General features: G+C 55.1%; 2 protein-coding genes across 5 annotated transcripts; one reads left to right on the forward strand and one right to left on the reverse strand.

The window, feature by feature from the left end:
- The first annotated feature begins 6,532 nt into the window (after positions 1-6,532).
- Positions 6,533-45,797, forward strand: BRD3 (bromodomain containing 3). 2 transcript variants are annotated; one of them, XM_030919561.1, is made up of 12 exons: positions 6,533-6,711; positions 22,506-22,831; positions 23,650-23,787; positions 24,411-24,558; positions 25,531-25,745; positions 27,655-28,026; positions 30,646-30,774; positions 34,152-34,343; positions 35,828-36,063; positions 39,824-40,116; positions 41,311-41,436; positions 42,413-45,797. In XM_030919561.1, exons 2-12 carry the CDS (start codon positions 22,619-22,621, stop codon positions 42,526-42,528), a joined length of 2,178 nt encoding a protein of 725 aa, XP_030775421.1. In that variant the 5' UTR covers positions 6,533-6,711; positions 22,506-22,618; the 3' UTR covers positions 42,529-45,797. The 2 variants fall into 2 exon arrangements, with proteins under 2 accessions (XP_030775421.1, XP_030775420.1); XM_030919560.1 differs by having other exon boundaries at positions 6,534-6,711; positions 41,308-41,436.
- On the reverse strand, positions 44,516-50,599 carry BRD3OS (BRD3 opposite strand). Of its 3 annotated transcripts, none has more exons than XM_030919562.1 (3): positions 50,544-50,599; positions 49,990-50,235; positions 44,516-49,872 (listed from the first exon to the last, which is right to left on the reverse strand). In XM_030919562.1, the coding sequence occupies exon 3, from the start codon at positions 49,308-49,310 to the stop codon at positions 49,056-49,058; it is 255 nt and encodes an 84-aa protein (XP_030775422.1). In that variant the 5' UTR covers positions 49,311-49,872; positions 49,990-50,235; positions 50,544-50,599; the 3' UTR covers positions 44,516-49,055. The 3 variants fall into 3 exon arrangements, with proteins under 3 accessions (XP_030775422.1, XP_030775424.1, XP_030775423.1); XM_030919564.1 differs by having other exon boundaries at positions 48,425-49,869; XM_030919563.1 differs by having other exon boundaries at positions 48,425-49,872; positions 50,452-50,572.
- Between the last annotated feature and the right edge of the window lie 18,205 nt (positions 50,600-68,804).

The following is a 68,804-nucleotide window of genomic DNA, read 5'->3' on the forward strand; positions in this document are numbered from 1 at the left end:
TCCCCCCTCACCAGGGATTGTTGCTGCCATCTAAGTGTAATTGCTGTCATTCATTTGGTGACTTTTCTGAACTAACTTTGTATAACCATCCCTTTCCTGTTTCTCAACTGAATTTTCCAATTTTTGTGCTTTTTGTCTCTGTTTCTCTAAGCTTCATTCTAGCTGATTTCCTCAGATCTATCTTTCAAGGAACTAACTCTTTCTTCAGTTTTGTCTAAGCTTGTTTTCCGAGACGGAGTCACACTTTGTCACCCAGGTTGGAGTGCAGTGGTGTGATCTCAGCTCACTGCAATCTCCGCTTCCCGGGTTCAAACAATTCTCTTGACTCAGCCTCTCGAGTAACTGGGATTACAGGTGCGCACCACCATGCCTGGCTAACCCTTTCCCTAAGATTTAAATTTCCATGTAGCTGGTATTTTTTATTTTTCAAAGTTCTGGGATTATTTTCAAATCTTCCAGAAAATTTCGTTAGTCTTTTTTAAAAAAGTTTATTTCATGTTTTTAATCCTTTTACACACACTTATTTTATTGTCTTGGGGCTCCTTCTCTGTGGCTGGGGATATGAGGGAACACAGACAGGGCCATGGTGTCCCAGGACAGCAATGCAGAAAGCCTTCCTGTGGATGGCAAAGCCAAGATGGGCTGGCACATCATCTCCTAAACCATCAGCTTCAGGAATGCCAAGAGCACCTACAAATTCAGCAAGGATCCCAAGAGATTTATAGGACCTTCCAGGCCAGCTCTCTCTCCATTACATCATGATGACTGATTTTTAAAAACAAACTCAATTTTCCCTACCTAGTAATACCTATTTGCCACAGAAAAGTGGAAAAAAACCAATGATGAAAAAGAAAAATAAAATTACCCACGATGTTTATTACCCATATATAGCTGCCATGACCACACCAGCCCGTCTCCCTGGCTCCCTTTCCTGCCTGCGTTTTCTCCCTAGCACGGAACACCATCAGGCACACTGTATGTTTTAGTTATTTATGATCGTCTGTCTGTCCCTAGGAGGGGGTCAGCTAAGGCTTTGTCTTGTTCATTGTTGAATCTGCAGTGTCAGGAGGTGAGAGCATAGAAACTCCATCAGTATCTCTGGAGTGAACGAACGAATGAATGTTCTAGCTTATGAGAGAGTATTTCTACTTCGTTTATCCTCACACCAATCCTATGAGGTAGGTGGGGGGTTTTTTTTTTGTTGTAGTTTGTTTGTTTGTTTTTTTGAGATGGAGTTTTGCTCTTGTTGCCCAGGCTGGAGTGCAGTGGCGCAATCTCAGCTCACTACAACCACTGCCTCCCAGGTTCAAGCGATTCTCCGGCTTCAGCCTCCCGAGTAGCTGGGATTACAGGCATTAGCCACCATGCCTGGTTAATTTTGTATTTTTAGTAGAGACAGGGTTTCTCTATGTTGGTCAGGCTGGTCTCAAACTCCCGACCTCAGGTGATCCACCCACCTCGGCCTCCCAAAGTGCTGGGATTATAGGCATGAGCCACCGCGCCTGGCCTATTTTTTTGTTTTGTTTTGTTTTTTGTTTTCCGAGACAGAGTCTTGCTCTGTCACCCAGGTTGGAGTGCAGTGGTGCGATCTCAGCTCACTGCAACCTCTGCCTCCCAGGTTCAAGCAATTCTCCTGACTCAACCTCCCGAGTAACGGGGATTACAGGTGTGCACCACCATGCCTGGCTAATTTTTGTATTTTTAGTAGTGATGGGGGTTTCACCGTGTTGGCTAGGCTGGTCTGAACTCCTGACCTCGTGATCTGCCTGCCTTGGATTACAGGCATGAGCCACTGCGCCTAGCAGAGGTAGGTATTTATTGTACCCATCTTACAGATGTGAAGACTAAGACTCAGTGGGGGTCACCTGTCCTGTCTTTTTTTTTTCTTTCTTTTTCCAGACAGGGGTCTCACTCTGCTGCCCATGCACTGGAGTGCAGTGGCACAAACACAGTTCACTGCAGTCTCAAGCTCGTTGGGCTCCAGCGACCCTCCTGCCTCAGCCTCCTATGTAGCTGGGACCACAGGTGTGCACCACCACACCCGGCTAAATTTTTGATTTTTCGTAGATACTGGCACTCACTTTGTTGCCCAGATTGGCCTCCAACTACTGGGCTCAAGCAGTCCCCTACCTCAGCCTCCCAAAATGTGGGATTGCAGGTGGAAGCCCCTGGGCCCGGCCCACCTGTCTTCTTGTCCTGCCTGCCTCCTTTTGACTGTCTTTCTGCAACCAATTTATGCAGCTGCAGCATAACTCTCTCTCCCTGTTCACCTGGGCTCCCAGGTTATACCAGAGACCTTTCCACTCCATGTCTTTAAGGACTTTACTATTATTTTTGTGCAAAAATTTTCCATGTTGTGGACGAGAAGAACAGGAAAGTGAGAAGGCTCAATTCTAAGTTCCCTCCCTTTCGTGGGGCTCCCCACCCTTTTCTTTTCTTTTTATTTTTTTGAGACAGAGTTTTGCTCTTGTTGCCCAGGCTGGAGTGCAGTGGCACAATCTCGGCTCACCATAACCTCTGCCTCCCGGGTTCAAGTGATTCTCCTGCCTCAGCCTCCTAAGTAGCTGGGATTACAGGCATGCACCACCACGCCTGGCTAATTTTGTATTTTTAGGAGAGATGGGGTTTCTCCATGTTGTTCAGGCTGGTCTCGAACTCCTGACCTCAGGTGATCTGCCCACCTTGGTCTCCCAAATTGCTGGGATTACAGGTATGAGACACTGTGCCCAGACTCCCCATCCTTTTCTAAGAGAAGTTTAATGAACTTAGATCTGGGCATTTACTTCCTCAAGTGAATGCCTCACCTTCCCCTACCAAGGTGCAGTCTTCTGGAATATATTTTGTAAATGAAATATGAAGCCATATTTGGGTTCATGGCTCAGGCTAGTAATTTAACCTCACTGTGCCTCCATTTTCACCTGTAAAGTAGACATAATCATCCCTACGTCATCGAACTGTTCCGGGATTCAGTAAAATGGTGTACATAAGGCTGTTGACACAGGGCCTGGCACATAGTAGGCACTAATTATTGTATCATTAAAAACCTCTGCTCCGCCACCCTCCAGAGTGCTCTGTAGCCCAGCCTCTGCTTGGTGGAGACAGAAATTCATTTTCTTAAAAAGTTGTGCTGAGAGCTGATCAATCCTGGGGAAAGACACATGATAATGAAACTTTCAAGAAACTGATGTATAAATTTCAGTGCCATAATATAACTGCTCAATGCCTTAAGGCAGGATCCCCAACCCCGGGGCCTTGGACTGTTACTGGTCCATGGCCTGTTAGGAACAGGGCCACACAGCAGGAGGTGAGCAGTTGCGAGCGAGCATTCCCACCTGAGCTCTGGCTCCTGTTAGATCAGCAACGGCATTAGATTCTCACAGGAGCACAAACTGTACTGTGAACTGCGCATGTGAGGAATCTAGGTTGCGTGCTGTTTATGAGAGTCTAATGCCTGATGATCTGAGATGGAACAGTTTGATTCTAAAACCATTATCCGTCCCCACTCATCCATGGAAAAATTGTCTTCCATGGTCCCTGGTGCCAGAAAGGCTGGGGACTGCTGCCTTAAGGGGTGAAGGAGGAGGAGGCAGCTGAGGCCCTGGCTCCTGTACTGGCTGGAGCCTGGCTCTGGGGCCTCCTTTAGATGTGAGCACGTGGCTGCTTCACTGGTAGAGCCTGGGCTACACTGAGGTTTGCAAATAGAGGCTGGAGGGCAGGACAGAGGTGCAGAAGAGAACATTTATTCATTCAACAACTATGTACTGAGCACCCACTAGGTACCAGACACCGTTGAAGGATGTTTAGGGATATCTCATGGACAAGGTGCCTTGCTGTCACAGAACTGTGAGACAGTCCACAAGGAGGCTCAGGAAGTAAAACGTCAAGGTAGAGAGGTGAGTGGTGGCCAAGGAGGCAAAGGCAGCAGCCTGCTCCCGATCACAGTCCCAGCCTTTGCACATGCCCCGCTCCCTTCCCAGAGCTGCGAGATCAGGTTCTATTTTTATCCTCCTGTGACAGGGGAGGAAACCTGGGTCGGGGAGATTAAGTGGCTTCACTTGGGAAACTCAGCAGTACCAGAGGTTGAAACTCCAAGAGCTGAGGCTAGGAAGGGAGAGGATGATGGGCTGTTGGGGGCTGGAGGGGACCACAGAGCCACCCCAAATCCCTTCTCAATGTCAGCCCTGCTGGCTTTCAGCTGTTTGCCACTGTGGCCCCTAAACTAGTCCTCAGAGATAGTAGCACAGGGGCTGAGATGCTCAAATGAGAGTTTCTGTCCTGTTCCCTTACAGATTCTGCTTCCGAGACTTCTCCAGCCTCAGGAAAGTTGGCTCCATGGAACCATCCGGGCCACTCATGAGTGGGTGGGCGGTGGGAAGGGAAAGAAGAAGGGGATCTTGGTTCTTCCATCTGAGCCAGTGCCCAGGGAGGGCCTGGGTTCCTGCCATACTCCTGGGGGTCATCTTAGGGCAGTGGGAGGCCCATCAGGGTTGGGGGCATTTGGTCAGCAGCCTCAGACACATTAGCTGGTCAGGGCAGCCTGCTGTGTGCATGCACCTGGGCTCCTTGAGGTCAAGACCAGGTGGAAAGGCTTTTTGTTCTGGCCTCGGAAGGAGTACAGCGGGGTCTGTGTAGGTGGTGAGGTGGCCATCCTGGTGGCCAGAGTGCTCAAGATACCCAAGGAGATGAGATGCAGACAGCAAGAATGGGTTGCAGCCTCCAAGGTGGCTAACACAGAAGCCTGTAGTTTGAGGAACTACATTGGGGCTTTGGGGACACAACCAGGATGGTAGTTCTAAGGGACCTGCCTGCAGATCCTCACCTCCCATATTCCCCCTCCCCAACCTTCCTGTGCCTGAGGACTGCACTTTGTCCATTTTGCCAACTACAAAGGCACGGCTGGAACCTTGTCCTAGAGTCTTGCCCTGGGGTGTAAGAAGGTCCTGGGCTCCCAGCAGAAACAGAGGGGCAGGGCTGGGAAAGGTGCTGGCTTCTCCTGCAAACTCATCCTAAGACCCCAGGGCTTTGGGGTCTCAGCCCTCCTGCAAATTGGCTTCATGACCTTGGGCAGGACCCTTTGCCTCACTGAGCCTGTTTCACCTGTCAGCCTGGAACAGAACACCTGCCTTCTGGGTGTGCATGGGGTTGAATTGTCTCTATGCTGGCACTCACCTTGTGAATATTGTATAGATGTGTGCATTCCAGGCAGTGGAGCTGCTGCTCAACTTGGAATACACCTGGGGACCCCAGGAGCTTGGGGTGGGTGCAGCCCACACAAAGAAAGTCGACCTTGCAGTTGGCAGGTTCAGCAGGCACCGAGGAACTTTGTTTTGTTTTTGACTTTTTTATTGGGGTCAATATACACAACGTGTAACCACCTTAAGTTACAGCTGGATTAAAATTGATTTATGTGGCCTGGTGCAGTGGCTCACGCTTGTAATCCCAGCACTTTGGAAGGGCGAGGTGGGCGGATCATCTGAGGTCAGGAGTTTGAGACCAGCCTGGCCAACACGGTGAAACCCCGTTTCTACTAAAAAATATAAAACTTAGCCGGGCATGGTGGCGGGTGCCTGTAATCTCAGCTACTCGGAGGCTGAGCCAAGAGAATCGCTTGGACCCGGGAGGTGGACGTTGCAGTGAGCCGAGATCCAGCCACTGCACTACAGCACTCCAGCCTGGGTGACAATAATGAAACTACTTCTCAAACAAACGAAATTGATTTATGTGTAAACCCAAGTGGTCATCACCCAAAACAAGATGCAAAACGTGTCCACGGGCTGAACCTCTCAAGATACACAAAAAGGGCCAGGGGTGGCCCTCTCCCAGAATCTCAGCTTGGGAACCTGGTATCTAGTTGCTGCCCCTCACTGGGCAGATGGGGAAACTGGGGCTTGGGGCGAGAATGTCCCCAGCCCGAGCTGGGAACACCCCTAACTCTTCGCCAGCTCTGGGGACTTGGCGCCCTCTCCAGCCACAGCGAACTTGGGCGCCCGAGCCCCCAGCAAGTCAGGGGTGGGGGAGATGGGGACACAGAGGGCGCGGCTGAGCGCGGCTCCTCCCCGGGCGGGGCCGACCTGCCCGCGCGCGCCGACGCCCCGCCCCCCGCCCCGCGGGCGCGCTCCCGTCAGGCTAATTAGGCGCGCGGTTTGTTTACAAACACGGGCTCCCGGCAGGTGCGCGCCACCCCGCCCGTGCGCGGCCGGGGTTCGAGGGTGGCTCCCGTGGGCCCCGGGGTGCCCGGGAGGGGGCCGCGGTGCTGGCTGCATTCCCGCTTCTTCCACGCCGTCCTGGGGTACCGGAAAATCCGCCGCCAGGCGCCGTCCCCGACACGGGGTGGGGAGAGCCGCGCGGGCCCGGGCGAGGAACGGCCCACGGGGTCCCAGCGTTGCTGCCCTGCCGGGCGGGGGTCGGGCCCCGCCCCCGCGCGCCCCCCGGGCCAGGCCCGCTCTCGGCCGGGTCGGCGGGGCGGGCGGGGGCGCGCGGGGCGGGGCGCGGCGCCGGCGGGGCCGGGACATGTAGTCCGCGCTCTGCGGCCTCCCCTGGGCGGCCCCGGCGCGGGCCCGGCCGCGGACTACGACTCCCGCCAGGCGCCGCGGCGTAGCGCATGAGCCCTGCTCGGCTCCGGCGCGTCTATTATGCTGCCGGGGCCGGCGAGCCAAAGAGGAGCCGGCCGCGCGGGCCGGGAGGGGACGGCCGCCGGAGCCGCGAGGCCAAGTACGCCTTTCTCTTGCTTCCTTGCGCGCGCGGGGCGGCGGGCGGCGGCGGGTCGGGCCGGGCCGGGGAGCGCGGCCCGAGCGCCCCGCGCAGGCCGCCGGCGCGTCCGGGGGAACCGGGAGCCCGGGGCCGCCGCTGCCGCCGCCTTTGTGCGCGGCCACGATGCAACAAAGCGCGGCGGCCGCCCGGGGTCGCGGCGGCGGTAGCGGCGGCGGCGGCGCGGACTCCGCTCCCCTCCGCCCGCTCCCGCCTGGCCGCCTCCGTCCCGGACTCGGGGGCGTCGCTGCGGCCGGGGCGCGCAGCCCGGAGTTGGCGCGGCCCGCGCGCCCCGCGCCAGCCCGGCCTCCGCGCGCCCTCTCTCACGGAAGGGATTTTTTTCCCCCTTTCCTCCGCCCGCCATCTTTCGAAGGGGGGAACCCAGGGAGGACGCGGAGGGGGAAGGTGCGCGCGGCGGCCCCGGCCTGCGGCCGTGCGCTCCGCGGTGCCACTTTCCCCGCGCCTGTCCCGCCGGCTTCTCTCCAGAGCCGTTGCTGGGGCCCGCGCCTGGGGACCGTCGCCGCGCGCCGCTGCCGGGGCGGGGGGCAAGGCTGGGCTCGGGCCTGGGCTCTGCGCGGCCTCCTCCCAGAGTTACGGGCCCAGAGCTGACTTTGAGCCCTCCTGAGTTGTCGGATTATTGCACCCAAACCAGGGGGAGACCCAGTTCCCGTTTTGAAATCAGCCTGAAAATAGCTTAATCCGGGCGAGGACGAGTTGGAGCGGGAGGGTCGGGGGCGCTTCCCCTCCTTCCCACTTTTGGGGGCCGCCGGAGTGACAACGTGATACAAGCCCATCCGGGGAGAAATGCGCACCCCGAACCTTGTACACCCACATGGCCCTGGTGGGCTCCCTGTGAATAAAGCTGGGGCGTGCGGGAAGTCTCATTCCACCGGTTGCTCGTATGGGGGCAGGGCCGGGATGGGGGCTTCGCGCGGCCTCCTTTCCCTGGAGGGCGGGCGTCCCAGAACTCGGCCCGCCGTGACCCACCGGGAGCAGGGACCCGGCGTCCATCGTGTGAGTTCCTCCATTGGACCCAGTGCTTGAGTGGTTGCGATCCTTAATTTTGGTTGAAAGCTTTCTGCTCGGAAATATGTAGCTGGGGTTTCTCTCCCTTACATTAAACTTGGCCATTGTCTGCAAAAGTTAACCAGGAGGGGAGACTGTAGTGCATTGGTGGGCAGAGTAATTGGACTGGAACTGCAAGAGACAGCTTCGCGTGTCCTGCCCTCCCCCGCCCTCCCCTGTGAGAAGAAACAGAAGAGGAAAAGAATTTTCTTTTTCCCTCCTCTTTTGTAGGCTTTTCCCCTTTTTCCTTTAAAATGGAGGGTTTTTTTCTGGGTCCATGCAGTGGCCCCGGGGAGATTCTGAAATCTATGCAAAGTTGTGTGGCATTTTTCTGGGGAAAGTAGTTTGTTACTGGCTTCCAACGGGGTCTAAGGAAGGTCTAAATCCCTGCAAGGGGCTGGCCTCAGGGGTTAGGGACACCTCCCTCCGGGGTCCTTCCCTGGCAGCCCTGATGCAGCCTCTCATTTGCAAATAAAAGTCTGTGTTTGCCGTTTTTCTCTGTTGAGGCCTTGATGTGTGCTGGTGGTTACTGATCAGGAAAGATAAGGCACTCGCTGTGACGGGACAGGCTGCAGGCGAGCGAGGGGCGTTTCTTTCTGACCTTCCCGGTAGCCTCGGAGGCCCAGTGCCTCAGCAGGGCACCGGGTGCCTGGAAAGACTGGGAGGAGCTCCAGCCTGAGCCCTGCCGCTGGGACATCCGGGGAGGAGGGATTTCAAAAGCTTTCTCCGGGTGGGCAGTCACTCCCGTTTTTATTTTTGTTTTGTTTTTAGAAAGCAGAGTAATTATTTTCCTTTGACAACTCGCGCCTGCGTCGGAAGTGAGTGAGCTTTGAATGAGGGACGGGACTTGCAAACACTCCGTGCCCTACACTCTGGAGTAGTCATACCCAGAAAGTGAAAGTGGGGGTGTGCAAAGCGGAGCAGCCAGGCCTGCTGCAGCCTGCGGTCCCTTCCTCTGCCCTCTTCCTCCAGGCTCTGGAGGTGCCAGCCGCAGGAGCCCTGTGCACCAGGCGGGCGGTGATGGCCTCGTCCCATTCCTGGTGCCACCAGGAAGTGCCACCACTTTCTCTGAGGCATGGTGGCTCGGGGTTTCCCAAGTGGGGTGATTGGCACAAAACCAACAGCTGTGCTGTGTCTGTTCAGCCGCTCCTCGGCCCACTTCTCCGGTACTGGGGCGGGGTGTGGGGAGCCGGGGTCTACCTTTCCCAGCGTTGCTGTCTGGGAGGTGGGGGCTTGCCTGAAGTCATGCTGCAGGTCTCTTGGTTTTCAAAGCAGTTAAAGCAGTTGGTCAGAGGATCCTCCTCTTGCTTCCTTGACCCAATCATCAAGGTATAACTGACCTGACGGGGTTCCTGTCCCAGGCAGGTTCCTTTTTTTTTTTTTTCCCCTTGAGATGGAGTCTCGCATTGTCACCCAGGCTGGAGTGCAGTGGCACCATCTCAGTTCACTGCAACCCCCACCTCTTGGGTTCTAGTGGTTCTCCTCCTTCAGCCTCCCAAGTAGCTGGGATTACAGGCGTCTGCCACCATGCACCGCTATTTTTTTTGTATTTTTAGTAGATACAGGGTTTCACTATGTTGGCCAGGCTGGTCTCAAGCTCCTTACCTCGTGATCCACCTGCCTTGGCCTCCCAAAGTGCTGGGATTATAGGCATGAGCTACCGCGCCTGGCCGGCAGGTCCCTTATACCACAAAGCCAGTGTCTGGTTGAAGCTAAAAGGTAACTGGATGAATCAAGGCAGAATGCAAAGCTTCTTGCCATAAGAAGGTTTTGGAACTAGTTGGTCTGCCTGGGGCCTTCCTGACCCCTGTGGCTCCGCCCCCTTGTTGGAGCAGAAGAGATGTACAGGTGGCAAAGCATGGTGGGGCGCCAGGTGCATTTGGGTCAGCATTTGCCAAGAATGGCCTTGCTCCTGTGTTTTTGTTGGTACTGCCACCTTGTAGAGGTGCCCAGCTGGTGGTGGAGCATAGGGCTTTCTTTGCCTCTCCTTTCTGTGAAATCATGGGCCCCTGTGCCCGGGCCTCCCTGCTCTGGTTCCTGGACTCCTGCCATCTGAGATGCTTGAGGGCTCGCTTATTTGTTTGTTTGTATTTTTAGTAGAAATAGAGTTTCACCATGTTGGCCAGGCTGGTCTCAAACTTCTGGCCGTAAGTGACCCACTCGCCTCAGCCTCCTGAAGTGCTGGGATTACAAGCATGAGCCACCATGCTTGGCCACGATCCTTAAGAGCTCATTTATTTATTTATTTTGAGACAGAGTCTCATTCTGTTGCCCAGGCTGGTGTGTCATGGCATGATTTCCCCTCACTGCAACCTCCACCTCCTGGGTTCAAGCAATTCTCCCTGCCTCAGCCTCCCAAGGAGCTGGGGTTGCAGGTGCCTGCCACCACGCCTGGCTATTTTTATTTTTATTTTTTGGTAAAGATGGAGTTTCGCCATGTTGGCCATGCTGGTCTTCAACTCCTGACCTCAGGTGATCCACCCATCTGAGCCTCCCGAAGTGCTGAGATTATAGGTGTGAGCCACCATGCCCGAGAGCTCTTTTAAAGAGACAGTGTCACATTTTGGGCCATTCACCTGTTGATGGTTTAAATTGTGAGTCTTCTGGCCACTGCTGATTGAGCTCCCAGTGGAGACAGGACCTGTGCGTGTGATTGGAGGCTCGGACCCTGTTGTGTCTGTGCTGTTGGCTGTCTGCATCTGGTACCAGCCTGTGGCTGTTCCCTGAGAGTCAGTTCACAGGCTGCCTCCTCGTGGGGCCTTCGGAGCCTTGTGTTGCGAAGACGGGGCTTGGAACAAGCCCCCGCCCCCCTCCTTGCTGCAGGCCCCTAAGATACTGAGTTCGTCAGAAGTTAATGAAGTGTCGTGGGGACAACTTCTCCAGCCACTTGGAAAAGTGTCCTGCTGAGGGTGCGGTGATGTTCAGAAGTTGCCGGCTGGGTCTTTCTGAGTGTGGCTTGTTAACCAGCTGCAGCATTTCCCAGAGCACCCGGTGGACTCGGGTGTGATCTGCAGAGGCGGCTGCTGGTCGGGCCTGGAGTCTGGGGCAGAGGGAGTGCCCTCGGTGCACCTATGAGGACCTGGGGCTCCGAGTCGGTACCTAGGAGCTGCGGGATCGGGGACGGGACGTCCTTAGCCTCTGTGTGAGCACTGACCGAGATGAGGCACAGATACATCTGTGCGGGGTGCCTGGCCCCTGCAGGAGTGTTGAGTGTTGTAGCTGTAACCTGTCATGTGGCAGAAGGAAGAAGAATCTGCCATAAGCAGCTGAGGGGATGCTCTCCCTGTGGCATGCGTCCCTGCAGCCCTGGCCTGACAATCCTACAGGGAGCAAAATGCTCAAAGGGGCACCTGTGTGAGCCTGCGGGTCCACGGTGCCACCCGCCCCCATCTGCCCACACCACAGGACTGAGCCCTGGGTGCACTGACCAGGCCCTTGCTGGTGCCAGGGGCTGGGTAGGAGACAAGGGTCAAGCACAGTGGCTCTGTGGGCTGTGGACTCACAGACAGGTGTGCTGCACGCCCATGCTCTGCTCTTAGCTCTGCCTCCGGTCTGTCCGGGCAACAGACCTGGGGGCTCCCTGCAGTCCTCCGCGTTTGTGGTTGGGGGCGGGCAGAGAACATGGACGAGATAACCAAGGGGATGGTCTGAGAGCTGTGGCCCTGCTGGCGCCTTGTCCTGACTTGGCATGGCTGGGTGGGAGAGCGGTAAGGCCAGGCTTGACTCCTTGGCCGGGGTGTTTTGTGAGTTTGGCTCTCGGCAGGCCGGCCGAGAGGAGATGGAGCAGACAGATGGGTGCTGGGTGGGCCCGCCGCAGCTTTGTTTTAGGAAGTGCACGGTCGGCGGAGTTCCAGGGCCTGACCCTGAGGCTGTGTCCCTCTGAGAGCACGGTGTCCCCTTCCCTGTAAAGGGCCAGGTGCTGTCCTCACTCACTGCCCCTCTGAAGAGAGTCCCCTGCCTGAGTCGTGGCTCTCCTGCCCTTCCCAGCCCTGTGGGAGACCCTGACTACGTGGCAGTGGCCCTCCCAACCCGTGTCTATGGGGCTGGCTTCCTCGTTCCCACTGTGTGCAGAGGAGGGTCAGGCCTCCTTACGCCCCTCATGAGGGTCCCACAGGGGTAGAGAGGCGGGTGGGGACAGAGCTTGGAAGAGGTGATAGGGTGTGGCTAGAAGGCTGTGGGGGCATCATGGCAGGAAGGGAAACCTTCTGAGAGGCCATTCTCCCAGGGCCGTGGGGCCATGGAGAAGCACAGGCCCTGGGTTCAGAAAGCAGGAGGCGTATGAGGTCTTAGGTCTGGAAGGCACTGGGGGGTGCAGAATGGGGAGAACTGTGGGGTACGGGGATAGTCACGGGAGAGGCGGTACTGGCAGCTGCAACCTGCCCAGTGCGTCTGGGGCCATGCCCCAGGACAGCCCCACCAGTCCGCTGAAGCACCCGGGGACAGGGCTGGGTCTGTAGACAGGCGGCCAGGCAGCTGTGGGAGAGCAAGTGCGCTGTGCATGGGGGCTCACGGCACCGGGCAGAGTCCCCTGAGGAGTAGGCGCCAGGACTGGCCGTGCCTGCTCGGGTGGGGCCCTTGATGCCCAGCTGCCCTCCCCAGGGCTCCTCCAGGGCGACAGGGGGCCCCCAACCCCCGACTTCTCCCCTGGCTCCACAGAAGGAAGCAGTTGGCTCCGTCTGTCACTGAAGGCAGCCCTGCCCGGACAGATCCAGTTTCCCGAGTCCTGGAGGGTGGCCCCAGGGTGGCCGCTGGTCACCACGTGGGCCAGGGAGGAGGCCCCTCTGGCCGCCTGGGGACAGGTGCTCGGTTGGCCGGGTTAGTTTCGGGTGTGGGGGCAGCAGGCTGGGGTCCCTTCTCACAGGCTCAGCTCCTTCCTGCCACAGGCAATCACAGCACCGCTCCCAGCATTATCCCGAGAATTCTGGGGCTGTGGGGTGCTGGCGGTGAGTCTGGCGTGGATGTCCAGCTTTGTTCAAGCTGGCTCTGGCCTTCTCTGCCTGGGTGACCTTGTGCCCCTTAACCTCTGAGCGTCCCCTCCACCTATGGAAGATGGTGCTCATCTGACCCCCACTGATGCAGGACAGAGTCCAGGAGACAGGCTGGAGTGCCGCAGTGGGGGCCACCCAGTCAGGGACATGGGGACCCTCAGGGTACAGAGGCCCAGGGCTATGGAAATCCCAGGGCTGGAGACCCCTGGGGAATGGGGAACCCCTCGGAAAGGCCTCCCCTCGTTTCCTCCAGCACCCCCACCCCTGGTTCTGGTGCTCCTGTCTCCCACCCTTTAGCTGGCAGGCCCGGCTGAGCCCCTGCAGAGCTGTGTAGCCTGTCCCTCCCTGCCACCGCTCCTCCTGACCCATGCTATAGCCGGAGTGGCCTTGGCAGGCCGTCCTTCCAGCCCTGCCTGTTTGCTGAAAGCTGGGACTCCTCCTTCCTGGACCCCAAATAAGGGCTTTGTGTTCTGGGGCCAAACCAGGCTGGAGATGGCCCCATGGTCCAGCCGCTGCCCCTTGGCTGGTCTGCCCCAGGGTATGGCATTGGGGACAGCACCCCTCTGTCCTCCGTCTGTGGAGTGCCTGAAGGCTGTGCTGCTGTGCTGGCCAGGTGGTGTGCCTGCTCCTGCCTCTAGGTCCCTGATCCCCAGGAGGGCCGTGGAACGGCGGGAGGGGTCAGGGAGGCTGCTGCCGGCTTTTCTGGGTGTTTTCTTTGGTGGCAGCTTTACAGATTCCCATTCCTTCCCTGTTTGTCCACAGCCCTGAAACGATCCAGGACTCAGCATCTTTTCTGATAAATTCTGGGCTGGGTCAGCCTAAAGGGGGCTGAATTTCTGCTTTTCATTCAGGTCCTCCTGTGCCCTATGGAGAGGAAGGCGGAGTCCAGGGACCTTGGGAGGGGTTCGGGGGAGCACCCACAGCTTCTGGGCCAGAGGTGTGCCTGCCTGGGGCCACACAGCAATGGTGAGGATAGGTAGGACTCGGGCCACCTCACCAACATCCCTTCCATATCCAGCACAGAGCCCCTCCTGGATAGGGCATGAGTGGGACCCAGGGAGGGGGCTAGTCAGTGTTCGGGGAGGCTGGCCATTGCCCTCCCTGCTGGCTACCTTGGAAATCTCCGTGGCATTCCAGATCGTGCGTGTGTGTGTGTGTGTGTGTGTGTGTGTGTGTGTGTGTGTGTGTGTGTCAGGGGCTTGCTCTGACATCCAGGCTAGAGTGCAGCAGTGCGATCACAGCTGACTGTGTCCTCATGCTCCCAGGCTCAAGTGAGCCTCCCAACCTCAGCCTCCTGAGTAGCTGGGATTCTAGGTGCACCACCAGGCCTGGCTAATTTTTTAAAATTTTCATAGAATCAGAGACTTACTATGTTGCCCAGGCTGGTCTTGAACTCCTGGCTTCAGGGGATCCTCCTGCCCCTCCCAAGGTGCTCGGGTCACAGGCCTGAGCCACTGCGCATGGCCTGGGTCCTTGAGGATCTCACCAGACCCACTCACTGCTGAGTTTTTTGCTCGGCGTTCGAGGACTTTTGTGGTTTGTCTGAGTTTCCTCTCTGGGCAGTTTCAGATCCTCTTGTGTCTAAGGCAGGCTGCCTGCTCACTCCGACTTTCACCCGACTGGCAAGGGTGGCCTCTGCCTCTCTCTCTGCTGGGCCCGGCAGGCAGTGCCTGTGGGCTCTATAGCATGGGCTTCGTGGGCAGCTGAGTGGGAGACCCGGGGAGGTGGGCCCCAGGGAGGATCTCTGAGCCTCCGCCTCCTCCTCTGGGAGATGGAGCTCCATCCCTGTCCTGTGGCACCCTGGGGAGAGCAGCAATAGCACATCTGGCTCCCCAGGCCTGTCCCCAAAGGACCCACAGCTTCCCTGCCACGGTCCCAGGGATGGAGTGCGTTTGCTGAGGATGAGGCTGCTGCTGTGACAGGCAGCTAATGGCCAGGCTGCCTTCCTGAGGGGGGCTTGCCCACACAGCAAAGAGCCCCTCAGAACGAAGCAGCTGCCAGCAGGCTGTGTGGGAGCCCCTCACCACGGGAGGACTGAGTGGTGAAATTAGTTCTCCTGCCCTGTCTCCCACCCTTCAGCTAGCAGGCCTGGTTGAGCCCCTATACATGCTCACAGACCCTTCAGGTTCACTTTCTAGCACACTGGCTTCCGGCCCCGCCAGTGTCCAGGGTCCCTGTGAGCCCTGGCTTGCCCCCCCGCACCCCGCCGCTTCCCGAGAAGAGGAGCAAGGGTTTACCCCCAGGAGACCACACCCGCTTCTGCTGCACATTCCCGCAGGGCAGGTACGAGGGGTAAAGGAGGGATAGCAACACGAAGGTTTCGTGTGTCTAGACTTTAAGGCACAGGGTTCTCTGGCACTGCTGCCTTCCTCCAAGTCACTCCACCTGAGTCCATCTGCCCCACCCTGCCCCACTTCCTCACAGGCGGCTCCTCAGCTTCTTCCCCATCCCATGAAGGTGGAGAGTGGGTACAAGGCAGAACCCTGGATCCCACAGTTGCTGTGAGGACACAGCATGCAGTGTGTGTGTGGAGGAACGGGGTGCTGGGGGCCTGGGGAGAAGGGAGGTGCGCCCTCTTCCCTCTGAGAAGCTTCCGCGGGCAGGAGCAGCTCTGGGCTGGCCCGTTTCTTCCAGACCCCACTCATTTTCACCCCTCATATTATGAAGCACATTCCAGACACGTTTAATTCGTAGAACTTTCAGTCCAAATCCCTGAAAGATGAGGACTTTGGAAAGGTTATAACCACCATGCCACCGCACCCTCGGTACTAACTCTGGTTCCAGAAATACAGCCAGTGTTGAATCAGTGCCCCTTGACTCCTCCAGCAGGCTCTGCCAGCACAGCAGCCCAAGGCACAGCCACTAGTGCCCAGCTTTGCTTCACATCCAGTGCCACTGCCTACACCAGCCGTGGGGCCCAGACCACCCCTTCCTGGACTGTAAAACGGAGCCCTCTTTGGCCACCCGCCCACCCTCCCTCTTGGTGACACAGTGGGCTGAGCAAGGGACTGGACCCTTTACAGCTGATGCAAGGCTGCCCATAGTTTGAACCTGTGTCTCTCTGCAGAATACCGGGTTTGATTTGTGATGTCATCTCAGACCCTGGGGTAGGGGTGCGGGTAGGAGAGACACCTCCACCCCCTGAGGAAAGGCTCCCCTTGTGGGTTTGACTTTCTGAAATCCAGAAAGTTGACAGTCACGACAGGAGTAGAGGCAGGTGACACGGAGTGGTCAGACTCCGGCCTGGGGGGATAGGGCTGTAACAGTGAGGGGGCTGGTCCCTGGCGTCCAGACGTGATCCTTCTGTTTACTTTGTTTCTGGGAGCTGGGAGAAGTAAAGGCCATGTTTGTTTTGGGCAGATGTGTTCTGAATGTCCAACACTGCCAGCCACGCTCCCAGTGTTACACCTCTGTTCGTCCACGTGGCACCTTGGAGTGATGCAAGGTCCTCCTCCCTTTGCTGTGGCCCCGGGTGACTTGGGATCTAGGGATACCTCCTTTTCTCCCCGGCCAAGGGGGCCCATGGTCACACCCAGTTCTAGCCACTGGCTAGGACGTCCCAGCCCCCAGAATGTCCTTGCATGAGTGAAGCTGTGGCTTGTGGGGGGCATGACTCTCATGCCTGCCCATGGGCTGTGGTGGGAAGCACTCGGCGGATGACGGCCTTACTGAGCTCTCAGCACAAACCGTCTCTTAACTTCACAGCGAGGTCAGCCGGGGGTGGAGAGCCGGGCTGTGGATCCTGGTGTGCCTACACCCGGGTGCTCCATGCCTCCCTTGCAGGGCCTCTGTGTCTGGTGTGCGGACCGCATAGTGGCCCCCTACCGCCTTTCTGCATGGCCTCTGTGTCTGGTGTGCGGACCCCATAGTGGCCCCCCACCGCCTTTCTGCATGGCCTCTGTGTCTGGTGTGCGGACCCCATAGTGGCCCCCCACCGCCTTTCTGCATGGCCTCTGTGTCTGGTGTGCGGACCCCATAGTGGCCCCCCACCGCCTTTCTGCATGGCCTCTGTGTCTGGTGTGCGGACCCCATAGTGGCCCCCCACCGCCTTTCTGCATGGCCTCTGTGTCTGGTGTGCGGACCCCATAGTGGCCCCCCACCGCCTTTCTGCATGGCCTCTGTGTCTGGTGTGCGGACCCCATAGTGGCCCCCCACCGCCTTTCTGCATGGCCTCTGTGTCTGGTGTGCGGACCCCATAGTGGCCCCCCACCGCCTTTCTGCATGGCCTCTGTGTCTGGTGTGCGGACCCCATAGTGGCCCCCCACCGCCTTTCTGCATGGCCTCTGTGTCTGGTGTGCGGACCCCATAGTGGCCCCCCACCGCCTTTCTGCATGGCCTCTGTGTCTGGTGTGCGGACCCCATAGTGGCCCCCCACCGCCTTTCTGCATGGCCTCTGTGTCTGGTGTGCGGACCCCATAGTGGCCCCCCACCGCCTTTCTGCATGGCCTCTGTGTCTGGTGTGCGGACCCCATAGTGGCCCCCCACCGCCTTTCTGCATGGCCTCTGTGTCTGGTGTGCGGACCCCATAGTGGCCCCCCACCGCCTTTCTGCATGGCCTCTGTGTCTGGTGTGCGGACCCCATAGTGGCCCCCCACCGCCTTTCTGCATGGCCTCTGTGTCTGGTGTGCGGACCCCATAGTGGCCCCCCACCGCCTTTCTGCATGGCCTCTGTGTCTGGTGTGCGGACCCCATAGTGGCCCCCCACCGCCTTTCTGCATGGCCTCTGTGTCTGGTGTGCGGACCCCATAGTGGCCCCCCACCGCCTTTCTGCATGGCCTCTGTGTCTGGTGTGCGGACCCCATAGTGGCCCCCCACCGCCTTTCTGCATGGCCTCTGTGTCTGGTGTGCGGACCCCATAGTGGCCCCCCACCGCCTTTCTGCATGGCCTCTGTGTCTGGTGTGCGGACCCCATAGTGGCCCCCCACCGCCTTTCTGCATGGCCTCTGTGTCTGGTGTGCGGACCCCATAGTGGCCCCCCACCGCCTTTCTGCATGGCCTCTGTGTCTGGTGTGCGGACCCCATAGTGGCCCCCCACCGCCTTTCTGCATGGCCTCTGTGTCTGGTGTGCGGACCCCATAGTGGCCCCCTACCGCCTTTCTGCATGGCCTCTGTGTCTGGTGTGCGGACCCCATAGTGGCCCCCTACCGCCTTTCTGCATGGCCTCTGTGTCTGGTGTGCGGACCCCATAGTGGCCCCCTACCGCCTTTCTGCATGGCCTCTGTGTCTGGTGTGCGGACCCCATAGTGGCCCCCTACCGCCTTTCTGCATGGCCGCTGTGTCTGGTGTGCGGACCCCGTGGGGGCCCTGCAGTCAGCCCTTTTGGAGTCTCCACTGAACCTTGGGTTCTGGAGGGGCCTTGTGGCGGGTGGCTGGTCCTGCCCTGGGCTGCCTTTGTGTCCTTGCTGGCCGTTGGGGGTGGGGGGAGCAGGAGCGCCTCGTTCTTCAATTGCCCAGGGTCCTCTTGCTGTGTGGCCGCCTGCAGGCTGAGGAACCTGGGATAGGAAGCCCAGGGTCTTGATCCTAGGCTGTGCCTCTACTGCCCACTGCTGAGCGCTTTGTGTCCCAAAGCGTCTGCGCTCAGGTGGCACTCCGGAGGTGAAGGAGGAAGGGGCCTCAGCTTAGTCGTCTGTACATGTGCACAATCATTCTGAGCTTGCAGGTTTGTTGTGGGGATTGCGGGGGTCTCGGCATCAGTGAGCTGAAGGGTTTGTGGCCCTGGCCGACCACCTGTGCTGGTTGTGGTGTTCCCTCCACTGTCTGCTCCCACCCCACCTCACCCCGCAGAGGAGCCACCGACGTCTGGGCCAGAGGGCAGAGGTGGGGTGAGCATGGTGTGAAAGCACCTGGCTGTCCTGCTTGTGCATCCTCTGGGGTGCTCAGAGGCTGGGGTAGGGTGATCCCACCACCGTCGTTCTCTTGTTGGAACCTCCACGTCGATTTGTACCTTCGTCCATCAGTGATTTTCAGCTGGCCTGGCCGGTGTCTGTTTCATTGTAATCTCTGTGTGGAAACCTCAGTTGCCTTTCACATCTCGGGGTGGGGTCCCGAGCTGCCCGCACAGACGTGGAAGGTGCCTGGGCTCTGGTCGGGAAGCTGTTTGCCTCATCTCGTTTCCGCCGCCCTAAGGGAGGTCTTTCAAGGTGGTCTGCAGGTCGCTCTGGTTCTTTCCAGTGTCTGTGTGGGGCTCCCTTGCACAGAGGCCTTCTGGTTTCTTCATCTTCTCTGTCTGGACAGTTGAGACACCAAGGGTGGCAGAGCCAGGCGCTGGCTGAGGTTTTTGTCTGTCCACCCACTGCACTTGGAGGGGAGGCGTCTGCGGACGGGACTGGCCTTCAGCCCCAGAGGGGATGATGTGGGGTGAATGTGCTGTGGACGGGGACCTGAGGCACTGAGCCCGTCTCAGCCGTCCCTCCCCCGAGGACTCTGAGAGTCGCACACTCTCCCACAGGGAGGGGTCGCCCTGGGCTCTCACCTGACTCGTCTTCTGGTCTCGTCTTGCCCGGCGTGGTCCTTACTAGGTGGTGGGTCTCGGTACCTGGTAGTGGAGAGGGCTTGAAGGGGATGCCACCCCTTTGCCCTCTGGCTGCCCTCCCTCCCTGCCCCTCCCACTGGCTGGTGCCAGGCTGCCTGGGGGCTCCACTTCTGTGCTGAGGGCTTCTTGGGGAGGCAGGGCCACTTATCATGGCATTGTGTTGTCCTCAAGATTTTGCAAAAATCTGAGTGTGTGTGGGGTAGGTGTCTCAGAGGGCAGGGTTTGTGTTCCAGGAGAGGAGAGGTGAGGTCACCATACCTCGCCACCGGGGGTGGGGCAGTCGCCTGCCAGTGTGTGCCAGGGGCTTTTTACACTGCACCCCTCAGCCTTCCAGGTCTTGCTGGGGTCGGTGTGTTTCTGCCAGGTAGCAGAGCTGAAGGCGAACTGCACCCTCAGGGCCTGTAGTGACCACTGGCATTCAGTGAGCGCATGCTGGCACCAGGCGCAGCCCTAGAGCTTTAACCACATTGGCCAGGATTTCCCTGGCAGCACCAGGAGGGCTCCTGGGCTGGGCCTCGGGCGGCTCTGCAGTGGCTGGTGGGCTTGTGCCAACCAGAGCCCAGGGCGCTCCTCCCTCTGCCTTGCTCAAGCTCACAGTCCATGGCTGGGCGGGGCTGCCTTCCCCACCCAGGACGAGGCCTGCACTCCAGTGTCCATGGCCGGAGCTGGGCTCCTACTCAGCCTCTGGTTTGGAACAGTAGGCGGGTGGCTGGAAGTGGGTGGCTTGAAGGGCCTCATCTGGCCAGGCGTTGTGTCCCGACGGCAGCAGAAGCAGGCCCCCACGCTGAGCTGTGACCGTCTATCCTCATGCTTGGAGGAAGCTGGCCTGCAGCCTGGGAGCCTTCCTTTGTCCCATGACCACTCCCACACCCCCAAAGGTCAGTTTCAGCCCCATTTCCTGGCTCCTGGACCTGTGTAGCAGCAGTGGGTACTGGGAATTTCCCCCCATAACTGACACCTGGGAGCCGACATCTGGGCCCTGGGAGGCGGCAGCAGCACAGCCTGGGCCTTCTGTCGGTGCTGCAGCAGGCTCAGCGGAGCTGCGTGTGGTGCTTGGTGCCCGTCACTGGCGTGAGCTCTCTCTGTGCCTGACTCTTCCAGCGTCAGGAGCCTCGTGGGGAAGTGGAAGGACTAGGTCGTGTGGCTGGCCCCAGCATCTGTGCTGCCTGGGGCCCAGCAGAAAGGGTGTTCTGGGAGGTACCTGGAGACCTTGGAAGGGCAGGAGCCTGCTGCTGTCCAGACATTGAGGGAGGGCCGCAAGTCACAGGAGACAGGACACAGGTCTCAGGACTCGGGGTCGTCCCAGGCCCCGGGGTCGTCCCAGGCCCCACCAGCCAGGGTGGGGCTGGACTCACTTTCACTCTGAGTCACATGGAGCGCCTGGGAGGTTTTGAGCAGACCAGTGACTTGATCTGACTTGGTTTTAACAGGATCACCCTGCGGTACGGGCTAGGCGGTCCTTGCGGGGCAGAGCAGGGAACCCTGCTGGGAGGGCTTCACAGAAATCGTAGCAAGTGGTGGTGGCAAGGGGCAGTGCCGCCACCCTCTGGGCTGGGGCAGCAGGAAGAGAGGCATTTGGGGGACCCCAGGTTTGTGCCCAGCACAGCAGCTCTGTGTCCGGGGTGAAGACACAGAAACCGGCGCAGCTGCCCTCCCCACCAGGGTTGCAGCCTGGGGCTGTGAGCAGCGGCTTGGTGAGATGGAGGGGCATGGAGGCACCCGCTCACCCCAGGAGGGCATGGAAGAGGTTGGGTATGAGGGGCTTCCCTGGATGAGACCTTGGCACAGGTGGGCGCCCCTGGAGTTGAGACACGTTCTCTCGTGCAGGCATGCTTGGTGGGTGAGCTGCGTTGCGTGTAGCTTTGAAGCCCTTTCCACTCTGGGGTGGGGTGGGAGGAAGTGAGGTTGCCATGCAGGGTGCTGACAACATCGAACATCCAGCTTGGGGAGGGGCTCCTGGTTTGCAGCATTTGCCCATTGCTGGGGTGTAATTGCCAACCGGGGCAGATTTCAGGAGATCAACCAGATGTCAGCTAGCTCACAAACTTTCCTAGTCTTGACTGTCTACCCTGAGCATCTACAAGTGGCTGGTTCTGGGGCTGGAGCCGGCTCCTCCCACGGCAGAGCTGCTGCCTGTGCTCCGAGGGGAGCCTGCAGCCCTGACCTGTCTGTCAGTTATACGAGTGCGGGAAAGGCCCAAATGGCAGCAAGGTACGAGGCTGAAGTTGAAGTGCCCGGCGCCGGGTTAGGGCTCCTCACGTCTGCCCCACACCTTTACAGGTAGACCCGGGGCCACGCCGCAGGGCCCTGGCCGTGGTTGGAGGCCTGCATGCATTCTCCACTCTGCAGCGTTCCTGTGGGCGCCCCCGACTGTCTGTGCCCTCCTGGGACAGGCAGGGTGGCGGTGGCCTCTTCCTGCCAGCCCTGCCTGTGGCCAGCCAGTCGGGGCCAGGGAAGCCCCAGCATCTTGCATGTGCAGAGCTCCCTGTGGTCAGCTGAGGTGCAGAGGTCGGCAGGGTCTGAGCTGCTGCTCCCACCTCTCTGATTGGCCGAGAGTCAGGCCAGGTCACAACCACGCTGCCATCACAAACCTTGGCTTGTTCTCCTGGTTACGGTAGAACCTCACTGCTTGGCCTCACTTGGGGGTGCCACCTCCCCGCACTGTGTTTGGGTCTGCAAACGTCTGTGTTGTGCTGGCCCCACTTCCCGTGGCTGTGTTGGGCCCACATCGTGGCTGTCCACTCATGGGTCACTCTTCAGAACATTGTCATAGCCAAGCTGTCAGAGCCCCGTAGCAACTAGTCGGCCCCCACGAGTGGTTGGTTGGTGGGCAGAAGGCTGCCAGTGGCTGAGTCCCTTGACACACCTGCCTCCCAGCGTGTGCCCCAACCCCCCACCTGGGAGCAAATGGCGTGTGCCTGAGCTCCCTCCGCCGCCCAGGCCTTCCCTCCCGGGCCTGAGAGCAGTGGTTGGAGAGTCGTCCTGAGCTGGTGGCGCTTGGCTTGAGCAGCTCTCCCGACAGCCGCTCACCTGGGTGGCTGGGCAACGGGGGTGAGTGAGTGGAGCAGGCCCTGCTGGGGCTCGACAGGTGCCCTCTGGAGCCTGCCGCAGCTGGGAGAGTTGGGGTCCCCAAGGTGACTGGCCTGCCTCTCTGTTGCGCTTCCTCCCTGCAGTTGTCGCCTGGTTGGGCCTGGAAATGGGACGTCGCGCCTCCTCAGGGAGTGTAGAAGCAGCCAGGGCCTCTCCAAGCCGCTGCTGTGACAGAAAGTGAACCAGCTGCCAGAGGATGTCCACCACCACGACAGTCGCCCCCGCGGGGATCCCGGCGGCCCCGGGTCCTGTGAACCCACCGCCCCCGGAGGTCTCCAACCCCAGCAAGCCCGGCCGCAAGACCAACCAGCTGCAGTACATGCAGAATGTGGTGGTGAAGACGCTCTGGAAACACCAGTTCGCCTGGCCCTTCTACCAGCCCGTGGACGCAATCAAACTGAACCTGCCGGTGCGTAGCTGCTGCCTCCCCAAGAGCCACGTTCTGCTGCTGCTGTCCTCTGTCCCTCTCATGCTGCCCCCACTCCTGGAAAGACTGCCACTCTGGCCTTGGGAAGGTGCTGCTAAGCTGGGGACAGCCTGTGCCTCAGGAAGCCCACAGCACGAAGGCACACAGCGGCCACGTGGCCGTAGGAGAGTGGAGGGCGGCTGCCCCAGGTGCAGGATATAGGGAGAAGCCAGGCGTGTCTGGGAGGAAAGCAGGTGGATGGTGATGGGGCTTAGGAGTCGAGGCTCGCTGGGGCCTTCTGCCTCACTGGCTCCTGCAGGATGGCCCATCTGCCAGCTTGGTGAGCCCACTTGGAGTTAGAGGCAGAGATGTTAAGGCCTGCCTTCCGGGCGAGAGTGCCCTCAGCTGCATGCACATTTTTGACCTGGGCCCAAATAGACAAACCCTGAGCATTGCAGAGGAAGCCCTGGGCTGGTGCTTGGTGGCCTGGGCTCTAGGCTCTGCTAGGCCCTGGTCACCTGCAGGTTTAGACCCCAGAAGGTTTGGCCCCATCTCCAGTATGTAGACCTGTCCTGGGGTCTGCCCTAGCCCTGTGGGCTCCCCTCTGCACGTGCTTGGGGTCCGGAGAGAGGTTAGGCAGGAGTTTGGAGCTGGCCAAGTGCCCACCTCACCATAGCCCACTGTCGTCAGAGATCAGAAAGTGCCTCTGGGCCAGCCCCAGTCCTCAGTCCACTTGGAAAGGCCAGGCTGTGTCCTCTTGGGAATTGCGAAAATAATTATGTAGAATCTTTTGGTAATGCCTCTGAAAATCTCTTTCCTAGGATTATCATAAAATAATAAAAAACCCAATGGATATGGGGACTATTAAGAAGAGACTAGAAAATAATTACTATTGGAGTGCAAGTGAATGTATGCAGGACTTCAACACCATGTTTACAAATTGTTACATTTATAACAAGGTAAGATGCCGGCCCAGAATGCCGCTTGCAGTAAGGATTCGGGTGCTGTGTGGCGCGGATTCCCCGGCCATTCTTGCCAGTGCCAGGTGGGCCTGGGTGCTTTGCAGCAGCTCTTGGGCCAGCCCAAAGCCATCACCTGGCCGGGTGCTGTGGCTCACACCTGCAATCCCAGCACTTTGGGAGGCCAAGGTGGGCGGATCTTTTGAGCTCAGGAGTTTGAAACCAACCTGTGCAACATGGTGAAACCCCATCTCTACTAAAGATACAAAAAAATTACCCGGGTGTGGTGGCAGGCACCTATGTAATCCCAGCTACTTGGAAGGCTAAGGCAGGAGAATTAGTTAAACCTGGGAGGTGGAGGTTGCAGTGAGCCGAAATCGTGCCACTACACTCCAGCCTGGGTGACAGAGCAAGACTTCATCTCAAAAAAAAAGTGTGTGTGTGTATATATATATATATATATATGTATGTGTATATATATTATACATATTCATTTAGTTCTTTCCTGCGCTGCCAAATTTGTTAACAAATTTTAAGTATTTTTTTGAGCTACAACTAATAATGTCCTTTGCAAGCACACAGCTCCTTTCCTGACTGGTGACCTGGACTCTCTGTGTCTTCAGCCCACAGATGACATTGTGCTAATGGCCCAAGCCTTAGAGAAAATTTTTCTACAAAAAGTGGCCCAGATGCCCCAAGAGGAAGTTGAATTATTACCCCCTGCTCCAAAGGGCAAAGGCCGGAAGCCGTCTGCGGGAGTCCAGAGCGCAGGTACAGGGAGCCAGGGCGGGCAAGGGGCGGGGCCTCTGTGCAGAGGCCCACGGACGGATGGGCTGGGACGCGAGTCCCTTAGCCATCTGAGCTGTTTCCCGTCTGTCATGAAGAGCTCGTGGGTGCTGGGTCTTGGCTGAGTGTGGCCTGTGGGTGATGTTGGAGGGGCATCTAGCCCAGGGATACAGATGACATTAACGCCGGAGCCGGCTGCCTTTGAGCCCACTCTAGGGAGGAGCTCATGGTCTGGGAGGATCGCCTGTCCCTGCTCTTCACCTCCCAAATCCTGCTCTCCCTTCCAGCTCCAGCCCTGAAGTCACTTCTTCCATGACACCTGGGGCCTGTGCCCCTCCTGGGACTTTGTCTCTTCAGCACTCATTTTATTCTCTGTGACCTGAGAGTCACTGTCACCTGCTTGGCTCCCTGGTCAAGTAAGACCACCTCTCCTTGTTGGGGAGCACGGTGGTGATTAGTGCTGTGAGCCCTGGGATCCCACCTGGCCTGGAAACCTGGCACGCAGGCGTGTCCAGATGGAAAGGCTGACCGAGCGGGATGGTCAGTGCTGTGTGCTTTCCCGTGTTGCAGATGGGAGAAGCTGGGGGCTTAAGTATGGCCACATCCTTGGTCACTCAGCTAGTTACTGAGGGAACCAAGTTCGGTACCAGCTTTCTGTGACTCCAGGGTGGCCCTTGACTGCCAGGCCATGGGACTGCCCTGGCTTCCTTGTTCTGCCTCCTGTGGTCTGTGGCGGGGGTCTCGCCTTCATGCGGGGAGCCCTTAGCCAAGATGAGCCAGAGCGGTCCTGCCCCCAGGATGCAGGGTTGGGGGCATCTCAGCATGGAGGGCTCTTTTGGCTGGGGGTTTTGGCAGCACAGAGCTGGCCCCCATGTTCTGGCTAGAGGGGTGGCACTGGAAGCTTCTGGAAATACTAGTAGAGCCTGGCATACCAAATGTCCCTTCCTTGTCTTGAAGGTACGCAGCAAGTGGCGGCCGTGTCCTCTGTCTCCCCAGCGACCCCCTTTCAGAGCGTGCCCCCCACTGTCTCCCAGACGCCCGTTATCGCTGCCACCCCTGTACCAACCATCACTGCAAACGTCACGTCAGTCCCGGTCCCCCCAGCTGCCGCCCCACCTCCTCCTGCCACACCCATCGTCCCTGTGGTCCCTCCTACGCCGCCTGTTGTCAAGGTGAGCACCCTGATTCCGGACGGCTGGGGCGTCCGAGCCCAGCCAGGGTTCCTGAGGTCAGGGCAGGAGCAGCGGGCAGGGGGCTCCCATCTTTCCCTGAGTGCCGGCTCTTGGGAGTGGTTCTCTCTGCACCCTGGGAGGTCAGGCCGTTGTTCCTGACGCAGATGAGGAGACCTAGGCCTGGGGAGCTGAAGGTCACACAGCTGGTAAGGGAGGGCCTGGCTGAACTTGAACCCCAGCCTTTCTGGCCAGAAGCCCTGGCCAAGGGCTTGGTCAAGGTGGGGAAGGTGTGGGAGAGAAGCAAGGGTGGGAGGGTCCCGGTCCTCCCCTGCTCACAGCCAGGAGAGTGGTGCCAGCTGTACCCACCTGGGTGCGTTGTGAGGTGCCGGCACCCAAGCTGGCCCCGCCCGTGGGCTCCACATGGGAACATGGGGACCCGCCTCTCCTGCTCCCCACTTGGCTGGGAGCTTTTCACAGCGGGCCCTGTTGGTCTCGGCAGGGAATGGGTGCTCCCTGCAAGATTTGGGGCTAGCGAGGCCTGGTGAGTCTCCTGCTTTGGGCAGGGCCCGTGCCAGGCACTTATGTGTATTATCTTCTTCGATTTGATCCTCACAGCAACCCTCTGGGGCAGACAGTATTTCCCCCATCTTACAGATGAGGAAGCGGGCGCTCAAAGGGGTTAAATGGCTCGCCCAAGGTAAAACGCCACCTCCGTTGCTTCCCCTCCCCGTGGCCTTCACTGCCTGCACTTATGGGTGGCCCCCGGCCAAGCCGCCTTCCCCAGCGGGGGCTGTTTCTGGAGCATGTCCCATTTGCCACGGCCAGATGAGTCCGTCCCTGCTCCCACCCGCCCTCTGCGGCACGCACCTGGCGCTTGGCAGCCCGTGGGTGCCTGTCAAGTGTTGTGGATAGCCGGCTCCGGCCCCTGCCAGTCCGAGGGCGGCGGCTTGGCTGGGCAGTGACTGTGGGTGGCTCTCTAGACGGCAGGTGCCGTGGGCTGGCTCCTCTCCTGCTGGGCTAAGATTAGAAGCCGGCTGAGCTGGTCTCAGGGTGTACACTGAGCCCTGGCCCCGGAACGCTGAGGTGATGCCCATGGGTGCTGGGTGCTGAGGCCCTTGCAGGCTGCCCAGAGAGACCTGCACACCCCCAGGAGGCCTGGACATTAAACATGAGTGTCTGGTGCCTGGCTCCGCCCCCAGGACACACCCGTGGAAGGCTCTGTGGGTCGTCTCCCTCCTCTCCTTGCTTGAAATAGCCTTCAGTGGCTCCCATTGCCGCCGGGATGGAGTCCAGACTCGCCCACTCAATCCCTGAAGTTCCTTGTTCCCAGAGCTGCTGTGGCTGCTTCATGCCTCCTGGTTGGGCTGCCCCTGCCCTGTGTCCGGAATGCTCTCCTGCCTCCTCCTTGTCCCGCAAAACTTGTGTTTGTCTGCGGAGCCCCCGCTGTCAGGCCCTTGTCTGGAACTTTCCTGCTGGTCTTTAAAAGCAGGGAGTTCCCAGGTCTGCAGCACCGAGGTCCCCGGGTCCTGGCCTGGGTGCTTGTTAGGTGTCTGGCGAATTGCATGCAGCACCTCACACGGCTTGGGGTGTGAGGTGCGAGCCCACCCGGGACCCCTGAGCCCTCGGGGCTAAGGGAGAGAGGGGTCTCCCCACGCCCAGGTGAGGGCGGGTTTCAGAGTTGAGCCTGAGGGAGAGTCCCAGCCTCACCACTGCCAGCTGTGTGACCTTGGGCCAGTGACGTGGCCCCTGAGCCTTGGTGTCCTCTCCTGTGGGGCCGTGCATGTGGCCGCTTAGCCCAGCGCCAGGCAGGCAGGCAGACAGGCAGTGCCCCAGAAACGCGGCTGCAGTGACATGCGTCTTCGGGGCGGCGGCCTGGTTTCGGGGCTCACTGGTTATTTCACTGTCGCAGAAAAAGGGCGTGAAGCGGAAAGCAGACACAACCACTCCCACGACGTCGGCCATCACTGCCAGCCGGAGTGAGTCACCCCCGCCATTGTCAGACCCCAAGCAGGCCAAAGTGGTGGCCCGGCGGGAGAGTGGTGGCCGCCCCATCAAGCCTCCCAAGAAGGACTTGGAGGATGGCGAGGTGCCCCAGCACGCAGGCAAGAAGGGCAAGCTGTCAGAGCACCTGCGCTACTGCGACAGCATCCTCAGGGAGATGCTGTCCAAGAAGCACGCGGCCTACGCCTGGCCCTTCTACAAGCCGGTGGACGCCGAGGCCCTGGAGCTGCATGACTACCACGACATCATCAAGCACCCGATGGACCTCAGCACTGTGAAAGTACGTGGCCGCGCGGCAGGCCCTGCTCTGCCCACGTCCTGCGGATCTGCCGTGGGTGCTAATGTCTTGTGCCGGCTGAGTGGGGGCTCTCGGGGAGCAGGGTCTCGCCTGCCGGAGAAGCGCACCCTCCGGGCTGACCCCCGTGGCCCTGGCTGTGGCTGGCAGGGCTCAGTGAGAAAGGTGTGCCCTGCCTGTGGGTCCCGGAGTCTGTGGCTCTGTTGTGTTTATTCCCATCAAACCCCTTTGGTGATTTAATTGATTTCCTTCCCACCTCCCATTCTGTATCATCAGGTCAGGGGGCCCCTAGATCTGGGCCACTCTCACAGTTGGCTCAAGTTTTAAAGCTACACTTTGCCTCCCTCAAGCCCTGGATACAGGTGCCTCACAGCAGACCGGAATGAGGCGGCCGGTGGGGATGGCCTGGCTTCTGTCCCTTAAGTGCCTCCAAGCCCCACCCCCTCACCAGACGGAAGCGGGCCCTGGGCGGGTGGCAGAGCTGAGACTGAGAGCCTGGCCTCCCCCATGCCCGTCTTCTCGAGGCGGCAGCCTCTGCTTGGCCTCTTGTGTGCCTCACAGCAGGTCAGAGTGAGTCTGGTCCCGGTGGGGGGTGGCATTTGAGCTGCGCCGCCCCAAGGCAGGGTGAGCTCCACGAGGTCTTCCCTGAGCGCCTTTCCAAACTTCTGGCTGGCACCTGGTCTCCCTCTGGGAGAGCTCTGAGCCAGCTCCCAGGGACATGCAGGCGGTGGAGGTGTGGCCCGCCTCCTCCGCCAACTGCTGGTGGCCCTGGGAAGAGCTGCTGGGAGCCCTGTTGGGCAGGTTTTTGTTTTCATCCTGGAAAGCCAGTCGCAGTTATTCTGCACCCCCTGAGCCAGGATCCTTCCCTGGTTGACTGGATCTCGGCCGGGACAGACCTGGCTGGCTCAGGCCCCAGTGCCGGGTGCACAGTCAGGCGAAAGCGATGAGCGCGGCCGCCTGGCTTCACTGCCGTGGGTGGGGAAGCTGAGGGCCGGAGCCACGCGGCCCAGAAGCTGCCAGGAGCCTCGACTCCAGCCTCCAGGGCCAGGGTTTGTGTGTCTACCACAACACAGTAACAGGAATTTCTGGAACATCACTGGGGGTTCCAGCGTTTGTGCCTGACTGAAGCTCAGCTTAATTCTGTTTTGGCCGAAGGGTCTGATATGCCCTTGAAACCGTAATAAAGAAGCTCTAGAAAACCAGTTCACTTTAAAGTTGTGATCTGCTTTGTTCGGAGCTTCCACCTCTTGTCTGTCCTGGCGCGGGGAGAAGCCAGGTGCTGTGGCAGCACCTGCTGCCTGCGAGTGTGGCCCAGACGCTGCGGGGAAAGGGCAGTGAATCAGTGAGAGAGGCCTCAGGACCTATAGATTTTACAGGTGGAGCTTTTGGGGATGGTTTGCCCTGGCACCTGCTAAGGCAGAAAACAGGCTTTTCTCCCAACATCAGAGGCTTTCAGGTCCCTCTGTGCTCCCGGGTTCTTTCTGCCAGCCCGTCCTTCTGGATGGGTCTCATGTCCGAGGGCACAGGGTGCGGGCCCTGAGGTGGGGGGTGCCCTCTGCGGGTTAGGACCCAGCCCCTCCATCTCACTAGCACCTGGATGAATGCAGCCTGGACCCCATGGAGTGGTCGGGGTAGACTCGCCCTGCCCTTGCGTGTGTCCCCCTGGAGGTCCCCGACAAGGTCCCTCTCCTTGAAGCCGTCCCGGGATGGGAAACTCACTCCCTCCGACGCAGTGTGACCTCTTTTTGCTCCAACTGGTGTGTTCCCAGTGGCCACCTTGAAATGTCCGTCGACAATCCTGCCTCTGGCCACTCCCCGGCCGAGCCACCTGCACCTCCCAGCTCTGGGGACTGACTGTGTGCCCCTCCTCACCCCTGCCACCTGGGACTGTCTGCCCAGGCCTTGGCCTCAGTTCTCTGCTTGCCAGAGCCAGGTGGGACCTGCAGTGGGTTTTGCTCTAGGGTCTCTGTGTGGCTGAGTAAACGTGGGTGGGTGTCGGCCCACACGCCCCCATTGCCTCCACCCCTGTGGGGTTCAGGAACTGCCGCTGGACACAGCATGGAGTCCCTTAGGTCCAGCGCGGCCCCTGGGATACCGGGGTGCTTCTGTAAGACGCAAGCTGGCTAACGGCTACTGGCTTCCTCGAGAGAAAAATAACATTGCCTTGTGTAGACTGAGCAGGCCTCTGTTGTTGGTGGAATCTGACTTTGCCGCAGCTTCATGCCGCCCCGGGGCTGCTGATGGCATGTCGGCGTGTGATGATTTACCCACTTTGTGTGAAGGGACGCTCTGGACAAGGAAGGGGCTAAGGGACACCCGCGGGAACCCGGGATTTCTCGTTGAGCGCCTTTTTCTTCCAACCGGGAGATCTGTCTCTGGAGTCCCAGACCCTCCCTGCCAAGCCATCGAGTCACCCTCTCATGTCCTTACTTTGAGCTTCCTTGTATGAGGTCCCGGAGAACTGGGGTGTCCTGCTGGTCAGGCCAGTAGGCACTGCCCTGGAGCTGGCAGTGGCCCCTGCTCCAGAGTTCATCTCGTGGGGTGTGGCAGAGAGTCCTGAGGCCACAGGCCACGCTCACTGACCCCTGTCGCTGTGTGTTGCAGAGGAAGATGGATGGCCGAGAGTACCCAGACGCACAGGGCTTTGCTGCTGATGTCCGGCTGATGTTCTCGAATTGCTACAAATACAATCCCCCAGACCACGAGGTGGTGGCCATGGCCCGGAAGCTGCAGGTAACCCGAGGCTGGGCACAGGTGGGGCGGCTCAGCTCGGCGCTGTGGGCATCCTGGCCTCGGTGTGGGGTGGGTGCCCAGGTAATTGTCCAGCTGAGGAAGGCCTCAGCCTCATTCCCTCAACACGTTTTTCCTGAGTGCCAACCAGGGCCTGCCAGGCTCTGAGCTGGGTTCCAGGAGCTGCCGCTGGGGCAGGGCAGCCAGTGAGCAGGCGGGACCGCTGGGACTCTGTAGGGGTGTCACAGCAGTGAGCCTTTCCCTCTACGGGCTGGTGCATGTACCAGGGGGATGGCAGATGCCCTTTCTCCTGTGGCTTCACCAACTGTAGTTTCCAGCAAGTCTCTGTGGCAAGGAGAGGCTTGGACACTAGCCTGACAGTGCAGCCGGTGGATGAATTAGATGACAGTGGCTTGTGTAGCATTTTGCTTTTCTGACAACAGAAGTAAAAGGCGGATTGGAGAAGATGCAGGAAGCAGTGGGATGTCTTAAGGGAAAACAGGAGTGTCTTGGTCTGGCTCTCAGCACAGGGACTTTGTGAACATGCACAGACCTCACAGAGATATTTGTGTTTGTGTGTGGACGTGTGTGCGCGCGTGGACCTGTGTGCGTGCGTGCGTGTGCGCGTGTGGACCTCTGTGTGCGTGTGTGTGCGTGTGGACCTGTGTGCGTGCGTGTGTGCGCGTGTGGACCTGTGTGCGTGCGTGTGTGCGCGTGTGGACCTGTGTGCGTGCGTGCGTGTGCGCGCGTGGACCTCTGCGTGCGTGCGTATGCGTGTGTGGACCTGTGTGCGTGCTCCTGACTGCATGTGCATTTTTCTGCCAAAGTCCAGGTCCCGCACATATATTTTGGTGTGGGTGGATGCGCCAGAATCTCTTACCTTTTCTAGTTGTGATCTCAGGTGGTTTGCTCTTATCAATAACAGCACCACTATTATAAATGTTATTTAATCAAAGGACTTGATTTTTGGAGGAAAGGGGAGAATGATGGGGACGTGCTCTCTTCCAGCATGCTTTTCCTGTTCACGGGACCCAGAATGTCGTGTAAGATGTTCACAATCCTTGCACAGACTATTTTGAAATCCCCGAGCAGTCTGTGGTATTATTGTGGATGACACAGGACCCATAAAAGGGGCAGAGAGAGAAACTCGTTCCCCACTGTGAGTCCTGCTGCCTTTCCCACCCTCCCATGCACAGGGCCTGCCCAAGTTCCTCTCCCAGGCACTGCTGCCATTGCCACCCTCTCTCTGCACTGGGTCCTGCAGGGGATGATGGCAGAGTGGTCCTGGAGGTCCCATTACATCCAGAGGAAGCCATCAGAACCCCGGTTTTATACCGAGACCTTGCTCACTGTGTCTTGAATCCAAAAGACCTTGCAAAGCCCAGTCTTCTGGAGCCTGATAAATGCTGGGTTGAGTTTAACGAGGGACCTGAGCATAGAGGATGGAAACCCAGGCTTGCAGACCAAGCAGGGACGCCGGCAGCTCTGCCCCCCCCACTCCTGCAACAGGTGCTGTTGGATAGACATGGTGCTCACGCCGGTAATCCCAGCACTTTGGGAGGCGGAGGTGGGAGGATCACTTGAGGCCAGGAGTTTGAGACCAGCTGTCTCTACCACAGATTTTCAAAACGAGCCACGTGTGGTGGTGTGTCCCTAGTACCAGCTACTCAGGAGAGTGAGATGGCAGGATGACCTGAGCCCAGGCGTTAGAGACTGCAGTGAGCTGTGATTGCACTGCACTCCAGCCTGGGCAACAGAGTGAGACCCTGAGGCCAATGGATTTCCATGACTGAGCACCATTTAGCAATTGTGCCATTTTATCAATTGAGCTGTGGGGTTAGAGCCCAACAGCAAAATGACCTGACCTGAATGACCTTCAAGGTTGTCAACCGAATGGGGGCCTGGGTCGCTGCTCTGTAGGTTGGGTTGCCTCTGGGGACATCTGAGAGGAGTGCCCGGGATATGAGAGCCTGGGGTGGGCTTTTCCAGAGCTGGGTCCAGCCTGAACAGTGGAGGCACATCACGTGTGCAGACGGTGTGGATTCAGGTTTCTGAGCTTGGCAAAGAAATCTCCCCTCATTTCTGCATCACTGTGCATCCCTGTCTTCACTGAGCCTGGGCTGCCCCAGGGAGGGGGACGTTTGCTGAGAGGGGCTACTGAGGGCCTAGCTCCTGGTCCAAAGGCTTTCCAAAGTCAATTTTGATAGGAAGTTCGGGTGTGACGGCTCACGCCTATAATCTCAGCACGTTGGGAGGCCAGGGTGGGAGGATCACTTGAGCTCAGGGGTTCAAGACCAGCCTGGGGAACAGAGCAGGACCCTATCCCTACAGAAAATAAAGTAGGCTGGGCGTGGTGGCTCACACCTGTAATGCCAGCACTTTAGGAGACCCAGACAGGCAGATCACAAGGTCAGGAGTTCGAGAATAGCCTGACGAACATGGTGAAACTCTGGCTCTACTAAAAATACAAAAAATTAACTGGGAGTGGTGGCATGCACCTGTGATCCCAGCTACTTGGGAAGCTGAGGCAGGAAAATCACTTGAAACCAGGGTGTGGAGGTGCAGTGAGCTGAGATCATGCCTTTGCACTCCAGCCTGGGCAAAAGAGCAAGACTCTGTCTTGAGAGAAAAAAAGAAAAATAGTAAAAAATATATATATATATGTTATAAAATATTTATATATATGTATTTATATTTGAGACAGCGTCTCACTCTGTCACCCAGGCTGGAGTGCAATGGCATGATTTCAGCTCACAGAAGCCTCGACCTCCTGGGTTCAAGCAGTCCACCCATCACAGCCTCCCGAGCAGCTAGGATCACAGGCGTGTGCTGCCATGACTGGCTAATTTTTGTATTTTTTTGTAAATAAAATATTGATAGGACTAGACTTTGACCTTTTGGACCAACTTTTGGAGTTAACCCTTCATGAGATGTGATGCTACAGTCAGTTCCGGGGTGAAGAGATGGGAAGAGGTCAACACTCTTTGGACTCCTGTGGCTGTGGAGGACCCTGTCCAAGTTCAAAGGGAGACGCTCCCATTTCACAGCAGGGGCAGCCTCGGGGAGCTTCGGGCCAGCAGGCTATGAGGATGCGTGCATCTTCTAGAGAGGGCTCATGGAGTTGGTGAAGGGAGCTGTGGGTCAGCTCCTGTGTCCCCTGCTCCCAGGCCTGTCCCCAGGAATTGCCTGGGGAGGGAGGGAGGGCGAGTTGGAAGCGACCACAGCCCCCCAGGAAGGCGGGACCCTGTCTCCTCCTGGCCCGACCTTCATAACAGCTGTATGTGCTGCCCCAGGGGCACTTCAGGAACCCTGAGGGCCCACACCAAGGGGCAGCCCCATGGGGGTCCATGTCTTCAGGGCAACCTCTTGTTCTCCCGCAGGACGTGTTTGAGATGAGGTTTGCCAAGATGCCGGATGAGCCCGTGGAGGCGCCGGCACTGCCTGCCCCTGCGGCCCCTGTGGTCAGCAAGGGTGCTGAGAGCAGCCGTAGCAGCGAGGAGAGCTCTTCGGATTCAGGCAGCTCGGACTCAGAGGAGGAGCGGGCCACCAGGCTGGCAGAGCTGCAGGAGCAGGTGGGCACTGGCATACCTGGGTAGGGTTCAGGGGCTGAGGCGGGATTGTGGCACGGCAGCCCAAGGTCCGTCCCTTTGCATGGTTCCCTCCTCTGCCCTGTGTCCCACAGCAGCTGCCGCCGTGCTTCCTCGTAAAGGCACTCAGAGTGTCCTCCCCAGGCCTGGGGTGGTGCGAGCCTAACCCACAGCACACATGGGTGGCTGCGCTGACTCGTGGCTGGGATGTTTCTGGAGACCTGGCGGGCCTCAGGTGGGAGCTTAGTGGTCATGTGTGGTTATGTGTGCCTTGCTCTGCTTGGGAAAGGCCTGTGAGGCACTTGCAGAGGCCGCAGTAGTGCCTGGGCTCCAAGCAGTCACTTGCAGTGGGGTGGGGTGCGGGCTCCAGGGTCCTGAGGGCCCTGCCGTGCAGCTGCCCAGCCCCAGCCCAGCTGCCAGGCTGTGCTTCCTCCCCCTTCTCTGCCTCGCTTTCCTCGTTTGCAGTATGGGACAGATGTCGCCCCCTCTGAGCTGTCTCGAGGTCGAATTGAGAAAGATGTGAATTGTTTCCCCAAACCTCTGGCAGCCAGCCAGGTGCATAATTTCTGGGACCCCAGATTGAGAGAAAATAGAGCAGGGCTGTCGAGTCAGGAGGGGAACAGCATGAATCAGGGCTGCAAGGACAGCGATGGCCCTGCAGTCCCCAGAGTTGGGCCGGACATTTGATTTTGGAGTGGCAAGGACACACAGCGGGGAAGACGTCTGTGAGGTGGCAGCTCCTCTACCCACCCGCTGTCTTCCTTGCACGGACCACCCAGAGGCAGGGACAGGCCGTGTCCTCGCCTGGGCAGTGCCTCTCCTCTCCGATGGGGGTGGCTGCAGTGGGGAGGGCGAGACGCTTGGCACACTGCCAGCTGCAGGGCAGCCCCGGATGAATGCTGGCTGCTAGCAGTGGTTTGTTTTAACCCCGGAGACCTGCGTGTTATCAAATGGCTTCCCAGAAGTTACTGATGAAAATCTCCTTTGTGCGGGCACGTAAACTTCTAGAGTCCTTCCTCATCTAAACAGTGGTAATAAAAATGTAAGCTGCTCACCTAATGTAGATGATGGGTTCATGGGTGCAGCAAACCACTGTGGCACATGTGTACCTGTGTAACAAACCTGCACGTTCTGCACATGTATCCTAGAACTTAAAGTATAATAAGTTTTTTTTAAAAAGTTAGCTGCCCCTAGCGAGTCCCTGTTGTGCCGCTTGTGCAGTGCTGCGCCTGTGGCCAGGCAGCTCTTTCCCACTGCAGGTGAGGAAGCCGAGGCGGAGAGGGCTCATGACTCACTAGGGGTCACAGGGAAGTGAGAGGCAGAGCAGGGCCCGGGTGCTCCTGGTTCACCTCCGCGCCCAGTGGAGGCAGCTCCGACATCGCCCCAAGCCCCTTCCAGTCCAGGGCCCCAGGCAGCCCCAGTGGTGTGGGCTATGCCCGACGCCTGCTCAGCTGCCCGCTCTTTTCCAGCTGAAGGCCGTGCACGAGCAGCTGGCCGCCCTGTCTCAGGCCCCAGTAAACAAACCAAAGAAGAAGAAGGAGAAGAAGGAGAAGGAGAAGAAGAAGAAGGATAAGGAGAAGGAGAAGGAGAAGCACAAGGTGAAGGCCGAGGAAGAGAAGAAGGCCAAGGTGGCTCCGCCTGCAAAGCAGGCCCAGCAGAAGAAGGCTCCTGCCAAGAAGGCCAACAGCACGACCGTGGCCGGCAGGTGGGCTCCAGACCTGCTCAGGCTCCAAGAGCCCGGTGCTCAGTGTGCTGTGGGGGTTCACGTAGCAGCAGTGCTGGGATTGGGGGCTTTGTGCCGTGGCCACCTGGAAACAAGGGTGATGGGGGCGGGGAGACTGAGGACCTGATGAGACCTGTGCTGGAAAGTCCGGGGGCTCAGGTGGTGCTGCTCAGCTGTCTGCAGGGCAGGCCTGGATTCTGGGCATTGAAGTGCTGCCACGGCCTGGTCTCCACATCTTGAAACTTTTGGGATGTTTTCCTGGTCTGGGCCAAGGATCTTGACTTGGGGAAGTTGGGCGCCCCATTTTGGGCTTGCCCATATTCAGGGGGCAGGGGTGGTGGAATCGTGCACAGCTGCATTCAGCCTCCTTCGGGAGCCCCTGCTGTGGCTGGACACCACCCTGAAGAGCGTCTGCTGGGGACACGCCGGAGCCACAAAGCAATATGAGCTAGTAGGGAAGGAGCTCAGGCCCAGGATTCCTCTCCCAGCCAGGTAGAAGGGAGGCTTCCCGGGGGGAGGCAACAGCTGTGTGGGAGAAAGCTTGGCAGCCGAGGGCTGGGGAGGGAGTTCCAACAACAGGGAACAGTGGGTACAAAGCCGCAGAGGCCAGCAGGACGTGCTCCTTTTGGGAATGAGGGCAAATTTGGCACCACTGAAAAAGAACAAGTTGGGAAAAGAGGTGAGTTGAGGCTGCTGAGATCGGCCGGCTTCATTTGAGGTGTTCACGCTTCCTTTCCAAGTAGATGAAGGGGAGTTAGGATGTAAGCTCAGCATGGTCGGATCCTTGCCGCTATGGAGAAGAGCTGAGTGGGAATCTGGAATGGAAGACAGGATACCCCTTTGGAGGTTATCGTGGTTGTGCAGGCAAGATAAATTGGTGTGGCTCTGGAGATAGAGTAATTTGGGAGGCGGCACGGCCAGGTCCTGGTGCTTGGAGGGGGGAACGAGAGGAGCCTGGGGGTCCTGGGTTTGCGCTTGGATGGCTGGGTCAGCCATTAATGGAGACAGTGAGTGGAATGGTTGGGGTGGGTCTTTCCTTCCCTTCTTTTCTCCCTCCCTCCCTCTTTCCTTTTTGGAGAGGGATGCAGAAATCCATTTTTCTTATACTGGTTGAGTATCCTTTATCTAAAATAAGGGTGTTTCTAGAATAAAAAGTGCTTCAGATTTTGGATTTTTTCAGATTTTGGAATTTTTGCATTATACTCCCCATTGAGTATCTCAAATCTGAAGCATCTCAAATCTGAAAATCTGAAATGCTCCGGTGAGCATTTCCTTTGAGCGTCACGTTAAGACTCAGACAGTTTCAGATTTTGGAGCATTTTGGATTTTTGGTTTTGGGATACCCAGCCTGTTCTCTCTTTGTCTAGTTTTAGTATCGTTATAATGCTGGCCTCAAAAATGAGTTGGGGCCAGGTGTGGTGGCTCCCACCTGTAATCCCAGCACTTTGGGAGGCCAAGGCAGGAGGATCACTTGAGCTCAGGAGTTTGAGACCACCATGAGCAACACAGTAGGACTCTTGTCTCTTAAAAAAAAAAAAAAAAAAGTCTTGGGATATAATATTCAAGTGATTAGAGGCAATTAAAAAATTATTTAAGGCCGGGTGCAGTGGCTCACACCTGTAATCCCAGAAATTTGGGAGGCTGAGGCGGGCAGATCAGCTGAGGTCAGGAGTTTGAGACTAGCCTGGCCAACATGGGTAAAACCCTGTCTCTACTAAAAATAGAAAAAATTAGCCAGACGCGGTGGTGGGCACCTGTAATCCCAGCTACTTGGGAGGCTGAGATAGGAGAATCGCTTGAATCTGGGAGGCAGAGGTTGCAGTGAGCTAAGATCATGCCACTGTACTCTAACCTGGGTGACAGAGTGAGACTTGGCCTCAGGAAAAAAAAAAAAAAAAAGATTTGAAAAGTGTTACCCCTCTTCTGTTTTCTGGAGTAAATTTATAGAATTGATATTAATACTTAAATGTTTGGTAGGATTCACTAGCAAAAGCATCTGAGCCTGGAGTTTTGATTGTTGGGAAAGTTTTTAATCATGAATTCAATTATTTTAACAGGTATAGACTTACTAGATTATCAATTTCTTCTTGAGTGAGTTTTAGAGGTTTATGCCTTTGAAGGCACTAATCCATTCCACTCAGTCAAACTTATGGACATAGGTTTATTTGTTAGTATTTCTCTATTATCCTTTTATTGTCTGTAGGGCCTGTAGTGGTGTGTCTTTTTTTATTCCTGATATTGGTAATTTGTGTCTTTTTTCTTGGTGAATCTGGATAGAGACTTACCAATTTTACTGATCTTTCAAAGAAACATAATTAGATTTCATTGATTTTTTAAAAAAATGTTTTTACTTTTATTTCTCATCTTCACTGTTTCCTTTTGCTTAGTTTAGACTTGGCTTCCTTTTACAAAGTGTAGAAGATTAGATTACTGACTTGAAATCTCGTTTTGATTTTTTATTTAAAAAAATTTTTTGAGAAGGAGTTTCGCTCTGTTGCCCAGGCTGGAGTGCAGTGGCATGATCTCGGCTCACTGCAACCTCCGCCTCCCGGGTTCAAGTGATTCTCCTGCCTCAGCATCCCAAGTAGCTGGGATTACAGGTGCCCGCCACCATGGCTGGCTCATTTTTGCATTCTTAGTAAAGACAGGGTTTTGCCATGTTGGCCAAGCTGGTCTCAAACTCCTGACCTCAGGTGATCCACCCGCCTCGGCCTCCCAAAGTGCTGGGATTATAGGCGTGAGCCACCGTGCCCGTCCCTGCATTGTCCTGTTTTCCTGAAAATATTCCTTTTTCTGAAGTTTACTTTGTCTGAAATTAATATAGCCACCCCAGCTTTCTTTTGACTAATGTTTGCATGGTATATATTTTTTCTCACTTTTTTCCTTTTAACCTACCTAGAACATTATATTTAAAGTGGCATTTGTATAGACACTATGTAAGTTGGGTCTTGTTTTTTTAATCCAACCTGAGTATCTCTTCCTTTTAGTTGGTGTGTTTAGACCATTTATATTTCTTTCTTTTTTTTCTTTTTCTTTTCTTTTCTTTTTTTTTTTTTTTTGAGACGGAGTCTTGCTCTGTCGCCCAGGCTGGAGTGCAGTGGCAAGATCTTGGCTCACTGCAGCCTCTGCCTCCCTGGTTCAAGCAATTCTCCTGCCTCAGCCTCCCATGTAGCTGGGATTACAGGTATGTGCCACCATGCCCGGCTAATTTTTTGTATTTTTAGTAGAGACCGGGTTTCACTCTGTTAGCCAGGATGGTCTCGATCTACTGACCTCGTGATCCGCCCGCCTCAGCCTCCCAAAGGGTTGGGATTACAGGCGTGAGCCACCATGCCGGGCCTTAGAGAGTTTATATTTCACATCATTATTGATATAATTGGATTTTAGTCTATCATTTTATTATTTTCTTTTTCCTCTGTGTTTTTTGTTCCTTTGTTCCCCCTTTTTTGCCTTCTTTTGGATTACCTGAATACAGAGATCATTTCTTGACCTGTGGAGTTTGAGACGCCTATGGGGTGTGGAGAGGAACTAACCTCTGTAATTGTTTTCTGGCCAAGGTCTGGAAACCCCGCAGCTGGGAGCAACTTTTCTAACCTTGGATTTTCTGCCTTGGGGCACCACTTTGGGAAGAAAGCTTGGTCCCAGAGAACAGCCTGCTGTTGGGAGGAAGGGGTGTGTGCAGTGGGCTCCCAGGGCAGGTAGACAGAGACTCAACGCCACGTTGCTCTGTCTTCTGCCCCAGACAGCTGAAGAAAGGCAGCAAGCAGGCATCTGCCTCCTACGACTCGGAGGAAGAGGAGGAAGGCCTGCCCATGAGCTACGATGAAAAGCGCCAGCTTAGCCTGGACATCAACCGGCTGCCCGGGGAGAAGCTGGGCCGGGTGGTACACATCATCCAGTCTCGGGAGCCCTCGCTCAGGGACTCCAACCCCGACGAGATAGAAATTGACTTTGAGACTCTGAAACCCACTACTTTGCGGGAACTGGAGAGATATGTCAAGTCTTGTTTACAGAAAAAGCAAAGGAAACCGTTCTGTAAGTTGCCTGGGTGGAGCATGGTGCTCGAAGCTCCTCTCCCCTCCTTGGCCTGCCCCTCCTGTCACTCCTCACAGACCCTGTGCAGCGAGTGTGGGCACAGGGCTGCCACACTGTCTTGGCTTCTTGGTCCCACCACAGATGCCCTGAGGATATCTGTGCTCAGCCGGGGCCAGTGGGCTTGGGGCTGAACCCAGGCCTGAGCCCCACCCAGCCAGAGCCCTCTTGCCCTATTCTCGGGGACATGGGCAGCACTGTGTGCCTTGGCCTTAACCTTGTCCAGGGAAGGTGCGACCCTGGGGCTGGACTTCAGCCCCAAACCCCATTCATTCAGGGCCCAGTTAGGGTCCTCACTGCATGCCTTCCTGAGGTTCCCTCCATTTGGGGCCTTGGCTGCAGGTGACCTCTCATGGTCCCTTGCAGGACAGACCGGCTTCTCTTATAACAGGGACACCCTCCCTTTGACTGGAGTCACAAGTCCAGAGGCCTCACAGGACGGACCCTGGGGCACCGGCCCAGGTTTCCCTGAAGTCAGTGGCAGGAACGAGTCACTGCTGGGGTCTGCAGGTCTGGCAGAGTAGGAGGGAGGGCAGACCCGAGGCGGCCCTTGTGGCAACCCCCACAGGCTGTCAATTGAGTGCAGGGCTCACTTGAACTTGCATGTGGCCTCTCGGGTGTGCCTGGGGTGTGCATGAGACTCTCAGAGCGAGTCTCCTTTTCCTGGATGGAATATCTGTGTGGTCACGGTGCATCTGACCCACGGCAGGTCACCAGGTCAACTTGCAGGGAGTGACTCAGGAGTGTCAGGCAGTGGGGAGCAGCGGCCCTGGTGAGGCAGGTCCATGAATCAGAGGCTCTGGCCCTGCACATGAGGGACACTGGCCAAACCACATCCTGCCCGTGCACCTGCTGGCACCGTAGGAGTGGCCTCTGTCACTTTAGGAGCCAGGCTTTGCACACCCTGAGGGCTCAGCAGATGCGGGTGGTGGTGGGTCTGTCTCAACCCAGTCATTTCTGCCACTTGAAGCACTGGTGACAGCTCTGCGTCTGTCAGCTCCCAGACCCATGAAAGCTGGGCAGCTGGTATGGATGCCAGTGTGCAGGGCTGGGGCCTTGGTCACCTGGATGCAGCCCTGGCTCCTGCCCCATCAGTCCCCTCTGCAGTCTGAGTGCCCATTTGTTCCCCGACAGCAGCAAGCGGGAAGAAACAGGCAGCCAAGTCGAAAGAGGAGCTAGCTCAGGAAAAGAAGAAGGAGCTGGAAAAGCGTCTGCAGGACGTCAGCGGGCAGCTGAGCAGCAGCAAGAAACCCGCCCGGAAAGGTACCGCCTGCAGCCACCATGCCACCTCTCTTTGGTGGGGGTTGGGGGGTGTCAGCAGTAGGGATTTGAGCATCAAGCAGGCCCATGTCTGAGTGTGGCTTACCTGATGAACTCCATGTTCTTAGATGAGCTCTTGAGCTCCTGAAACCGCGATTTCCTTGTCTGTCACTGGGGGGTCACACCCCAACCCTGCAGGGAGGTGTGCAATGTAGGGGGTGTGTGAATACACCCCATTCTAGGGCACCATAGACAGAGGACCCCCCAGGAAAGGGCTCTTGTGGGGCTCGACCGGGCAGCCCAGCCCCTAGGCAGTGAGCTTTCTGACTGTTCCCTGGCAGTGGCAGCAGTTCACAGCAGGCTGAGGTAGCAGAGGTGGGAGGCCCAGCCCCATGCCCTGCGCATTGCCAGGTCTTGTGTTCAGGGGAGCCAGCATTTGAGCCCTTGCCTCCGTTTTTGGACCCTGTTAGAGCATGCATCTCTTTCCCTGGCTTCCAGGACACATACAGGGGACAGTATGGTCCTGTCTGGACTGGAGCATGTTCTAGCTGGGGGCCATGGCCTTGCGACATGGTTTGCCCAATGTCGAGACAGGGCCCGTGACCCTGCCCACTGAAGGGGTCTGTCTTCTGTAGTCACTCTTGGGACGCCCCAGGCAGAGTAAGCGCTCCAGAAACGCCAGCAGGTGGTGTTACTGTCGTTGCTGCTGGTGGCTGTGTGCTGATGTTTTTGATGGGCAGCCTTTCTCGCATCCATCCTTTCCTGTTAGTAGTCTGCATTCATTTTTTCTGTCTCAAGTATATTCAGATAGTCTCGTTGACCTGATTAATTTCAATAAATACTGATTAAACAACCGGGCCAGGAAATGGGTGGATCGTGGCATGCGGTGTGGTGGTGTCACACTGGCATGGATGACATGCCGCCAAGCAGGTCAAGGAGCGGGTGTGCAGAGCGCATCTCCCTGTCCATGTCTCTACAGAGAAACCCGGCTCAGCACCCTCAGGGGGCCCATCCAGGCTCAGCAGCAGCAGCTCCTCTGAGTCTGGGAGCAGCAGCTCCAGCGGGTCCAGCTCCGACAGCAGCGACTCAGAGTGAACTGGCTTCGGACAGAACAGGACAGATGGATGTCGCACACGCCGAGACTCTGCCGTACCCCTCTGTGGTTCATATACTACTTTTGTTCCATGGTGTGCAGGTCTGCTTCTTAATTCAGTGTTATGATATCTTCCAGTTTTTGCTTTCATAGGTCAGAGATCAATCTTGTGTGTGCGTTAGACTTGATGAGAAGGTGTGAACTCTGCAGAAAGTCTCTTCTTCATCACTGAATTCAGTCACTTGGAGATGACAACTTCACATGCTAACCCGATGACCCCAGAAAACTGTGTGAGATTCGTACCGAAGAACCTTGTGGAATCCCTTTGCTTAGGCCCAACCTGGTCGACAGCTCGAAAAAGCATTTTTTCCAAGGAAATGTCTCGGCCATGGGTACTGTATTTGAAAGCTCTTAGCTTTGTCAGCACGCATCGTCCTTGTCATGTGGGCCCAGAGCTCTGACCCTCGTGTCTGACGCGGCCACCTCTTTCTGGAGGGGCTGAGGACAGATGTGCCTGCTTGTGGGGACCAGGCCGGGCCTAAGCGAAGGGTTGTCGCAGCCCCAGCCTGGAGCGTGGAGCCCTTGTGGGGGTCGGGTGGGATGTGCGTTCTCCGATCGTGGTGATGTCAGGAGCTCCTCGGAGGGAACAGAGTGGCTGTGCGTGCAGCCTGCAGGTTTCCATACACTGAAGCTTTTACCTCAACTTTAAAAAAAAAAAAAGAAGAAAAGATTTAAAAAAAAAAAAAAAGGAGACTTTTTTTGTAAGGTTCGGCAATTTTCTACGGAAGTCCAGCCCGCTGTGAGTCCCCGCCTGGCTAGCGCCGCCCCTGCTGCTGCTGCTGCTGCGCCCTTGGGATCCACTTCCCGAGCTTTTGTGTATATAAATAGTTATTTATTAACATCATTGGTCATTTTTTAAAAAAAAATAAGAAAAAACCGCAGAAGAAATGCATTCACACAATCGCAGAGATGCAGGCCTTGTCAGTGGTGTGCCAGGCCCGGGTCCTGTCTGGCGGCGGCCTGTCGTCTCCAGGTGCTAACTCCTGCCACCGCGCGGTGCTCACCCACATCTGTGTTCGCGCGCTCGCCCCTGGGTTCGTTGGGTATTTTGGTTTTTTTCTTTGTGGTTTTTTTTTTTTTTTTGTATGAAACTTGGAGGCTTACAGGTATAGACAGCTTTCAGCTACAGCACATTGTAATTTTTTATTTTGTTTAGTTCTTTTGTATTCACTTCTGGTCTCTTTAAGACTGTTTTAAAAGAAATCGATTTAGGGAACCCCAGTTATATAATATAAACTTTGTAATCTGAGAGAAAAAATGTATAGTAAATCTAAGTCTTGATTTTTAACTTTCTATTGTAAAAAATAATAATATACAGAGTTTAATAGAAGGTTCTGTTTTGGTTTTGTTTTCCCAGAGGCTGCCATATGGCCTTTGAGTGCGGGGATGCCCCACACTGGCCCACCAATGAGCATGGTGGCTTCGGCCAGGAATGCCAGGGTTAGCCTCCCAGGCTTGTGGGCGGGCATGCCTGCCCCATGCCAGCCTCCAGGGGCCTGGCCAGGCCCTCCCCAGCCTGTCTGCCCTCCTCAGGGGTGGAGGAGTCTCTGGGCCCCAGGAGGATTCCCTCCCGGAGACTCGCACAGTGCTCCCTGCTCACGCGTTGTCACAGTTAGCCCGGAAATGACTGAAACCAGGCATTTCTCCCGGACCTCGGCGTGGGGGAGCCTCCAGGCAGACGCCGGGTATGGAGCCGTGGTGTCGTCTGTCCTGTATGGTGGCCAGTGCTTTCTGCCAGCACTTCTGGATGGATATAGGGACTATCATTAGTATCCTAATACATGGTGATTTAAAAAAAAAAAACATAAAATTGATTCAGAGTCCACTGGCCCTTACAGATGTAGGTATACCCTTACTGGAGAGGGGACTCTGATGAGGAAATGCTGGTCAGTTACTACATTTTAAATTGCTGGTAAGTCTGACACTTGGTGAGTTTTCAGCCAGTTTGTTAAACTTTTAATTAAGTTTTGTTTATAATAAAAATATAAATGGATTTGAAAGTTTCCATTTTTTAAAGTTACCCTTGTTTTTCAAAGGTATTTTCTAAACAGATCTTTAATGGACTATTTAAACCGAATTTAAGGAATTCACACACGACAGTTGACAGGTCTTCACGCAGGCTGGTTGGTAACGTGCTGCCAGCACAGGGCTGGGTGATGCGCACACCCTAAGCTGGGGGTGCCTGGGGATGGGGGGCGCTCCTTGAAATGTCCCTCCAGCCATAGGGCAGTGAGGCACATGCTGCCTGTGTGAGCCGTCAGGGGAGCAGCCAGCTGTGGGGGCAGCGCAGCAGGAGCGTCGTGGGGCCATTCCTTCTCGGCTGGTTCTCTGTGATGGTGGCGTTGGCTCGCCTCTGCTCCTTTCATCTAGAAAGAAGCCACTGACCCTGACGGCCCACTGAGGGTACACTGAGCAGCCGCATTGGTGCTGTCACTTTTTAAAGGCTTTCTGTCCAGACTTCAACACTGGTTTCTTTTCAGAGTTTCGAAGGATTGATGACTTCCTCAGTGCCCTCGCCGGCAGGCTGAGGGTGACAGTCACGTCCATGTCTTCTGTATTAGAAGGCTGCGGTGATTCAATTAGATTGTCCCACTGCTAAGACCTGTAGGGCAGCTTCTAACATGCTTTTTTCAAGGGGAGAGGAGCAGTGACAAGTCGTGTGTTGGAATTGGATTTGAGAACGCTCTGAGTGACCCCTGGAGGCCGAGGGGGCAGGCTTCAGGCGTGAACTGAACTCCAGACCCCTCTTTGTGTTGGGCGGTGTCATCTTGCTTACAAACTGTAAGACACATTTTCTTTTGTGTTTGTTTTTGTTGTTCTTTTGCAGCACTCACGCCTCTGACAGTCTTTTGGGAAAGAGTAACACCCACATACAGAATTTGTCACATCCAGAGTAGCGCTGTTTCTTAATACTGGCATAACGCTTCCAGGAAGGTTTTCTTTTTTATATTTAAAGTGTTACTTTTCTGTATGATGTGCATGCAAGTTTACCGTAACTTTTCTTAAACTTTTTAGTGCCGTTTCTAGTATATTCCTGTAAATGTCAGTTACTGAAAATGAGTCCAATGTAAGTAGTTTAGCTTGTTTATTGCAATGCTGGCCTCAACACAACAGAATAAAAATGGTAGAAAGTACTCTTTGATGTTTCTGGTAATCATGGACCCTTCTCCTGGGGCATTTGTTTTGTTTTCATAATAAAAAGCAAAAAAAACAAAAAGGACTGTTATTTTGCATTTTCCTGTGCTTTCTGTGGGGGCTCCCAGCCTCTCTCCTGGAGCCTGGAAACGTCTGGAAGCACCTGGTCTGGAACAGCCTTCACTGGTCCACAGTGAGGGTGCTGAGCTCCCCACACTTGACATCCTGTAACTCTTGGCAAAAACACCCAAAGCATCCAAAAGGGGCCCCAAAAAACCATTTAAAGGCAGAATGCAGTGGCTCGTGCCTGTGATCTCAGCACTTTGGGAGGCCGAGGCAGGAGGATGGCCTGAGGCTAGGAGTTTGAGGTTGCAGTAAGCCATGATTGCATCACTGCACTCCAGCCTGGACGACATCTCCCCCAAAAATAATAATAACCAAACCATTAAGTAGCCCTTGTCCTGTGCCCTGGCAGGATGAAGGGAGCATCATTTCTGGCCTCACTAGGAAGCTACGATCCCCTTTACTGACAGTTCATTGGTTCCCTGGGCCCTCTTCGAGACGGCCAGGTTCTGTGCTCTTCTAGTCGACCTGGCCACTTGTCTCCTCCCTCTGCACCTCAGTCTATCCTGAAGTGGCTTCCTGTGATGCGCTCAGTCCTAAGGGACATGCAAATAAAATCCCAAAAGCAGATTTTCATAGGTTTAACTGCCAGACTGCAGAGGCTGGCGTGCAGCACGGCTCACTGAAGAATGACAGCTTTGGACCTAGGCCTGGAGGACATGTTCCAGGGGAGAAGATTCTGGCTGGGCCCACGTCTAGGCCTGAGGACCTGTCCAACTCGATCCCAGATGGAGTCAGGGGGCACGGTGTCACTCTTGGCCAGATTGTGACCCTTATCCAGACCAGCCTCCTTGAGGACGGACATGGGGCCTTGTCCGCCCCAGGCAGATGGTGTCTTCCTGCAGCCTAAGCAGCTTAGTGCCAGCTGGCTTGTGCATGGCCCACACGCCCTGACCCCTGCAGAGACTGGCCCTTGAGCACACATCCTCCCAGCACTGCACATGACCTCAGACCCCATTCTGCGTGCCAACCCCGCCACAACCCATCCTCGGGGGAGTCCGTGGTGCGGTGAGAAGGTGGCACACGGGCATCCCAGATTTGCCTCTGGAGTTTGCTTTCTTCCCAGGCAGGACTTAAACTGAAGAACTGAAAAGATGCAGACAAACCCTACCTAGTGGATGTGTAGTGCTTCCTTGGCAGGCCCGCCTTGCTGTGGGTGTGTCGGCTGGCGGGGCAGGTCCTCCAGCCCCATGCTCGCTCACTCTGTAGCTCCATGCAGCAATCCTGGAAGTCTGACTTCAAACCTCCCAGACGCAGGCTGCAAACAAGCCAGGAATCCCTCAGAAAGGACTCAGGCTGTGCGGGAGGCTGCTGCCGACCAGGCCTCTGGCAGGACATTTGGGGAATGCACTTTGACCTAGGAGTTCCACTTCTAGGATGTTTGCGAATGAACTTGCACAGCTGCAAAGAGAAGCACGAACAGAGTACGGGCACATTCAGAACATACTGTTTGCACAGATGACAACCTCGATGCTGTCACTGCCCATCTGTGGGCTCACGCGAGAGCTGCGAGTCAGAGGTTAAAAGCATGAAGTAGGCCGGGTGCCGTGGCTCACACCTGTAATCCCAGTACTTTGGGAGGCCAAGGCAGGCATATCACCTGAGATTGGGAGGTCGAAACCAGCCTGGCCAACATGGTGAAACCCCGTCTCTACTAAAAATACAAAAATTAGCTGGGCGTGGTGGCAGGTACCCGTAATTCCAGCTACTCAGGAGGCTGAGGCAGGAGAATCGCCTGAACTCAGGAGGCAGAGGTTGCAGTGAGCTGAGACTGCGCCATTGCACTCCAGCCTGGGCGACACAGTGACTCTGTCTCAAAAAAAAGCATGAAGTGAATGCCCAGTCTGTACAGTTGGACAAGAAAGAAAATGGCAGACATAAGAGGCGTGGTACAGGAGGACGCCATCAGAATCACGTGACCATGCGCGCACACTGAGGAGCTGTGGGACACGCCCCCAGCTGCCGGCCAGCTTCTCCCCAGGGAGAGCACTTTTGCTTTGCTTTATGCCTTTTTGTATTGCAGGTTTTAGCAATCAATTAGATATTACTGCTATAAAAAATGGGAAGCCAAGTAGCATATTACGAACAAGGATGAAAATAACATGAGGAAGGGGAGGAGTGTATTAAAGGATGTTTATTTAGAAAAGAAAAATTAGCTTTGACAAGAGACACCTGCACATTTGTGTAGCCAAGGAGATGTCAGAGCAGAGGGTGAATCCTTCATGGAGACTGAACACACAGGTGGCAACTGAACACTCTGGCAGCGACAGAGAACACATGTCAGTGTCGGCCTGGGGGCAGAGAGGCTGAATCCTTTAAGTCTGATGGAGAGCCTGCCTTACTCAGCCCTGTTACTACGTGGAAATCACTGTACGCCACACATGTGCAACTTACAACTCTCAGGTTTCCTGAATGTGTTTTGGAGCCACTGGCCGGTGGGCCGCAAATACTTGGAAGCTACCATGATGCTTCACACATGACAATCATTTTGGTAACTCAAAATATAAATGCGGGCTTGGTGCGGTTGCCCACGCCTGTAATCCCAGCACCATGGGAGGCTTGAGCCCAGGAGTGTAAGACCAGCCTGGGCAACATAGGGAAACCCTGTCTCTATACACAGTAGTTCGCCTGGAGCCACAGCTACCCGGGAGGCTGAGTTTGGGAGGATCACCTGAGCCCATGAGATCGAACCTACAGTGAGCTGTGATCGTGCCACTGCAGTCCAGCCTGGGCAACAGAGTGAGACCCTGTCTCAAAAAAGCAAAAAACAAAATGTAAGTGCGACAAAGCTCCCAGTGAGATGCTGCGGCTACTCTGCCATTTATGCTAAAAACAAAAAACTAAAACCTATACAAACTTGAAAAGGTGGTTTATAACGGGAATGGGAGGGTTACTCTTGGCTTGGTTAAACCAAGCATCTAGCAGTGCCCAGGCCTATGCTGTCCCTAGCAGCACCTGGAGAATCTGAATGTCGCAACAGCTGACTACAGAGGGGACTCTACAGGGGAAGTGTCCTGTGCACCAGTCAGACCGTGGCTGTGCTGAGGGACTCAGGGGCAGATTCTGGCTGCTTGGGTTCTTACGCCACAGTTTGATCTTCACATTCATTATTCAAAATCTTCCAGCAAGGATTAGAAATCAAGACAACTGAATGAAACTCGGGTCTGTTTTCCTTGAAGTGTGGTCCTGGGCTCAGGTGCTCACATTGGAATTACATGATTGTGCAAAACTTGGACTGCCCTGTGTCCCTGGAGACCTCGAGCTTGTTTTTGTCTCGGACCAAGATGGCCTCATTTCCATACTGTGAGTACCACATGCTTCGGCTCCTGCTCAGGTATGTCCCAGGTGGCACCGACTCCAACTTCTGCTGTTGCTGCTGCCAGATGAGCAAGGAGGTGTCTCTGTATCGGAGGCGGGCATAGCCTTCAGACAAGGCCTTCTCTGCCAGGGGGACGCGGCCACTCATCCCCTACCCTGTCCCGCTGGACTCCTGGGAATCCTGCTGTTCTGAGATGGCCCACGAGTGGACAGCTGCCACAAGCTTCGCACTAAATTAACGGACAGCTTTCCCAGCTTTGGGGTTTAAGGAGCCCTCGTTTAATTGAATGGTAGAAATTAGGAATTCAGCCCATTTGCAGGCAGCGTCCTCAGGAGGGTTGTGTGGCGAGGAAATGAGGCGGCCTCGCCATTCTGAAGACACCTGAGACCCATTCAGGGGACCGCACACAGGTCAGAGCAGCCCCCAGCCACAGCTCTTCCGGGTGCAGCTGTGTGGAATTGATAAAGACGTGGCGTCACACCCTGGGGGGTGATTCTGCCAGCATGGCCTGGACCACTGAGCTTCAAGAGATGGATCCAGCGCCCTGAGGAATGGACATGGTGGCCCCAGACGCAAGCTGCAAAGAGCTCCGGTGGCACACCCTGCACGCATCTGTCCGAGACGGTTTTCAGGGCAGCGACTGTTCTAACCCACCCTGGGGATCCGGCCCCAGCGTCTGTTCAGGTCTCGTCTCTCCCCAAAGATGCTGCTGCAAAGGAACGAACGTGCAGTCAGGCGAGGGGAAGTCAAGCGCCCCGGCAGCGGCGGCCGTCTACAGCGCAGCATCAACTGTCTGGGGGTCAGCGGCCTAGATCGAGCTACTTACCTCCCGTGGGGCAGCCTGGGAGCTGGGTGGGGAGTGAGATGGGCGCCCAGTGCCAGCTTTTTCAGTCACTGGGCGGTGCTGGGGAGGCTGCCTGTTGGGGCTTCAGGGTCTCCATCTGTGAAACAGGAGCCAGCGGCGCTTGAAAGGGCGCGGGTTCCCGGCGACGCCGCCAGGCGTCAGCCCCGGGACCGGAAGGGGCCCCCAGGACCGCCTTTCTGCTCCGAGCATCCAGCTCCCGGGAGGCCCCTGGACCCAAACAAAAACGATGTCAGGAGAAAACGAACAGGGAAGCATCGCAACCCACTCCCGAACGCCCTCCCAGCTGCGCAGCGTCAGGGACCTCCCCTCCTGGGATACCCGCGCTAGGTCAGCCTCAGCGTCCCGAGCCCCCATCGCGCGTCCCCGCCGCCTGCGCGCACCCTGGGGCCCCAGTCGCATGGCCCGCTGCCCCCATCCCCGTACCCTGGACCCCACGCGCTCTGGGTCGCCCCATCCTCCAGTCCCCTATCGTCCGCCCGCATCCCCGGGTCCCCCACGTCGCTCGCCCCAGTCACCGCGCGTCGTGAGCCTCGGAGACGCGGGCAGCGGGGCGAGGCGCTGCAGGGCTCCCAGGGCGGGGCCTAGGGCCGCGGGGCCGTGTCTCCATGGCAGCGCCGCAGGCCTGGCGAGCCGAGCGCAGAGGCTGGGCAGGCGGGTGCGACGAGCCCGAGCCATCGATCGCTCCGGGAGGCCTGGCCGGGCCCGCCCCGAGTAGGAACTGGAAGAGGAGGAGGTGGGGCTGGTGGAGGAGGGGCTGGAGGAGGAAGGGCTGGAGGAGGAGGGGCTGGAGGAGGGGCTGGAGGAGAAGGGGCTGGAGGAGGAAGGGCTGGAAGAGGAGGGGCTGGAGGAGGAGGGGCTGGAGGAGGAGGGGCTGGAGGAAGAGCTGGAGGAGGAGGGGCTGGATGAGGGGCTGGAGGAGGAGTGGCTGGAGGAGGAGGGGCTGGAGGTGGAGGGACTGGAGGAGGGGTTGGAGGAGGAGGGGCTGGATGGTGAGGGTCTGCGCGAGGAGGAGGAGGGGTTGGAGGAGGAGGGGCTGGAGGAGGAGGGTTTGCGCGAGGAGGAGGAGGGGCTGGAGGTGGAGGGACTGGAGGAGGGGTTGGAGGAGGAGGGGCTGGATGGTGAGGGTCTGCGCGAGGAGGAGGAGGGGTTGGAGGAGGAGGGGCTGGAGGAGGAGGGTTTGCGCGAGGAGGAGGAGGGGCTGGAGGTGGAGGAACTGGAGGAGGGGTTGGAGGAGGAGGGGCTGGATGGTGAGGGTCTGCACGAGGAGAAGGAGGGGCTGGAGGAGGAGGAGGGGCTTGGAGCGGAGAAGGGAGGAGGGTTTGGAAGAGGAGAAGGGGCTGAGGAGGCACTGGAAGAGAAAGAGGAGCAGGAGCTGGAGGAAGACGTGGAAGAGGAGCTGGAGGAGGAGGAAGAGAAGGAGTGGGGACGCCCACAACCCTGTTAGTAAGACACTGCTGTACTGTATGGCCTTAGCATCTTGGTGGTTTTCCAATTCTGCTTGTGTCGTTACTTTTGCCACTGCTGTTACTGTTTCTATTAGCATTCTTACTCCCAATAATGGATACGATTATTTTTAATTAATTAAATGTCTGGGCATACTATCTCAAAAATAGGTCTTGAATTTCTCCATCTCACCCAACCAAGCCAGGCCTCTATAGTGCTCATTTGGGCTCCTCAACAGCCCCATGAACGTGAGATTTCCTTTTTCACTCCACCTCCAATCATACTCCAATAACACTCTTTTAGTATCTACCCCTTTCCCCTAATTTTATGGTTTTCTCCAATGCCAATTAAGAAAACTAGCATAATGGAGCTTGGTGTGGTGGTTTACCTCTGAGTCCCACCTACTTGGGAGGCTGAGGCAGGAGGATCCCTTGAGCCAGGAGTTCGAGGCTGCCGTGAGCCATAATCATGCCACTGCACTCCAACTGAGACGAAAGACCAAGATCCCATCACTAAAAAAAAGAAAAGAAAGAAAATGAGCATAACAGACATCCAAGGAGGATGCTTAGTGTGAGCACTAAGCCCACAGTTGTGGAATGCACATTCTTTTTTTTTTTAAGAGGGAATCTTGCTCTGTCACCCAGGCTGGAGTGCAGTAGCGGGATCTCAGCTCACTGCAACCTCCGCCCCCCTAGGTTCAAGCGATTCTCCTGCCTCAGACTACAGGTGCCCACCACCACGCCCAGCTAACTTTTGTATTTTTAGTAGAGACAGGGTTTCACCATATTGGCCAGGCGGGTCTCGAACTCCTGACCTTGTGATCCGTCTGCCTCGCACTTTCTTTGCAAGTACCTACACAAGTCGTTTAGCAAAACTGATCGCGTGCTGGACCATAAATAAGTTTCAACAAATTTGAAAGCATTTAAATCTTACGTGATCACTCAGTCTTCCGACCTGGGAAAAGACAGCAACTGAAGGTAAACTGCTTTCAAGAGACACAAGAACAGGCCTGTACACAAAGACTCATTGAACACTTTTACCTCTATCTGGCCGGGTGCGGTTTTCACACCTGTAATCCCAGCACTTTGGGAGGCCTAGGCGGGCAGATCACTTGAGGTCAGGAGTTCGAGACCAGCCTGGCCAACGTGATGAAACCCTGTCTCTACCAAAAATATAAAAAAGTAGCCCAGTTTGGTGGCAGGCGCCCATAATCCCAGCTACTCAGGAGGCTGAGGCAGGAGAATCTCTTGAACCCAGGAGACGGAGGCTGCAGTGAGCTGAGATTGTGCCATGGCACTCCAGCTTTGGTGACAGAGTGAGACCCCATCTCAAAAAACAAACAAAAATTTGCCTCTGAGTTAACATAATTTGTTCTATGCCTTGAACTAAATAATTTGAATAGTTAGTTACCTGTAAGCCTCCTTTTCCTATTGTTGTCAAAACTATATAGGACTCATATTTCTGTTCGAAACATTACTTATGTTTTGTTTTCCCGAGTCAAAAAACCATTTTTCCTTTTGAGCTATTTTATAGCTACAACAATTAAGTAGAAAACGAAGATTACCTCTCTCTCTCTTTTTTTTTTTTTTTTTTGAGACAGAGTCTCGCTGTGTCGCCCAGGCTGGAGTGCAGTGGCGCGATCTTGGCTCACTGCAAGCGCCGCCTCCCGGGTTCACGCCATTCTCCTGCCTCAGCCTCCGAGTAGCTGGGACTACAGGTGCCCGCCACCTCGCCCGGCTATTTTTTTTGTATTTTTAGTAGAGACGGGGTTTCACCATGTTAGCCAGGATGGTCTCGATCTCCTGACCTCGTGATCCACTCGCCTCGGCCTCCCAAAGTGCTGGGATTACAGGCTTGAGCCACCGCGCCTGGCCACCTCTCTCTTTCTATCTGATATCTCCAGAATCTGAAAATGACTTAAAATCCCATTGGCCCCAATCTGATTTGATATCAAGCACCCTCCCTCTAGGCCCAGGGACGATTGCAGAAGAGGTAAACGCATAAGATTGTAAGGGCTGGTTTCGAGGGATAAAATGTGTTCAGACCCCTCTGAATCAAAGATGGTTCACAAATACCTAAATAGCTGATAGCTCAATACATAAAACTTAGGATAAGTCAATTCTGTAACCTCACTTTCTGGATTTTGGTTTTTGGCTCAGCTCAATACATAAAACTTAGAGATAAGTCAATTTTCTAACCTCACTTTTTGGATTTTGATTTTTGGCTCTTATCTTGCACAAAAGGTTGAGTTTTGTTGTTGTTGTTGTTTTGTTTGTTTTGTTTTGTTTTGATTTTTTTGAGATGGAATCTCACTCTGTGGCCCAGACTGGATTCGGCTCACTGCGACCTCCACCTTCCGGGTTCAAGCGATTCTCTTGCCTCAGCCTCCCAAGTAGCTAGGATCACAGGCACGTGCCACCATGCCTGGCTCATTTTGTATTTTTAGTAGAGACAGGGTTTCACTATGTTGTTCAGGCTGGTCTCAAACTCCCGACCTCGTGATCCATCTGCCCGCGTGGTGATGGGCACCTGTAATCCCAGCTGCTTGGGAGGCTGGAACAGGAGAATTGCTTGAACCCGGGAGGCGGAGGTTGCAATGAGCTGAGATCACGCCATTGCACTCCAGCCTGGGCGACAAGAGTGAAACTCCGTCTCAAAAAAAAAAAAAAGCTTTAAAAATTAAAAAAAATAAATAAATCCTAAGCCCCCCAATGGATTGAACAGACCTCCTCTTGGCTAAGGGGACCCCAGAGAAACCTGAAAACCAGCATTCCTGGCTGTGACAAGAAGGGAGGCTGGACATGCCTCGTTCTCCCCTCTCCCTTTTGGAATTTAGGCACCACTGACCAGCATCATTAAAATAGAGGTCGTGAGATTGACAAAACAGAGTTTTTGTTTTGTTTTGTTTTGTTTTGTTTTTTGAGACAGTCATGCTCTATCGCCAGGCTAGAGTGCAGTGGCATGACCTCGGCTTACTGCAACCTCTGCCTCCTGGGTTCAAGCGATTCTCCTGCCTCAGCCTCCCGAGTAGCTGGGAATACAGGTGCCCACCACCATGCCTAGCTAATTTTTGTATTTTTACTAGGGACGGGGTTTCACCATGTTGGCCAGGATAGTCTCAATCTCTTGACTTGGTGATCCACCTTTCTCAGCCTCCCAAAGCACTGAGATTACAGGCGTGAGCCACCACGCCCAGCCAAAACAGACTCTTTATGGCAACAAGATACTAAATTCCAACCAGACCCTTGTAGAGCATCACATGACAGATAGCAGACCTTGAAGGAAAGGAAAATATTTTACCCCAAAATATATTTCTTTTCTTTTTTTTTTTTTTTTTGAGATGGAGTCTCGCTGTGTCACGCAGGCTGGAGTGCAGTGGCACGATCTCGGCTCACTGCAATCTCCACCTCCCAAGTTCAAGCAATTCCCCTGCCTCAGCCTCCCGAGTAGCTGAGATTACAGGTGCGTGCCTCCATGCCCAGCTAATGTTTGTGTTTTTAGTAGAGATGGGGTTTCACCATGTTGGTCAGGCTGATCCTGAACTCCTGACATCAGGTGATCCACCAGCCTCGGCCTCCCAAAGTGCTGGGATTACAGGCGTGAGCCACCGTGCCCAGCCCCCAAATATATTTCTTTGACATATTTTGGAATGTCCCTGCAAAGCCGTCTTTTGGAGGGGAAATTTACATCTGTAAAGCATCTCCATTAGGAGCCTGGCCTTTCCTTTCTAGGCCTTTCCTAGATTTAGGAGAAATTAAATGAGAGTCTAACACGGGGGGGGTCCAATCTTTTTTTTTTTTTTTTTTTTTTTGGTACAGAGTCTCTGTCGCCCAGGCTGGAGTGCAGTGGCGCGTTCTCAGCTCACTGCAAGCTCTGCCTCCTGAGTTCACGCCATTCTCCTCCCTCAGCCTCTGGAGTAGCTGGGATTGCAGGTGCCTGCCACCACACCCAGATAATTTTTAAAATTTTTTAGTAGGGACAGGGTTTCACCATGTTAGCCAGGATGGTCTTGATCTCCTGACTGTGATCTGGCTGCCTCAGCCTCCCAAAGTGCTGGGATCACAGGCATGAGCCACCGCGCCCAGCCAGGACAGTCCAATCTTGTGGCACCCCTAGGCCACGTTGGAAGAAGAATTATTGGCCGGGTGCGGTGGCTCACACCTGTAATCCCAGCACTTTGGGAGGCCGAGATGGGTGGATCACGAGGTCAGGAGATTGAGACCATCCTGGCTAACATGGTGAAACTCCGTCTCTACTAAAAATACAAAAAAAAAAAAAAAAAAAAAAATTAGCCGGGCATAGTGGCGGGCGCCCGTAGTCCCAGTTACTTGGGAGGCTGAGGCAGGAGAATGGCGTGAACCCACGAGGCGCAGCTTGCAGTGAGCCGAAATCGCACCACTGCACTCCAGCCGGGGCGACTGAGGGAGACTCCGTCTCCAAAAAAAAAAAAGAAGAATTTCTTGGGCCATGCACAAAATACATTAACACTAACAATAGCTGAGTGACTGATGAGCTACAAAACACACACACACACACACACACACAAATCTCATAATATTTTAAGAAAATTTATAAATTTATGTTGGGCCACATTCAAAGCCGTGCTGGGCCTGGGCCTCATGTGACCCATGGACCAGGCTGGACAACCTTGGTCTATCACCTTTAGTGTTTAAGAAGAAACATTCGCCCTCTATTATCTCTAAGGCTGCTACTCCTTATCTCAAGCATTTCTTTCTTTCTTTTTCTTTTCTTTTTTTTTTTTTTTTGAGATAGAGTTTCACTCTGTTGCTCAGGCTGGAGTGCAGTGGCACGATTTCAGCTCACCGCAACCTCTGCCTCCTGGGTTCAAGCGATTATCCTGCCTCAGCCTCCCAGTTAGCTGGGATTACAGGCACGTGCCACCACACACAGCATATGGGGTTTTACCATGTTGGCAAGGCTGGTCTCGAACTTCTGACCACAAGTGATCATCCACCTCCACCTCACAAAGTGCTGGGATTATAGACTTGAGCCACCACACCTGGCCAACTCAGGCGTTTCTTTCTACTGACTTCCAGTCTTCAGACAAAGCTTAACTCTTTCAACCAGTTGTCAAATCAGAAATTCTTTGAATCTACTTATGACCCGTAATCCCCCCTCAGCTTTAAGACCTCCCACCTCTTTAGGCTGAACCAATGTACACCTTCCATGTATTGATTTATAATTTTACCTATATATCCTGTCTCTCTAAAATGTATAAAACCAAACCGTAACCCAACCACCTTGATTACACTTTCTCCGGACCTCTTGACATTGTTTTCTGGACCATGGTCACTCATTGGCTCAGAATAAACTTCTTTAAATATTTTACAGCTTTTTTTTTTTTTCATCAAGGTTGACATAAGGTTGCTTGATGGAAAATTAATCTACAGAATCAACTACTGTTCTAAATGACAGCAAAAAGCAGAAAACAAATTTTTAAAAGATACCATTTACAGGCCAGGCGTGGTAGCTCATGCCTGTAATCCCAGTACTTTGGGAGACCAAGGCAGACAAATCACCTGAGGTTGGCAGTTCGAGACCAGCCTGACCAACACGGTGAAACCCCATCTCTACTAAATATAAAAAGTTAGCTGGGCATGGTGGTGCATGCTTGTAATCGCAGCTACTTGGGAGGCTGAGGCAGGAGAATCGCTTGAACCCAGGAGGAGGAGGTTGCAGTGAGCCAAGATTGCATCATTGCACTCCAGCCTGGGCAACAAGAGCAAAATTCTGTCTCAAAAAAAAAAAAAAAAAAATACCATTTACATTAATTTCAAAATAGATCAAATACCTAGAAATGGGGATGGATGCCCCATTCTCCATGGTGTGGTTATTCCACATTGCCTGCCTGCATCAAAACATCTCATGTACCCCATAAGTATATGTATCTACCATGTACCCACACAAATTAAAAATTAAAAAAATACCTAGGAATATTCAGGACTTCACAAAAACTTTAAATGGAGAAATTTTATAAATTGAAAACCTCACTATTTAAATCTCACTATTTAAATTAAAAAAAAATAGATACCAACTATAGAAATCTGAGTAAAGTATGCACTTGAGTTAATAATGTATCAGTATTGGTTCATTGATTGTCACAGATCACACCAAAGTAAGATGTCAACAATAGAGAAAATTGGTTTTGGGGCTATATGGATACTGTACCATGTTTGCAATTTTTCTGTAAAACAAACTCTTCTAAATTTTTTTTTTTTTTTTTTTTTTTTTATTTTGAGACGGAGTCTCGCTCTGTCGCTCAGGCTGGAGTGCAGTGGCCGGATCTCAGCTCACTGCAAGCTCCGCGTCCCGGGTTTACGCCATTCTCCTGCCTCAGCCTCCCGAGTAGCTGGGATTACAGGTGCCTGCCACCTCGCCCGGCTAGCTTTTTGTATTTTTTAGTAGAGACGGGGTTTCACCAGCTAAAATTTTTAAAGCTTATTAAAAATATACCTTTTAAGAGTGAAAAAGCCACAGAACGTGAGAAGAAATTTGCAATACATATGATTGATAGGGAATTTATATTAGTCAGAGTCTGTTTGGAAGAGAGAAACCACACCAGTCTTTTGAACAGGGAGAAATTAATATAAGGAACTGTTCGCTAAGTACAAAGTTGCTAAGTTCAGAAGAAAAAAATAACTCTAAAATATCCTAAAGGTAAAGGTAGCACCTGCAGGAAGCAACTACCACTGCCCCTAGGGATAAGGAACAAAGGGAAGAGGTTGGAATGATGAAAACCTAGATGCTTAGAGGAGGGACCCCATGGAGCTGCCAGAAGTGTCCAAACCAGAGTGACTCCATCTTGGATGAGAGGAAAATACAGTGAGACCTGCTGGGTCACATTCCCAGGAGGTGAAGCACTCTTACAGTTGAGGGAACAAGTTAATGATGCTTACTAACTAAACAGACCCAGTACTTCGGGAAACGCCCGATGTCCCGATATCTTAAGAACAAAAACTGGCCGGGCGCGGTGGCTCAAGCCTGTAATTCCAGCACTTTGGGAGGCCGAGATGGGCGGATCACGAAAGTCAGGAGATCGAGACCATCCTGGCTAACCCGGTGAAACCCCGTCTCTACTAAAAAATACAAAAAAACTAGCCGGGCGAGGTGGTGGGCGCCTGTAGTCCCACCTACTCAGGAGGCTGAGGCAGGAGAATGGCGTAAACCCAGGAGGCAGAGCTTGCAGTGAGCTGAGATCTGGCCACTCACTCCAGCCTGGGTGACAGAGTGAGACTCCGTCTCAAAAAAAAAAAAAAAAAAAGAACAAAAACTTTCTTTTTTTTTTTTTTTTTTTGAGACGGAGTCTCGCTGTGCCGTCCAGGCTGGAGTGCAGTGGCCAGATCTCAGCTCACTGCAAGCTCCGCCTCCCGGGTTCACGCCATTCTCCTGCCTCAGCTTTCCTAGTAGCTGGGACTACAGGCGCCCGCCACGTCGCCTGGCTAGTTTTTTGTATTTTTAGTAGAGACGGGGTTTCACCATGTTAGCCAGGATGGTCTCGATCTCCTGACCTCGTGATCCGCCCGTCTCGGCCTCCCAAAGTGCTGGGATTACAGGCTTGAGCCACCGCTCCCGGCCAAAACTTTCTTAATTTAAGAATAGGTTTTGGCCAGGCACGGTGGCTCAGGCCTATAATCCCAGCACTTTGGGAGGCCAAGGCGTGTGCATCACCTGAATCCAGGAGATTGAGACCAGCTTGGGCAACATGGTGCCATCTCTACCAAAAACCAAAATTAGCCAGGTGTTGTGGCACACACCTGTGGTCCCAGCTACTCGGGAGGCTGAGGTGGGCAGATCATTGAACCTGGGAGTTTGAGGCTGCAGTGAGCCACGATCACGCCACTGCACTCCAGCTTGGGCGAGGGGAGCAAGACCCCATCTTAAAAAAAAAAAAAAAAAAAAAAAAGGAATAGCTAGATCCAAACATACATGCACTTAACAGGTAAGGGAATCTACGGAGCTGTTACAAGCCTCGTTCCTGCAACCAGTCCCAAGGCCATAGCATATCACAGTCCTGAGGCCACAATGTATTATGCAGTGGGCATTTCCAGGGTTCCTGCACCAGCCAGCAGCATCTCAGCTGCTGAGGGTTCTTTAGCCAGCAGGCTGACTTATGCCTTCGTTCCCCAGGGGCATGAACCCGCGATTACCCTGCCCTTTCTATGTTTATGTTCAGTTGCTGTAGCTTTCTACTGGCCTCTACTGTTGGGTAGAAATGCTAAAACGCACGTCAGAAAATCCCCTGGGCTCCCGCGTATACTGAGCCTCAGTGTAGAGCCACGACTCACTTTCAACTTGGCATTAGGCATCAATCATCCCAGCTGGTAAAGTCACGTGCTTCTTGGTTTTGTTTTGTTTTTGAGACAGGGTCTTGCTTTGTTGCCCAGGCTGGAGTACAGTGGTTCAATCACGACTCACTGCTGCTTCCACCTCCTGGGCTCAGATGATCCTCCTGCCTCAGCCTCCCTAGTAGCTGGGACTGCAGGCGTGCACCACCACACCCAGCAATTTTTTATTTAATTTTGTTCTTGTAGAGACAGGGTTTTTCCATGTTTCCCAGGTTTGTCTCGAACTCCTGGACTCAAGCAATCTTCCTGCCTTGGCCTCCCAAAGTGTTGGGATTATAGGCATGAGCCACCGTGCCTGGCCCTGCTTCTCGGTGTTTTGATGCAGTGGAATGAGGACACCAAGTTGCCAGGTGGTAGTGTCATTTTCCAAATCAGAGGAACCATCATTGAATTCCTGGGTGGAGGAAAAGAGGCTGATGATGTCTGCAGAGGGGGCAGCTATGGAGATCTGAGCCCCTCTGAAGCGAACTGGCCTCAGAGACACTGGCCCGGCACAGCTGTCCCCACAGCTGTCCATCTGGTACTTGGTCCCAGAACTCCCAGACACCTTGCTCCCAATCCATTCCTTTCCAAATCCTGAACCATCCAGCCAGACATCTGCAACTGCTCAGGAGTCAGTGTGGATACATGCAGGCAATACTATCCAGGGATTGGGAAGAAGTGAGGGGCTGGAACATGCCGGTGAACCTGAGAACAGTGTACACAAAGTATATAGATTGTATGACTCCGTTTCCGTGAATTGTCTGGATTTGCGGTTGCCAGAGGCTGGGGTTAGGTGGGGTGGAGGAGAATGGAGAGTCATGGCTAATAGGAACGGGGTTTCTTTCAGAGAGATGAAAATCTTCTAAACTTCGATTGGGTGATGGTTGCACAGGTCTGTGAATATACTAGGAAGCTTTGGATTATACAGTTTAAATAAATGAATCTTATGGTATGTGAATTATATCTCAATAAGGCAGTTTTTGGTTTGTTGTTTTTTTTCGTTTTTGCTTTTGCTTTTGAGTTTCCCTTATGTTGCCCAGGTTGGAGTGCAATGGCACAATCTTGGCTCACTGCAGCCTTCTCCTGCCAGGTTCAAGCAATTCTCCTGCTTCGGCCTCCTGAGTAGCTGGGATTACAGGCATGTGCCAGTACGCCGAGCAAATTTGCTGGCCAGGCTGGTCTTGAACTCCTGACCTCAGGTGACCCACCCACCTCAGCCTCCCAAAGTGCTGGGATTACAGGCGTGAGCCACCGCGCCCGGCCAATAAAGCAGTTTTTAAAAAGTTAATCATGACTTGCTCAAGGATCTCAGCAAAAATTGTGGAGCAGGGAACTCCCAATTCTGCCCCTTCATAAAGGCAAATTTAAAAATGCGCAAAAATGGTCAGAGTAAAATTTTTTTTGCAGCTCAGGAAATTCACAGGAATGACTGTTCCACCTAAGGAACGGGGATTCAGAAAGAATGGCTGATGGTCATTAGGAACAGTGAACTTGACGGCTTTTTCTTTTATCCCAGTCACTTACCCCACTTCCTACAAAGATTTTAAGAGAATTGGACTAGGATCAACACAGCCAGGTTGGCCCCAGTGGGATAGAGAAGGTACGGAATGAAAAGAGACCTTTTGCCCCCAAGCTTCTAAGGCAGGGATGAGGTTAAGCTCAACAACAAACACAACACAGCCCTCCGATACCACGCGACACCCAACACAGACGCCATGTTGTGTGGGACACCATGTCACAGTTACAGGAAGGAAAAATAATTCATGCCAAGAGCCATGAGGAATCATTCCTGAAGCCTGCACAAAGGAAGTGGCAAAGTGCCCCACTGGCTTTGAGAAAAGATGGACTTGGGGGGCTGCTGTGCGCTCCCCCGGGCCTGTGTTCCCAGTGTTCGAACTGGAGGGTCTGCAGCAGCTTGTCCTGTGTCCACTGGGTATGTAGTCACTGGGTGTGGGGCAGACAGTCGGCCTCTTAGTCTTCGGTCCACAATGGAGAGGAACCGTGACTGGTAAGCTGCACCTGAGGCCTCTCATTTGCACCTGGACCTAATTACGTCACCAGAGCAGGAGGCCGTGATAGATGCTTTGCGGGGAGAGGTGAGTATATTCTGCACGTGCAAGGAATATAAACAATTCATGGATAGAGGATGGACTGCTTTGGATTTAAACATGCCAAATGCCTTGACACGTCTCTCGTCAAAATTGCAGCCTAAGCCAAGGACGGTATTGCACACCTGTAGTTCTGGCTACTCAGGAGGCTGAGGCAGGAGGACCACCTGGAGGTCAAGGCCTGGGGGTCAAGGCTTCAGGGAGCTATGATGACACCACCATACTCCAACCTGGGGGACAGAGTGAGACCCTATCTCAAAACAAACAAACACAAAACAGGCTGGCTGTGGTGACTTGGGAGGTCGAGGTGGGTGGATCACTGAGGTCAGAAGTTTGAGACTAGCCTGGCCAACACGGTGAAACCCTGTCTCTACTAAAATTACGAAAATTAGCTAGGTGTGGTGGCAGGCGCCTGTAATCCCAGCTACTCAGGAGGCTGAGGCAGGACAATTGCTTGAACCCAGGAGGCAGAGGTTGCAGTGAGCTGAGATCGCACCACTGCACTCCAGCCTGGGCAACAGAGTGAGACTCCATCTCAAAACAAACAAACAAACAAACAAAATTGCAGCCTGAGCCTTCTCCCCTTGAATGTGTGCTATTTGGAGTGACTCCTTTCTTCTTTTCTTTTCTTTTTTAGGGGATAGGGTCTCATTCTGTCACCTAAGCTGGAGTGCAGTGGTGCAATCACAGCTCACTGCAGCCTCAACCTCCTCAGCTCGAGTGAGCCTCCTGCCTCAGCCTCCCAAAGTGCTTGGGTAACAGGTGTGCACCCCTGCACCTGGCCCTTTAGTGAGTCCTTTCTAAGGAGTAGTATGTGGCAACAGCAGTACCGTGTGGCTTCTGTGGCTGGGTGGCGGCCTCCATCCGGCTGTCTTGGCCTCGGGACGCTTGCAGGGGCTTCTCCTGGACTGGCTTGTGTTCCCTGTTGCTCTCCAGACTCCACGGCTCCTGCCCATTTCCAAGCCTGGGCTTGTGAGCTTCCTAGAGATACCGTGAGCTACTGATATTCTTTCCTCATCTGTTCGTGGAGGGTTGGATCCTTTGACTCGCAGGTAAGAGCTCCGTGTTGGCTTTCTGGGGCTACGTAACAAATGTCACAAACTTGGTGACTTCCAGTGACATATTTATTCTCCCATTCTGGCAGTCAGAAGTTTGGAATTAAGGGGTCGGCAGGGCTCCCCTCCCTCCAGAGGCTCTGGGGGGATTTTGTTCTGTGCCTCTCTTCTGGCTTCAGGAGGCTCCAGTCTCTGCCTCTGTGGTCACTGAGCATCCCTCTCTTCTGTCTGTCTCTCCTCTATTTATCTCTAACAAGGACACATCATTGGATTTAGGGCCTACTCAGATAATCAGGGATGATATCCTTAGTTAATTACATCTGCAAGGACCCTTTTTCCAAACAAGGTCACACGAACAGGTTTCAGGGATGTGATGTGGACGTATCTTTTGGGAGTCCACCATTCAACCCACTGTAAACCCTAACACAGAAATTGGTGCAGAAGAAAATGGGGAGAATCTGGGATTGTCTATCTGGCCAGGCTGTGGCAAAAAGCAATGAAAATACTGCTTGTCTCAGGGAATGGGACAAAGGGTGGTCTCCTGGGGTCCCCTGGGAGGAGGAGCCCAGTGAAAGTCTCTGGGGTTCCAGATGGTGCCCCAAAAAGAATTCAATGGCTATGTCTATGGTGTGGGATACTTTTGAAACAGCTTTCAAGAATGAGAATAAGTCCAGATGCCATGGCTCATGCCTGGAATCCCAGCATTTTGGGAAGCCATGGTGAGCATATGGCTTGAGCCCAGAAGTTCAAGACCAGCCTGGGAACATGGCAAAACCCTGTCTCTGCAAAAACCAAGTACCAAAACCAAAAACAAAACCTAAAAAAATAGCTGAGTGTGCCGGTAGTCCCAACTACTAGGGAGGCTGAGGTAGGAGGATCGCTTGAGCCCAGGAGGCCAAGGCTGCAGTGAGTGCAGTGAGTTGTGATCATGCCACTGCACTCCAGCCTGGGCAACAGAGTGAGTCCCTGTCTTAAAAAAAAAAAGAGGCCGGGCGCAGTGGCTCACGTCTTTTATCCCAGCACTTTGGGAGGCCAAGGCGGGCGAATCACAAGGTCGGGAAATCGAGGCCAGCCTGGCCAACATGGTGAAACCCTGTCTCTATTAACAATACAAAAATTAGCCAGGCATGTTGACGGGTGCCTGTAATCCCAGCTATTTGGGAGGCTGAGGCAGGAGAATCGCTTGAAACCAGGAGGCAGAAGTTGCAGTGAACCGAGATCATGCTACTGCACTCCAGCCTGGGCAATAGAGCAAGACTCTGTCTCAAAAAAAAAAAAAAAAAAAAAAAAAAAAAAGAAAAGAAAAAAAAAAAAAAGAAAAAAAGGAAGAAAAGAAAAGAAAAGCTAAGATTCCTAAATTTTAGTTCAGAGAACAGACCAATAGCCCAAGGTGCCATCTGCCTGAAGCTGACCTGTGGCACCTCATCCAGGAAGGGGCCTCGGGCAGCTTCCAGCAAGGGGCCAATGCCAGCCTCTAACAGGCCCAGAGGTTTCTTTTCTTTTTCTCTTTTCTTTTCCTTTTTTTGAGACCAAGTCTCCCTCTGTCGCCTAGGCTAGAGTGCAGTGGTGCGATCTTGGCTCACTGCAACTTCTGCCTCCCAGGTTCAAGCGATGCTCCTGCCTCAGCCTCCTGAGTAGCTGGGACTACAGGCGGGCACCACCACGCCCAGCTATTTTTTTTTTTTTTTTTTTTTTTTTTTTTTTTTTGAGAAGGAGTCTCACTCTGTCACCCAGGCTGGAGTGCAGTGGCCAGATCTCAGCTCACTGCAAACTCCGCCTCCCGGGTTTACGCCATTCTCCTGCCTCAGCCTCCCGAGTAGCTGGGACTACAGGCGCCCGCCACCTCGCCCGGCTAGTTTTTTGTATTTTTTTAGTAGAGACGGGGTTTCACCGTGTTAGCCAGGATGGTCTCGATCTCCTGACCTCGTGATCCGCCCGCCTCGGCCTCCCAAAGTGCTGGGATTACAGGCTTGAGCCACCGCGCCCGGCCTTTTTTTTTTTTTTTTGTATTTTTAGTAGAGACGGGGTTTCACCATGTTGGCCAGGCTGGTCTCAAACTCCTGACCTCAGGTGATCTGCCCGCCTGGCTTCCCAAAGTGCTGGGATTATAGGCGTGAGCCACCACACTGGGCCAGGCCCAGAGGTTTCAGAGGGGTCGTAAGGAGTATGACTTTCAGGTGTGTTGCCCTAGGTGTTCCTGACCTGAGTCTGTGGCCACACTGGGTCCCAGTCAGGGTCCTGCTGTTGACCAACAAGACTTGCTAAGCTTGTGCATCCGCTCTTCCCTGGAACTCCTCAGCTGGGGCTGGGCTGGATCTCAGCTTTTTCTCCCTGGCAGCCACCAGAGCTGAAAGCCTCTTTATAGAAGCTGCCAAAGAGGTCCTCTGGCTTTCCTGCCTCCCTGGAAAGGCTGATTAATGGCCCTCAGCTGCTCGCTGACTTTCCTCAGTGCATTCAGGGCTCCCTGCAACAGCCATCCACGGCTACCCGTCTAAGGATAAACCCCCACTGCTCGAAAGTCTGAGGCATTGCACCCGCCAGTATGTTCCCTTCCATAGGCATCTCATCCCAGTTCACCACTGGGGAAGGTTTTAATGATTGCTCCCTTGTGCTAGGGACTCTCAGTGCCCACTTGCCCTCAGCAATGGGGTTCCTTAAGGCGATCCAGCCCATAATAGTATGCAGGGGTCAGCGTCCTTGGGCTCCTCCAGGCACCAAGTGGTGGGAGGGGAGGAGAGGGGAGGGGGCAGGACGCCACTGGCTCTTGGGGCATAGCAGGGTCCATTCCAACTGGAGAAGAGGCGGTGGGGCTAGGAAGCCAGCAGGTGCCTCCTGGGACACGGCTGGCAGCACTGCTTGACCCTCTCGGGTCACGGTAGCAGGAGGTCTGGGGACACAGCTGGGCGTGGGGATGGCGGCCATTGACAAAGGCCTGTCACAAGCACAATAACAGCATCAGTGATCAGCACCTGGGTGCAGAGCTGGCGGGGTTCATGACGCTCCGGGATGCTGAGGCGGACAGATCATGAGAACCATGACCTGCGTTTTGGCCCTGCGGGGACAGAGAAGGGAAACCGTGGGCTAGGGGAGGAGAAATAATAACGCAGTGCCTGGTGCGACTCAAGTTAAATGTTCCGCAGGAGGACACGCCTGTCTTGGTGCATGTGCCTGTCGCCGTGGGATGGCCCCATGTCCAGGTGGCAGTGGCGAGGGTGTGAGCAGGGGTCTCAGAGTGGCCACCTCCAAGCTCACGTCTGAGGCAGCCGGGCCTGGGAGGAGCCAGGCCAGCTGGGCCGCACTCTGGGCCAAAGGTTCCTGGTGACAGACACAGAGGGAAGCTGTCCAGGCTGCAGATGACCTGCAGGGGCTGAACATCCACCTCCCCATTGCCCACCCTCTTTGTGGCAGGGGCACTGAGACCCTGGGCGGCCCCACTGGTGTTTGAGAGAAGTGGGTCCACCCTCTGCCGAGTAAGCCCGTGGGAGCTTGGAACATTCAGGGAGTGGAGATGGCTATGGGAGGGACTGCCTAGCATCATGGCAGGTGAGCATGGAGCTCCAAGCTAGGACCCCGGAGGGGACTGTATGGGCCCTGAGCCGGCGTTGGGTCAGCTGTCCTCAGCGCTGGGCATGCAGCTATCTCGGGGCCCTGGGTACCTGCTGTGCCCATTTCACCCAGAGGCCAGAGGTTTGACTGGCCTGCCCAGGACCTCAGAGTGATTGGGTGGAGCCCCCACTTGGGGAAGCCCCCAGCTCTCCTACAGTCAGCCCGGAGCGTGTGTGAAAGGCTGGGGAGGCCAGATCTTGGGGTTCTTCTCAAGGGGTTTCAGTCTCAGGAGGCCATCCCTACCGGCCCCTCCCATCCTGGATGTGCCACAGCCACCACTGGAGTCTGAGATCAACATCTCCAGCCTGAGCCCACTCCTGGGCCTCATGGAAGCTGCAATTGGACCTTCAAATTCTCCCACAGGATGGAGCCAAGAAATTCACCATGGCCCCAGCAGCAAAACTCACTCCTTTGGAGCCAGGCTGAGCCTGGTGACCCTGGGAGAACACTTGCCTTGGGGACTTCTGCCAGGTTCAGCACAGTTGCCACACAGCATCAACATAAAGCTCGGGGTGTGCAGTGGGATGGGAGGGGGCTCAGGGCATCTGCAGGTGTCTAACTCTGCTCAGAAACAACACAGCACCCTCTAGGACCCCTGGGACCTCCCTAGCAGACAAGAGGCCAGGGCGGCAGCCTCTGTTTCTCAGACACATCTGACACCTCCCTCCTGACACTGTGACAATCCTAGACTGACTCTGCCTCTCCCCAGGCCTTGCACAGGGTGGATGGATGGATAAATGTACAGATGGATGGATGGATGGATGGATGGATGGATGGATGGATGTACAGATGGATGGTGGATGGATGGATGGGTAGATAGATAGACACATGGGTGGATGGGTAGATGGGTGGATAAATGGGTGGATGAATGGATGGATGATGGATGGATGGATGAGTGGATGGGTAGGGGGTGGATGGATAGATGGAGGGCTGGATGGATGGATGGGTGGGAGGATGGAATGATGGATGGGTAGATGGGTAGAGGGATGGATGGATGGGTGGATGGATGGGTGGATGGGTAGATGGATGGGTTGGTGGATGGATGGATGGATGAATGGATGGATGAGTGGATGGATGGGAGAATGAACTCATTCAGGTGTCTAACTCCCACCAGTTGTGCTCAGAAACAACACAGCACCCTCCGGGACCTCTGAGACCTCCCCAGGAGGCAAGAGGCCATGGTGGCAGCCTCTGTTGCCCAGAGACATGCTAGACCCTGTTCTGGGTGCTGAGAAGACACAAAGGAGGTAAACCCACAGGCTAAGCCCACAGGAGACCACCCCACACCCAGGTAGACACTGCAGGACCTCTAAGCAAGGTACAGAGAGCACTGGGGAGGCCAGGAGATGGTCCCTGAGGGAAAAGATGGCTGAACTGGGTTTTAGGAGACACATACATTTCCTGGGGGACCAACCTCCCGTGGGCCCACTGCTGGGCAAAGCCAGACACAGCTGGGTGTGGAGAGAATTTCAAGAGCATGAGAAGTGTAGGATTTGGGGTGGGTCTAGAGAGTGGCATAAATTAGACTGAAAGGGCTGTGAGGGGTGCAGAGGGCCTGGAGAATCATGACCAGGAGGCTGGATGTGCTCAGAGGGCAGGGGGGCCCAAGATTGTTGTTTTGTTTTGAAATATAACAAACAGCTTTATTGAAATATAATTCACATACTGTACAATCCACCCACAATTCAGTGTACAATTCAGCGGTTCTTAGTATATTCACAGAGTTGTGCAGCCATCGCCACCATCAATTTTATAACATTTTCATCACTCCCCAAACACTTGTACCCATGAGCAGTTACTCCCCCTCCCTACCTCCTGGCAGCCCCTCCCACCCCCTGGCACCTCACAATCTACTTTCTGTCTCTCTGGATTTGCCTGTTCTGGACATTTCATAGAAATGGAATCATACAACGTGTAGCCTTTGTGCCTGGCTTCTTTCACTGAACATAAAATTTCGAGCTGCATCCATGTTGTAGCATGGATCAGAAAACTTCATTCGTTTTTAAGGCTGAGTAACATTCCACCATATGTTTATCTGTGTTTTGTTTGTTTGTTTGTTTTCTTTTCACTCTTGTTGCCAGGCTGGAGTACAGTGGTGCGAACTCGGCTCACTGCAACCTCTGCCTCCCAGGTTCAAGCAATTCTCCTGCCTCAGCCTCCCAAGTAGCTAGGATTACAGGTGACTGCCACCACGCCTGGCTAATGATTATTGTTTT

Source organism: Rhinopithecus roxellana, chromosome 16 (assembly GCF_007565055.1).
Source record: "Rhinopithecus roxellana isolate Shanxi Qingling chromosome 16, ASM756505v1, whole genome shotgun sequence".
NCBI lineage: Eukaryota > Metazoa > Chordata > Mammalia > Primates > Cercopithecidae > Rhinopithecus > Rhinopithecus roxellana.

Excerpts from the sequence above, each read along its gene's own strand:
- BRD3 (XM_030919560.1), top strand. The coding sequence starts at position 22,619 with ATGTCCACCACCACGACAGTCGCCCCCGCGGGGATCCCGGCGGCCCCG. Across the intron at positions 23,788-24,410 it reads ATTGTTACATTTATAACAAG|CCCACAGATGACATTGTGCT; the intron begins GTAAGATGCCGG and ends CTGTGTCTTCAG. Across the intron at positions 24,559-25,530 it reads TGCGGGAGTCCAGAGCGCAG|GTACGCAGCAAGTGGCGGCC; the intron begins GTACAGGGAGCC and ends CTTGTCTTGAAG.
- BRD3OS (XM_030919562.1), bottom strand. The coding sequence starts at position 49,310 with ATGAGTGGCCGCGTCCCCCTGGCAGAGAAGGCCTTGTCTGAAGGCTAT.